General features: G+C 37.0%; 2 protein-coding genes across 2 annotated transcripts; both read right to left on the reverse strand.

The window, feature by feature from the left end:
• Nucleotides 1-8,591: 8,591 nt before the first annotated feature.
• On the reverse strand, nt 8,592-35,327 carry LOC121381452. Its single transcript, XM_041510771.1, is given in 20 exon segments — nt 8,592-8,668; nt 9,615-9,757; nt 12,590-12,665; nt 13,058-13,154; nt 13,674-13,850; nt 14,801-14,867; nt 16,529-16,679; nt 17,631-17,763; nt 18,567-18,708; nt 21,640-21,921; nt 23,324-23,403; nt 25,644-25,779; nt 26,668-26,743; nt 27,361-27,457; nt 28,426-28,602; nt 29,583-29,649; nt 31,689-31,839; nt 32,641-32,773; nt 33,380-33,521; nt 34,789-35,327. Coding segments are annotated over 20 exon segments (2,652 nt in total). The 5' UTR covers nt 35,037-35,327.
• A 3,795-nt stretch (nt 35,328-39,122) lies between these two features.
• On the reverse strand, nt 39,123-43,193 carry LOC121380782 (zinc finger protein 578-like). The gene is made up of 3 exons (XM_041509754.1): nt 43,114-43,193; nt 41,535-41,885; nt 39,123-39,211 (listed from the first exon to the last, which is right to left on the reverse strand). Exons 1-2 carry the CDS (start codon nt 43,148-43,150, stop codon nt 41,563-41,565), a joined length of 360 nt encoding a protein of 119 aa, XP_041365688.1. The 5' UTR covers nt 43,151-43,193; the 3' UTR covers nt 39,123-39,211; nt 41,535-41,562.
• Between the last annotated feature and the right edge of the window lie 16,600 nt (nt 43,194-59,793).

Consider the following 59,793-nt stretch of genomic DNA (forward strand, 5'->3'; position numbering starts at 1 on the left):
TTAGTGACTAGTATGTGAACTTTATCAAGGAACTTTGTTCGGCAGCAATTGCGCAATATTTATATAGATTGGTCTCCAACGGTTAGCCCCTGCGCGTGCTGTAACCTCACCGTGGTGCAGGGGTGTAACATTCTCTTTGAGAATGGCTAATACAGCAAAAATGGAAGTTTAGAGTAAAAGTCAGTATCTATCTGTGATATTTGTATTTGTATTTTTGCACAGTTCTTTACACTGTTTTTATTTATATCTTGAATTTTTCTGTTGATGTTGATCATCACCTTATTTGTTTCCATTACCATAGTTTGACACCCAATAGCCGATGTATTTTTCGTGCTGGGGTGTCGTTAAACATTCATTCATTCATTCCAACGGTTAGAGAGCATTGGTAACTGTCCAAATGTCCGCCTAGCTCCTCTTGCTGGAAGAGTGCTCGGGATAACCTTACATCAGATGTCAGCGTGAGAAAACGATCCCAGATACAGTCTTCAACAGATTCTTCCCCACTGTCCTGGACACGCAGCCCAGATAGCTGAGGTGTATGCCCAGGACAGCGTGCTTGAATCTTAATTGGATATAAGCACGAAAATAAGTTGAAACGAATGAAATCAACAGACTCTTATTACGTAATGGTCCCCTGGGGGCTGCTTCAAAATGTTAAAAATGTTAATTGTTCATTCATTCTGCATAATTTTCACTTTACGATTGTCGTAGTAATGACGTGTAGCAGCGATGTGTTGCAAGGAATAAAACATGCTCTAATCGTTACGATATCTCACGACTTGTACCCATAAATTGTTACAGGCGCGTGGGCATGAATTTCAGCAAGGAGGATCTAGATTGTGGCGTATGACGTTTACGGGTGTGTGTGTGTGTGTGTGTGTGTGTGTGTGTGTGTGTGTGTGTGTGTGTGTCGAGTCATGCTTCCCACATCCCCAACCCTACAAATGCGCCTACGTTACGATTCGTGTATTTAATTCTACAAGTTACTACTAACCAAATTCCAACGTGATACCGCGTATAACCTGAGCGGAACGTGCTTTGAATAACCTGACAAATTGCCCCAACTCAAAAACGAATCTGTGCATACTTGAAATGTCTATAAAAAAAAAAATGTTTGTTTTGTTTAACGACACCACTGGAGCATATTGATTAATTAATCATCGGCTATTGGATGTCAAACATTTGCTAATTCTGACACGTAGTCATCAGAGGAAACCCGCTACACTTTTCCTAATGCAGAAAGGGATCTTTTATATACACTTTCCCGCAGACAGGAACACACATACCATGGTTTTATCCAGTTGTGGTGCAATGGTTGGAACGAGAAAAAAACTCTGGGTCTGCAATGCAAGCACGTCAAGCGAGCACTCAACAGACTGAGCTAAATCCCGCCCTACTTGAAACGACTATGTGAAAACAATGTGTCGTTACTAGTACATAACCACCTTTCATTGTATAACCACTTTCATATAGTGGATCATTGGATCAAATTTTGGATATGTATCATATAACACGAGATCACTATTCATCTGTTATTATTTTCGTTCTTATATCCAATTAAAGTTCACACACGCTGACATGGGCACACACACACGTCAGCTGTTTGGGCTGACTGACCAGGACAGTGGGTTAGTGGTTAATTTTCAGTGGTTAATGAGAGAAAAATAGCTTTTGTCGCCTTACATCTTACCATTGAGTCTTTAAGCTCGCTCTGGATGGGAGCCGGTACCGGGATGCGAACCCAGTACCTACCAGTCTTAAGTACGGTGGCCACATCACCCAGACTGGTAGGGATAGGTGAGGAAGTTCCCACCACTTGTATTTCGTAACCGCGAAGTGCATTAAAGTTGTCCTACGTGACACTGAGGGTTTTCCGTGCTTAACTCTCAACATCTGTTTCCTGCAGCTGTCACACTTCAAAGCTTTCATTTAACGTCTCACTTGGTCTGTTGACTTGTGGCGCGGTCGGTCTACACTCGATCCCCGTCTGTGGACCGATGGGGTAATTTATCGCTCCAGTCAATGCACTACGACTGGTATATCAAAGACCGTGGTGTGTGCTATCCTGTCTGTGGGATGCTGCGTATAAAAAGATCTCTTGCTGCTAATGGAAAAATGTAGCGGGTCTCCTGTCTAAGACTATAGGATATAAAAATTACAAAATGTTTGACATCCAATAGCTACTGATGAATAAATCTGTACACAAGTGGTATCGTTAAACAAAACGAACTTTAACGTTTTGTCTGGCTACTAAAGGCGGTGCCACACTATACGAGTGTCCACCCCAGTTTAAGATTAGGAACTAACATTGTTAACCTAACTGGTGACACTAATCTTCTAACATCCGCTGAAAAATCATAACTGGGAAGTGGTCTGAAATTAGCTCCCACCAGCCAATCACAGGCTTCAAGTTCAAGTTCTTTTATTGCTTTAAGTTGTTCAACTTATCAGCATTATAACAATGAACAAACATTAATATATACAATAGTGCGGAACAATGGTGGAGAGTGACTTACATATATACATATATACACACACATACCCACACACACACACACACACGCAGACACAAATACACACCCAAACACACAAACACACATATATAATAGAAAAAACAAAACAGAATAAAGATAAGTTATTTTACAGGTTATCCTCAGCGGCTAGGGTAATGATAAAATGAGAACATATTAGTTTATTTCCAGTAATAGTTGATCCCTAGTTCTGTTTGCTTGTAATAAATATTTTCCTAGGTTGTTTATCTCTTTATTGTTTCCGGTTGATAAGAGTTGTATTAATTTCAAAGTACTGGGATGCTTAATTTTTTAATGAATTTCTTTCTTAAAGTTTCGTATCTTGGACATTGAAGGATAAAATGAAATTCGTCCTCAATCTCATTACAGTTACATAAAGTACATATTCTTTGTGCCCTTTCGATATTTTTATACTACCAGACTCAATATTTAATTTATGTGCACAAATTCTCATTTTTGTTATTTGTCTTAAATTGCGAGATTCTATTGGTTTTGTAAGGTAGGTTTGTAAAGTAAATCCATTTAATAATAAGTGATGATATAGCAATCCCGGCCCCCCCCCCCCCCCCCCCCCCCGATGTCCTTATTGTACTATAGGCATTTTGCTTAAAAACATCATATACCGTTCTTTTATTATGAAAAAACTAGAATTGATATTGGTCGAGTCCCACATATAACTTAGCCCAAGCGTATCTAGTTCTTGTTTAATGTTCGTTAACCAGGTATCTCCGTACTGATACATTTCCTCATATATAGCTTTTAAGATACAGTTAACTACTAAGCTTTATCAAATTTAAACATTCTAGATAATTCCTAAAGGATATCGGAATTCGTTATAAACAAAATAATTGCATGTTCTTTTATGCACACCCAATGGTACTTTCTCAATATCGTGAGCTGAGTGAAAACCCCAGACTTCAGATCCGTAACTAAGAACGCTATTGACATAAGTATCAAACACGGCTAACATTGTTTCAATATTAAAGAAATTCTTACTACAGATATTTGTTATCCAATATTGGGCTTTGAGTCCTTGTTCAGCAAGTCTTTTTTGTGTACTATTAAATTTGCCATTGAAACGAAGTAATAATCCAAGGTAATTAAATTCGTCTACAACTTCTAATTGGTGGCCATTATATGACCATTTCTCGTTCTTTCTTACTTTTCCCCCATTTCTAAAGACAACTATTTTTGTTTTATTTGTATTGACGGTAAGATCCCATTTTTGGGTGTAATTTGCAAGTGAATTTAACATTGATTGTAATCCGCCTGGAGTTTCGGAGAAAAGTACCATATCATCAGCGTACATTATTAAGAATATATTTAACGTTTGTATTTCAACATATGGACAACTGTCTGATAAAAATTGCATTTCACAATCATTAACGTACATGGAAAATAATATTGGTGATAGTACTTCTCCCTGTAATAGACCGTTTCTACATACGAAATAATCAGAAACTACGTCATTATATTTTACACAGCACTTAATATTATCATATAAAGATCTTATAAGAGATAACAATTTTCCTCCTATGCCCTGTTGAATTAATTTATACCACAAATTTTGTCTGTTTACAAAATCAAAAGCCTTTTTGTAGTCTACAAAACAGCAATATAATCGCTTCCTATTTTTCAGAGTTCTGTTTATTAAAGAGGCTAAACTTAACAATGGTGTAATGGATTAAAACAAAAGTAGAAAAAAGAAAAGAAAAGAAAACTGGACCAATTGTTTTGGCATGACAGCGGGTTTCTCTGTCAATATCTGTGTGGTCCTTAACCATATGTCTGACGCCATATAACCGTAAATGAAATGTGTTGAGTGCGTTGCCAGACCAGTTTTCTAAATCAAAACTAGGATCGGACAGAGCTCACTGGAATAAGTACAATTGTGATGACAGAACAGAACAGAACTTTATTTACTCCACGGCATATGAGGTACATAATACAATTATACATATATTTTGACAAGATGGCAAACGTATAAGTATTTCACATAATTAAATAAATAAATAAACAAATACATAAATTTATATATACATACATACATACATAAAATACATATCCATATAGGTATTTTAGCCGGGGGACTTAAGGGTATTCATAATAAATTTACAGAAAATTGACAATTTACGAAGGACACCGGTTTTCTTGCTGTTCAAGATATTATAAAATGTATATGTATTAGGTTTTGACTGACAGTATTGTGGTAAGTAAATAATTCTGGGTTCTTTAAAAAATGGCCATTTAAGTATATAATGGAACTCGTCTGCGATGTCGTTACTGTTGCAGAGGGGACATATTCTATCATGTAGTGGTATTCGTGTCCATCTACCTGTTTCAATGGGGAGATTATGGTTTGAGAGTCTAAAACGTAATAATAGACACCAATGTTTTTTCTCAAGTGATGTTAAATATGTCTCAAATGTAACACAATATTTTAACAGTTTGTAATTTGAAGCTTTTCCGGAATTATCGATATGGCGTAATAAATTCTTTAAAAAGTGTAGCACTTGCAATTCTATTACATTGTGACATCCATATATATGTACAACCAATGTTATCCAATATTGATTTTACAAAGTCTATCCATTTATGTTTGTAAATATTATTATTGTAGTCATTCAACAACAATCTATAAACAAATAATGATAACTTGGACTGCTTCCCTGTAATTAGTCTGAACCAAAAAGTAATCATCCTTAGCTTTACAGTTATAGTTACCGGGAAACGTCCAAGTTCTCCATACAACATGTACAACGGTGTAGAATTCCTCACTGGTAACAGTAGTTTTAAAAAAAACAAAAGTATGCGCAAGTTCAAAATACTTAGCATCAGCTATCAGTTTGGTCATTGACGCATCACATTTAGTAGATATAGCCTCCAAATGTCTACTATAAAACTTTTGGAATGCCTTCAGGAGTCCCTGGACATCATGCCCCTGATAGAACAACTTCTGTGCCAGAAAGATATGTCTTTATTTGGAACCTGCATACAATGAACATGCCCTAAGGTATACTGCAATAAAACATTTGAACAATACCTTTCGCAATGTTTTTTAGCGTGCCGGTATATATATATATATATATATTGTGTATGTGTGTTAATCACACGTATTATATTGTCAAACAAAAACTACTAGTTTAACAAAGGTAACGATAGCTTCACAAGGTACAGTTTGCCACAGCATGTCTATATTAATTGTTTGGTTACGGACACTACAGAGAATCCTTACTGAAAGTAAACCAACCTTGATAGTATGTTATTGGTTGGCTTCTTTATTTAATGTTATATCTTTCTGTGAGCTTAATTGTGTGTGCAGGTTGAGGGTTGGCTAAACACTCAACACAATTCAGAAATATTTCAGAATGTTCTGCTAATGTAATTTTCAGGGGTGAATGGTGGATGAAAAATCACAATGACAAATCCAGCTATATTATTTAGGTTTGTTCTTATTTTTGAGGTGTTGAAGCCGTACAAAATAAAATACAACAAAATTTGGTATTTTGTTTTATAAAGTATCTAAAACAACAAACGTTAAGCACTAGTTTATTTTGATGTATGGACATCCAAAATGACGTCATTCGAGTTTGTCGTCATTTCCATTCACAAAGACACCGCGCCACATATTCCTACTCATTTGAATATCTAGTAATGGCAGACTGGAATTAAAGTTGCGTGTACAGTTTACAAAAACACAATGTATTAAGCTTGAGATTATATGATTATTATCCTCGCGTGTTTCCGTATCGTCAATAATATCATATATTAGGAATAAAAATAATGTATTATGCTCGCATAATACAATCTCTCTTTCTCTCTCTCTCTCTCTCTCTCTCTCTCTCTCTCTCTCTCTCTCTCTCTCTCTCTCTCTCTCTCTCTCTCTCTCTCTCTCTCTCTCTCTCTCTCTCTCTCTCTCTCTCTCTCTCTCTCTCTCTCTCTCTCTCTCTCTCTCTCTCTCTATATATATATATATATATATATATATATATATATTATATATACAATGTATATATTATTATTATTACGAATCAAATGCAGATGTGTGTGTGGTGTGTGTGTGTGTGGGGGGGGGGGTGTGGGTGGGTGGGGGTGCGTGTCTTTGTATGTTTTTATTTTTGTTAATTTAGCCGAATCATCAGTTGCTATAAAACCGGCTATTATCGTTCGAGAAACTCGTATCGTGTGGTGTTGCCTTTAGGTGTATTTCGATCACTTCATCCCCCCCCCCCCCCCCCCCCCCCCCTCCTCTCAACCAGCAATCCCACAACTGGTACATCAGAGGCCGTGATATAATGTACTATCGAGTTTTAAAAAAGGTGCTATTCGGTAGTGCATATGTTACGGCTTCGGTTTTTCTCTTTCAGTATGTAAGGACACGAATTAATTTATTATTCACATTTCAAATGTTTTGAACTAGTCAGGGTGGGTTAAATTTTTGTTTAATACGTCCAGTTTCGAGTCAGAATAGATTTTCTATTTGTTTTATAATATAATAAACAAAGACACCAGCAACGTTTTGAACGAAAATTTATTAACTTTCTGTTTACCAATAAAAATTGTTAAAGAAATCTCGCATAAAAGTAGTTTAACTAGTTTGCATACTGTCTATATAAAATACGTCATACGAAGCAAACTACTTAACAGTTAAAAGTAGCATTGTTGAAACACATAAAATCATAAAGGTACATTGTGCCACAACGAATTCACGATGGCATGCTACCACAAATATCTTTTAGACTCGAGTACCACTCGGACTACGAACTAGTTTACAACAGAGATATTGCATTTAAAGTCACCGACTCGAGTTATTAGGCGATTTAAAAATAGTATACCTTTATTTTATTTAAAAATTTATTGTTTTTAGAGGGGTGGGGCGAGGGTTACCGTTAAACATTTACCTAGAACACTTTGAAAGTCAAATCTGTTTCCAGTCACTCTGCTTTTTGTAGTCGTTCAAAGATAATTTTATTCAAAACAGAACAACATAGAAAACATTTAAGGGGAGTTATCGCTCCCGCTCCCTGTCACTCCCCTGAGACTTGTTCAAGGAGAGTCATTTGTAGCTATCCTCAGCATGGGAATTTGTATGGTATAAATATGGTAATATCTTAAATGATTCCCCATAATCTAGGCAATAAATCACTTCCCCCTATGTTTTGACTGCAAGGTCAGCGGCTTTAAAATTGTGTTTCTGTGGACTACATTATTATCTAATTGAGGAGAGTGTGTCAGTCAAAATGATGTTCTGCAGTACATGGTAGGGAGGTCTATGATTAGGTCTTCATTAAGTAAGGAGAATGTGTCAGTCAAAATGACGTTCTGCAGTACATGTTAGAAGGTCTGTGATTAGGTCTTCATTAAGTAAGGAGAATGTGTCAGTCAAAATGACGTTCTGCAGTACATGGTAGGAAGGTCTGTGATTAGGTCTTCATTAAGTAAGGAGAATGTGTCAGTCAAAATGACGTTCTGCAGTACATGGTAGGAAGGTCTGTGATTAGGTCTTCATTAAGTAAGGTGAGTGTGTCAGTCAAAATGATGTTCTGCAGTACATGGTAGGCAGGTCTGTGATTAGGTCTTCATTAAGTAAGGAGAATGTGTCAGTCAAAATGACGTTCTGCAGTACATGGTAGGGGGGGGGGGGGGGGGGGGGGGGGTCAGGGATTAAGACTTCATTAAGTGGCCCCTGCGCGTGCTGTAACCTCACCGTGGTGCAGGGGTGTAACATTCTCTTTGAGAATGGCCAATACAGCACAAAATTGAAGGTTTTTTAATACAATTCAGTATCCGTAAAATTCTGTGATATTTGTGTTTTTGCACAGTTCTTTACACTGTTTTTGTTTGTCTTGAATTTTTATATTGATGTTGATCATCACTTTATTTATTTGCATTACCATAGTTTGACACCCAATAGCCGATGTATTTTTCGTGCTGGGGTGTCGTTAAACATTCATTCATTCATTCATTAAGTGAGGAAAGTGTGTCAGTCAAAATGAAATTTTTGCAGTATGGAAGAGGGGTCTGGGATTAGGACTCCATTAAGTAACGAGAGTGTGTCGGTCAAAATGACGTTCTGCAGTACATGGTAGGGAGATCTGTAATTAGGTCTTCATTGGGCGCCATATTGGACATCTAATCTCTCACCTGGAATAGAAACAACGATTGTCAGACAGAAACCGTGGAACTGATTGTCTAGGTTTTATTACTACGGAAACAAAACTGGATTAATGACCAAACATCGCATTTTTAATCAAAGGTTATTTGGTATCATCTGTGAGATTTTGAAAATGACGCTAGCTTCTGGTTGTATAATCAAAGTAAGCTTGCCAAGGGAAATGACTCTAATGTGAACTACATTAGCTCGAAATGCTAGGTAAGTCAGTCTGACACTAATTTGCTTTTTCTTCTTCATTATTATTATTATTATTATTATTATTATTATTATTTATTTAATCAATTAATTAAAAAATAAGGTTTTTGTTTAACATTTTCTTTCCTGACGTTACTGTAGTTGTTAGAAATATTTGGTAATTAATTTATTCACTAATAATCAATAAAAGTGAATACGAATATGCATTTAAATAATGCATTTGTCTATATTGCTATGAACCGGCCTCGGTGGTGTAGCGGTTAAGCCAGGTAGGTACTGGGTTCTCATCTCGGTACCGGCTCCCACCCAGAGTGAGTTTAACGACTCAATGTAGGTGTAAGGCCATGCACCGATTTTTCTCTCACTAACCGCTAATCCTCTGTCCTGGACAGGCAGCCCAGATAGCTGAGGTGTGTGTCCAGGAGAGCGTGCTTGAACCGTCATTGGACATTAGCAGGAAAATAACTATAAATGAATGGATGTATTGTTATTCACTGACATAGTCAGAATTTGTCGATGTCAGCGATCCCCAATAGATAGATCCCACGATTTGGAGGGGACACCTAATATGGTTAAATTTGGAGTGGGCGTGTCTGAACCTCTTTTGGATATGGGAACGTTAAATGAGTTCCGATTTCCCACCTATATGATATTGCTCGGGGTTCGGAGGAGGCGTGGCCTCCCTAGACCCATTTAGTCTACCTCGGCGTGACTATTTACCCTTTCTACCGCTTTGAAAACTCGAACAAGGTTTTTGCCAGCTAGCTTCATTAAGTCTTCGTCGCTCCACCCCCTGTCAATCAATTCGGCGAACAGGTGCGGGTATTTAGACACGTCTTCTAGACCCTCGGGGAGTCTGCAATGAACATTGGAAAGATTAATTATGTAAAATTATTTTCTTTGTTGAAACCCTTTTAAAATGGCTACGAAAAAGAAACATAGTAACAAGTAATTAAAGAAAGAAATGTTTTATTTAACGACGCACTCAACACATTTTATTTACGGTTATATGGCGTCAGACATATGGTTATGGACCACACAGATTTTGAGAGGAAACCCGCTGTCGCCACTACATAGGCTACTCTTTTCGATTAGCAGCAAGGAATTTTTTTTTTGCGCTTCCCACAGGCAGGATAGCACAAACCATGGCCTTTATTGAACAAGTTATGGATCACTGGTCGGTGCAAGTGGTTTACACCTACCCATTGAGCCTTGCGGAGCACTCACTCAGGGTTTGGAGTCGGTAGCTGGATTAAAACATCCCCATGCCTCGACTGGGATCCGAACCCAGTACCTACCAGCCTGTAGACCGATGGCCTACCACGACGCCACCGAGGCCGGTAAACAAGTAATTATGACATCTCCTCAAATTAATTCATGTAAGAAGGATGTATTTGTTCTAAACCATTCAGTCTTCGCTGTGAAAAATGACCAAGTCCCTAGCTAGTCGTGGTGAGGGTGGGGAATGACGCACCCAGACCTTGCGTGCCATACGTCAAAGATTAGAAATTAGGAAGGAAGGAAATGTTTTATTTAACGACGCACTCAGCATATTTTTGTTACGGTTATATGGCGTCGGACATATGGTTACGGACCACACAGATATTGAGAGAGGAAACTCGCTGTCGACACTTCAAGGGCTACTCTTTTCGATTAGCAGCAAGGGATCTTTTATATGCACTGTCTCACAGACATACTACGGCCTTTGTTACGCCAGTTGTGAAGCACTAGCTGGAACGAGAAATAGTAGAAATTGGGATTCACGTCTGTTATTCTCTATAATCGCATGTCGCCCTTTTTCACAGCCATGCATAGAGTACGCTGAACGAAAACCAGGACTACTTGATCAGAATGGGATCGATCCCCATTGGTGGGCCCATTGGACTATTTCTCGTTCCAGCCAGTGCACCACGACTGGTATATAAAAGGCCGTGGTATGTGCTATCCTGTCTGTGGGATGGTGCATATAAAAGAACCTTTTCTACTAATGGAAAGCTGTAGCGGGTTTCCTCTATGACCATATGTTTGACATCCAATAGCCGATGATTAAAGGCATACTGTCTCGGATTTAAGGACCTTATTTCGCTAAAAAAAGAGAGGATAATAAATAAAAATTACATTAATTGTTGGAAACCAAATCTAGCTATCGCATCACCTTAACTGAACCATGATGGAGTGAAATCCATGTCAACCCTCTCGGCAATTTTAGTTTTTGAATTATGGACCATTGCCATAATTCAATTATGTTTACAAAATATCATTAATAAATGGAATATGGTGGTTATGAAGATGGTTAAATAAAGTACATTTAGGAACAAATCAAATTATTTTTCTTCCGGTAATACTTTGTTAGACCATTAAATAGGTCAGTGATCTGTGACAATATACCTTTAATAAATCAACGTGCTCTAATGGTGTTGTTAAAAATGTTTTGTTATCACAATGGTGATTGTAATGCCATAACCTCTGACTTGGGTAACATGTCCCGATAGACTGGGAAGATGTACCCAAGACTGAGGTGCGTGTTTGGTTGGTTAATGTTATAGCCACTCATTTCATACGTGAATCGCTACTAAACCACTGATCGCAAATACATGCTTGCAACAAACATAGCATAAATATACTAAACATTATTAGTTGAGGACCAGGAGATATATTTAGCTCTTTTTTTTAAAGTATGGTTTAAAATTCTCCAGCTTCTTCCTTGTAAAGTTTGACATTGTGGCATGTTCTTAAAACTTAAAAGAAAATTCCTGAGTTTGCTGCATTGTAAGATGTTTCCGACTAATAAAACATTTCTACGATTAAACTTACATATTAAATATATTTTCTTGTTTAGAATATCAGTGTCTGTATATTCAATGTGTTTCTGGTCGTCTTAATATCTGCAAGAAGCCCAAACTGGATTTTGTCTTCAAATAATTTCGTACGTACGAAACAAAATGATTTTTAGAAAACAAAATTTAATCTAGTATAAATATTAGAACGATCAGAAACACATTTAATATATGGCCACTTATATTTTATGCAGAAAAATATATTTGATATGTAATTACAGTCGTCAAAATGTCTCTGTTAGTCGATAGCATCTTAAACATTGCAGCAAACAAATTCAGGAATGTCCCTTTAATAATTTAAATAATTTAGAGATAATACAACGACAAATATTGTTCTGAATCAACCAGTAACGAATCGTAGCCGAATGCGCATTTCTGTATTTTACAAAATTGCACGAAAAACCCATCGAGTGCAAAATCAAATGTGCATGTATCACTGGTCAGAATTTACTGCCAAAATTATTAGAAGTCACCTGTGATCAAAACGTTCAAAACTAATGTCACCAGCAAAGAATTATCTAATGTCCAGTAATTAATTTATTGAGCATATTATTTTATGCCACTGATGGTACGTTCCATAATTTACGAAGTATACACAACACCCTTTGTAAGCATTTACACATCAGTGAAGTAATAGAAAATTATGTAACATTACGAAATCTAAACACAAGTTGCTTCTGCGTATTGAACTATTGACATACTTCACCAAAATTCATATTTGGGTATTCCTTATTGGTTTTTAGTTGTTTGTACTTGGTGTTTGTTTGCACTGGATGTTTGTAGTTTTCGTCTTTAATTTTTCTTGCGTCTATAATGTAAACCTCGTAATTAACTTCATAGTTGAAACCAACCTTTCGACACCGTCAAAACCTGATCCAATGCCTACATGATCGATACCAATGAAATTCTTAGTGTATTCAATGTGGTCTGAAATTTAAAAGAAATAAATCAACATCATTAACATTATATTAAAACACTATCAAATCATACGTCAGTTCATGACAAAGTCTGGGAAATGTGGGAAATTATTGGGAAATATGGTTTATTGTTTCAAACTGTATTTCCATACTGTGCTGCACCATTTTATATTTTTCATAAACATATTTCCGAAATCAAAATCGAATTAGTCCTCCACAGAGTAGAATCAATCTGAAAATTTTACATGATTCTATGACCGTATTGTAAAGATTACTGGTGGACATTCTGTTGTTACCCCAACCCCCCACCCCAAACCAAAATACGAAAAACAAAAGATGCAAAAACAAAACCCCACCAACACCCCCCACAAAACCAAAAACTGAACAAACGAGATGACTTACCGGCAACTTGAGATAGCGTGGCCGTCGTTTTGCTCTTGGGAGGACAGTTAATCAAATCAGTGTAGAAAGCTGTCATCACCAACCCTTTATTGGTTTTCTGCAATCAGAGTTAAATATAACAATACAATATAATATAACATAATGACATAAGATAAGGCATGAAACGACACAACACGACACAGTATAACATAATAGTTTGTAACAATACAACAACGCCCTGTCCTGCTCTATCTTGGCTTACCTTGCCTTGCTTCACCTTGCTTCGCATTTTCTTGGTTCACTTTGCTTTGCTGTACGTTGTTTCGCCTTGTTTTGCCTTGCTTCACCTTGCCTTGCCTTACCTTGCCTTGTTTCACCTAACCTTGCCTTGGCTTTGTCTTGCATTGCCCAATCTAAGCTAGCCTAGCCTAGCCTAGCCTAGCCTAGTCTTACTAGCATTGCGTAGCATTTTCATTGTTATGCATATCATATACAAGACAAAATAAAATGACACAAAACATACCATAGAAAACGACTTAACAATATATATAAAATTGTTCAAAAACATGTGTAGCTAATATTCGCATATTTTTCAATGCTCGTCAGACACAGGAAAACGAACATGGAAGACTCGTACGATCAGCTGTAGGATGTCGTCCTGCACGTTGCGGTAGTCGTTGCAGATAGCGAACACGGAGCTCTGGCTGAAGATGACGGGGGCGACTGAGATGACGACGGCGTCTTCCATGGTACGTTTGGACGTGTGCGACAGATCGACGATCATACCAAGTCGGTTCATCTCTCTCACCACCGTCTGAAACATCCACAGATGTCAAGAAATAACAATAGTGTATATTGATGTATAGGTAGCTGTACACCAAGTAGTAGCTGAGTAGGTCAAAGTGAAGTTAAAGTTTGTGTTGTTTAACGACACCACTAGATCACATTGATTTATTAATCATCGGCTATTGGATGTCAAACATTTTGCAATTTTAACTCGTAGTCTTAGAAAAAAACAAAAACACTTTGATATACCAGTCGTGGTGCACTGGTTGGGACGGCAAAAATACCAGTCAGAGAATGGGTCCAGTCATGTGTTTCGATCACACGACTCACGCACCGAAGTCGAGTGTTCTACCGACTGAGCTATATCCCGTCCCTCCTGACTAGGTCAAAGTATGAGGTGCACCCCAACTTTTCATTCCACAGTTAAATGCTACCAGTCCTGATGTTGGTGATAAATGTGACAGTGTTTGCTATTTATAAAATGTTGTTTCATCCGATCCATCAATTCCTGTAATATAATTTGAACTAGTGTCGAAGTACCAGCTATTTTTATAACATGTACGTGGTCCTACTAAACACAAGATGACAATTTTTGTGTGGAACTAGGGCAGTCAAAGACTCTTCCTGTTATATCTGAAACGAGCAGCTTAACCACAATATATATATTTTTCTGAGTTATCTTAAGGGTGAGGGGGAAGTAATATTTATAGCCATGGTGTATATGTTGACTGAAACCCTGCATGTAAGATTTCTGGCCACTGTGCACATTTGCTGCAATTGTCGCCTTTGTGGTTCGATTTGGTGATCTACACTGTGTATACAATATCTATATTGAAGTTGTAAATCGAATTTGAAAATTATTTATTTATTAAAGAACAATGAGTTATAAATTACAATTGACCCAACACGTAATATAGCCAACTTAAATTCAGCTACATTGCAATGCTAAATATTCATATCACAGTGCTAATAGATTACCTCGCCAAATGTTGAAAGACCGCCGAACTGTGTCATGTTCATTATGTCCATACTCCAGTTATCGGCCCTGAAAGCAGTTACAAATGTCAACAGATGCATATAAATTATAAATTTTATAGTGTAAAATTTCGTATATGTTTACAAGATACTTCACTAGTCGTTATAGTTATGTATTATAATTTTAGTAATTTTCGTTATTATTCAAAAATATGTTACAGTGGCAACAATGAATGAATGAATGAATGTTTAACGACACCCCAGCACGAAAAATACATCGGCTATTGGGTGTCAAACTATGGTAATGCAAATAAATAAAGTGATGATCAACATCAATATAAAAATTCAAGGTTTAAACAAAAACAGTGTAAAGAACTGTGCAAAAATACAAATACAGATATCACAGAATTTTACGGACACCGAATTTTACTCTAAACTTCAATTTGTGCTGTATTGGCCATTCTCAAAGAGAATGTTACACCCCTGCACCACGGTGAGGTTACAGCACGCGCAGGGGCAGTGGCAACAAATGCGGGATAATCTCTTTAAGACTTAGTTGAATTACAAGGTGTTTACTATTAATAGACATTACCACATTGTTATAATGTAGTAGGTTGTATTACGTGCTTTATTACACCATGGCGTGATATATGTACAAGTGTGTGTTACAGGTGTGTGTTACGTGTTTTATTACAACATGGTGTGATATATGTACATGCGTGTGTTACAGGTGTGTGTTACGTGTTTTATTATACATGGTGTGATATATGTACATGTGTGTGTTACAGGTGTGTGCTACGTGTTTTATTACAACATGGCGTGATATATGTACAAGTGTGTGTTACAGGTGTGTGTTACGTGTTTTATTACAACATGGCGTGATATATGTACAAGTGTGTGTTACAGGTGTGTGTTACGTGTTTTATTACAACATGGCGTGATATATGTACAAGTGTGTGTTACAGGTGTGTGTTACGTGTTTTATTACACGATGGTAATATATATTTACCAGTGTGTGTTACAGGTGTGTGTTATGTGTTTTATTAAAACATGGCGTGATATATGTACAGGTGTGTGTTACAGGTGTGTGTTACGTGTTTATAACACGATGGTAATATATATTTACCAGTGTGTTACAGATGTGTGTGTTACGTGTTTTATTACACAGTGGTGTGATATATGTACAAGTGTGTGTTACAAGTGTGTGTTGTCTGTTTTAATACACCATGGTGTGATATATGTACAAGTGTGTGTTACAGGTATGTGTTATATGTTTTATTACACCGTTGTAATATATATTTACCAGTGTGTGTTGCATGTATGTGTTAACTGTTTTATTACACCGTGGTAATATATATTTACCAGTGTGTGTTACAGGTGTGTATTACGTGTTTTATTACACCGTGGTAATATATATTTACCAGTGTGTGTTACAGGTGTGTGTCATATGTTTTATTACACCATGGCAATATATATATATTACCAGTGTGTGTTACAGATGTGTGTTATATGTTTTATTACACCATGGCAATATATATATTTACCAGTGTGTGTTACAGGTGTGTGTTATATGTTTTATTACACCATGGCAATATATATATATATATTTACCAGTGTGTGTTACAGGTGTGTGTTATATGTTTTATTACACCATGGCAGTATATATATTTACCAGTGTGTGTTACAGGTGTGTGTTATATGTTTTATTGCACCGTGGAAATATATATTTACCAGTGTGTGTTACAGGTGTGTGTTAACGACATGTATCGGACTCCCAGATCGTAAAACATTCTCAGATTCCCCAAACTGCTGTCGATGGAGTGACCTCCCTCTAGTCCCAGCAGGCTTCCGATCTTCTCAGCCTTGTAGGCATCCAGTATTCCTGGAACACAGAATGAAACATTTAATACAGTTACCATTTGAAGAAAAAGGTTTGTTTTATTTTATTACACTGCTATAACACATTGATTTATTAATCATCGGCTGTTGGGTGTCACATATTTGATAATTCCGAGATACACTCTTAGAGAGGAAACCCGTTACATTTTTTTCATTAGTTGCAAGGGATCTTTTAAATGCACTTCCTCTCAGATAGAAGAGCTCTTACCGCGGCCTTCAATACCTGTCGTAAGGCACTGGTTCGGACGGGAAAACCAAAGGGATTCGATTTGACAACCACTTCAAGAGGGATGTGGATGAAGCACAAATGGAGCTTCACATTTGGATATTAAATTTTGTTACCTTTTGACGGACATATGTAGCTTAGTGGCAGAATACTGATGTGTGATATGTCAAAGAGTCGATCCCCACCCTTCGGTGGAACCATCCGTTCTACCCAGTACCGCACGGCTGGTATGTCAAATGCCTTGATATGTCGTGTCATGTCTGTGGAAAGTGCATATAAAAGAACCTTGCTTCCATTCGGTACATGAGGCGTCAGCGGGTTTCATCTCTATCAAGTAGAAGTTGTGTAATATTCATATTTAAGGCACCAAACCGCCGTAGTTTTAAAATAGTTTCATGTTTCGTTTTACAAACATGCCTTTTTTGTTAAGTTTCGCGTCAGACATTATTATTATTATTATTATTATTATTATTATTTTTATTATTATTATTATTATTATTATTATTATTATTAAGTGCCCAGAGCCTGTAATAGCAACTGATGACATGATATCTTCAAATTTAATAATCAACACACTCAAAATGCTTTATTAAAGAGCAACAGTTTATATGTTTTGAAGTGCTTTCTATATTGTAGAATCATAAACACTTTATTTTGACCCCTTCAATGCTTCGAAAAGGTTGTTGTTTATTATTAACTGAATATTACCGTCTGATGACGTTACAAACTGGAAGATGTTTGGGTATTTGTTAACAATTTTCTTCACAGTATCTATCTGGTCAAGCGATTGTCGGACCGCGTCCTTCCATTTTGTCCAACATGGGACAAACGCCGACCAGAACTGAAATAAAAAAACAGATTCCATTATTACTGAGCGCGCTAGAACACCGGATAAATTAACAGTGATCGAATAGTTACAACAGACACATCTAAAGTTCGACAAATAGAAAACATACTACGGAACAAACAACAATAAATGCTATATTAACTCTCTTCCCAAACGCGCACGCACGCACACACACAAACAGATGACGAAAATACATTAAAATGCAAAAGACGTTCATATAAATATTTTTAAATTGAATATCAGAGTAAAACTCAATATTAGAAACCGATGATTCATTTAAGCTATTTTCGTTTTCAATCTAGTTTATAACTGAATCGTCGGTTATGACTAAAGTCAAAGAAACGTGATTGATCATTGTCATTAACTATTTGGTAGACTATTTATCATCATAATGTATTTCCCAAAGAGCGGGGGCCTAATTCACAAAGGTCTCTTAGGCTCTGTTAAACAACAAAAGCATCCTCTTTGCAAGTCTTTTCGCACTGGACTGCGAGATCGCAAAGTTACGAGAGTTTAGTGAATTAGGCCCCAGGTGTAGGTACAATATCTGGAGAGGGGTAGAGGGTGCACATTCTCTAGGAAAGGTATGCTGTCTTTAGTTGGAGGTGAGCTCAAACCACGTTTATGATTATTTATACAGGGTGAGACAAAATAAAAAAAACATACATATTCGTTCGCAAATGGACCCCCTCGCCCGGTTTCTATTGGCCTGAAGTGTATTATCATTTGAATAATGCGTGCATTATATTTTTTAATTTGTAATATGGGCCACATGAAAGTTTGAAGCGAGACCTTACCTGCGCGCCTACTCTTCCGGTTTGCAGACGTGGAATGTCTGTCTGGCTGAGGTTCCAGCTTGTGCGCATGTCCATGTTGAGATTGACGTCATGGACTTGATTTCGGGCTTTCACTCTGTACTGCCACGCCAAATCGTTGTGTCTGAACAAACGATAAAACGTTACAATGTTTGAATCGTGGTATGTAATGTATCCGTGAAATCTAGAGCAACAAAAATGTAATATTTAAGATAAAACCTAATTTAATGTTTAGATATTTAAATCATGTAGTCTAAAAATGATTGTGTATTTATTTGGGTGGGGTTTGTGTGTGTGTGTGTTTGTGTGTGTGTGTGTGTGTGTGTGTGTGTGTGTGTGTGTGTGTGTGTGTGTGTGTGTGTGTGTGTGTGTGTGTGATGTGCTGTGCCACTGGAAAAACGAGGTTCAAATTTTTATACAGACAGATATTTTCAGGTAATACTAAACCAAATAACTTCCGGGTGGGTCAAAATTCGAGGTGCACGCAACTTTTGATAGAGAAGTGAACACCACAAGTCCTGTGATTGGTGATAAATGTGAGTATGTTGGTTTCATCTGGGCAAAAATGTATGCAATTGTATTTGTTCTAGTACCACTGTGCCAAGTAATCTTGTGCTTGAAACATGTATGGGATACGTGTAAAAAAGTACTCGAATTTTGTGCGAAACTAGGGTAGTCATAGACGCTACCCGTTATCGCAAAAATTAGCAGCTTGACCCCTATTTTTTTCTGATTCACTTTAAGGGCAAGGGGTGGTAGTATTTATATCCGTGGCGTTTATCTCGATTGATACGCTGCAGGTAGGAGTTTTAACCACATATGTTACTATTGTCGTCTATGAGATTTGATTTGGTAGTATACACCCTGCAAGGGAATAAGCTTGTTTCAGTCTGTTCCCTGTAGAAATTATTTTGTAGGCGTTCATATTTGACCGTAACAAGTTTGCCAAGTTGTGGCATTTTATTTAAATAAAAGTGACTTGTCAACATTAAACATTTTCAGAGGAAAGTACGTTAAAGTAGTTTGTTTTCTTTAGCAGCTCCACTAAAGCACATTGATAAATTAATAGTCGCCTGTTGTATGTTAAACATCTGATAACTCTGACACAGTCTTCAGAAACCAAAAACCTTCACATTTGTCCTTTGGTAACAAGGGATCGTTTATATGTATAACCAGAATAGCACATACCGCATCATTTGGTATATATTGGTATTGGGACACTGCATTTGACTGGGAAAACGCCATGTGGTCCACCGACGAGTTTCAATCCTGTGATACCTCGAACAAGCTCTATTCCATGTAGTTAGAGCACGGCTCTTTGAAAGAAAGTGTCGACAATTTATTTTTAAAATAATTTATATAATCTTTGAATTTCTGTAATAATGAAAACTCTGTTATTTTGCTCCTTTTTATTCATAGATATAGCTTTAGAAAACTATGTATATAGAAGGGTAATTTAATGTGTGAAATATTGTTTTCCCAGTTTGGACATATCGTCTGCCGGAACGAAATATATAGGCACCGATTTAGCCATTTCCAAGTGGACTGGCTAAAGGGTTTAAACTATACTAGTATTTCTTTGTTTCTTACGAGAGAAGTAATTGACGGACATGCTCCAAAACCTATAAAACAAATCATTACTAACAAAGTGCCAGGGGAATCCACTCCACTGCCAGAGTTTGAGATTTCGTTCTCTGTCCATAAACTCTTTATGATATCATTAAAACCATTTCTTCAAAACACTTGTCCTACAATACCAACAACACGTTTTAATAAATGCAGGTGATAACACTTTTAATAGCTTCGGTTATGTGCAATAAATATTTTGATATTACTTACTGTTATATTCTATGCTCCACGGCAGATGCAACAAAGGGCGTGATATGTGCTATCCTGTCTATGTAATGGTACAGATAAAAGATCCTTGCTGCTAATCGAATCGAGAAGCCACATGAGTGACTGCAGGAAATTTCCTTTCTCATCTGTACGATCCACAACAGTTTGGGCTTCTGACAAATATTAAGACGACCAGAAACACATTGAATATATAGACACTGATATTCTAAACAAGGTAAATATATTTAATATGTAAGTTTAATCATAGAAATATTTTATTAGTCGGAAACATCTTACAATGCAGAAAACTCAGGAGTGTCCCTTTAATGGAAAGGTGTAGAAGGTTTTCTCTTATACTGCGTGTCAGAATAACTAAATGTTTGACATCCAATAGCCGATGATCAGTTAATCAATGTGCTTTAGTTACGTCGTAACATAACACGTTTGTGTTAGTTTATGATATGATATGTGTACTGAAATCAAGGAAACTTAAAATACGTCAGGATAAATCCTCACCTCCTCATTCTTCCGTAAAATATAACCCAATGACAGTACCTATGTGGATTCCTGTCATTACTGAATAAAACTTGAATACAATGGGCATCTGTCTTTGGGCACCACAATGTAAGGTCACCAATAGTTTATACCTCATAACAAAATGAATTTTTTTAAAATCAATTTTACCTGTCCTTATATTCTTCCCCAGAAGCATTCAGCCCCCTCGACCACCTTATTTTCACTACTTTAAAATACTTTCATTTTCAGCAATTTATCATATATTTTTCTCACACTCATATTATACTTATGACCAGGATATTCAAATTAAATATAAATTTAAATTTTTATCCAATAGAAGTTAAAGTTTGTTTTGTTTAACGAAAAGACTAGAGAACATCGATTTATTAACCGCTGTCTTTTAGATGTCAAACATTTGATAATGATTTCGACATACAGTCTTAGAGGAACATCCTAAACATGTTTTCTATTAGAAACAAAAGAATCCTGTATATGCATTTTTCCACAGGAAGGACATTAAAAACCACGTCCTTTGTGATATACCAGTTGTGGAGCACTAGTTGTGATAGAGAAAACACCTACCAAAGAATTGGTCCACCATGGGGTTTCGATACTACGACCCAAGCACATCAGGCCAGAGCTCTACCAACGTATCCCCTTGTATCAATATTAAAAGCTAGAACTATTGATAATGGAAACCTACCCGTCCACTAATGGGTACTCCTTCAGTATCTGTATAGCCCTGTACAGGCTGGTTCCCGGAGAAACCGCCGACCCATCAGAACCAACCACCGAGGACTCGGCGCCCGACGATCGTTGCGACAACGGGACGCCGACGGCAAGACCGACGATGACGGCGCCCAGCGAGAAGCCGATGAGGCTCCCCCACACCACCCTCCTGTTACGACACACTCCGGACCTGTTCTCAAAGATAAGAGACTGCGAATTCGACTTGTCCGTCATTTCCATATCCATATTTATGTGTCTTGAAGTCAAACGACACAGTGGTGATGGAAATTTGCGGCACTTTCCGATACAAAGAAAACAACTTATTACGTGTATACCAGAGCACGCATTGACTCCTCAAACTGTCTTAAGCTGAAGCTATGCTATCTTTGTCACTTTGTGGCACTTTGCGATAGAAGAAACCTTTCGCGTCCACCTGAAATGCTGCACAATGTTTATGAACAACTTTTGACCGCAGTTTTGACAAATTGGATACCGAGGCAATAACTATTTATGGGCGTCTTAAAATGAAGTTTTTCGAAACAGCAAACATTGAATGAACTTTAAAGTGGCATACATTCACGTGAAGTTGAAGACAGTTTAGAAATCATACCTCGGGAGTAAATATCAATATTCAACCGTGTATATATTGTTAATAACCTAGCATGTTACCAGCAATAACTCCAATAATGCAAGCTGTAAATGTCTTTTTTATGTTTTAAGCTGTCGGAAAATTTAATTTCGCGCTATTAAGTAGTCTTAATATATGTGAGATTCCACATAAAGCAAAGCAATGGAATGCCATATTTAACTTATATGTACATCCAGGTACTATTTTTCCTATATATGATATTTACAAGATAAGCTATTTAATATGTCAACACATTGTTTATTAAATTGTTTGTTACATTGTAAGTTTTGTTTCTGTTTTGTTTAACGACAAGAGAACATTGATTTATTAATCATCGGCTATTGGATGTCGAACAGTTGGTAATTTTGAAATATAGTCTCAGAGAGGAAACCCGCTACATTGTTCCATTAGTAGCAAGCGATCTTTTATATGTACTTTCCCACAGACAGGCAGGATAGCACATACAACGACCTTTGATATACCAGTCATGTTGCTTGTTACATGAAAAACATACAGTAGTTGTTCCGTTACAACAGGCCTCAACTAATGAATCGACTTTTCTTCTCATTCCTAAGGGCTAACCATCCACCCTTGTTGGACAGACAGCGCAGATAGCTGAGGTTTATATACCCAAGACAGTGTATTGGAATCTTAATTGGACATAAACACCTGTCCCAATCCAGGCCTGACACCAAATCTCTAATATAAGGCATAAACGGACATACAATAACCAGTAGTAAATACAAAATAGTTTAATAAAGTTAATTGTCGGTTCCCGAGTACATACATTATATGGGTACTTTTTAATACGAAATGATTGTTATTATAATAATGAACAAAAAGTAGTCAAAAGGAAAATATGTCTACTATCTACAAATTGATATACATAAATCAACAATTAGCCGATATTGTCCAGTTGTGCCATTTGACGAAGTACTAAATACTGTATTCAAAATAAATTCCAATGTAGTCAGTTATTACTGTACATCACGCATGCGTTCATGTTCACAGACTAGCCAATCAGAATGACGTTCTGCAGGTTTCGTTAGCGGTGGCCGAGCTTGGAATGAGGTCTTCATACGGAGGCATGTTCGACATGTCGTCCCGGACCTGCAGAAAAACGTCATAACACTAGCAATATTAAAGTTTAAAAATCTGAAAATATGTTAGAATAAATATTTTAAAAACAAGAATTGTGCGGAATTTAGTGTCTCGCCTACCATAAACTAATTCGATGTCGCTGATGTTCATCTCAATACAATAACACACAATTTGGCCTATACTAATAAATTAAACAAATAGAAAATTTAAAAAAAACCCAATTCAGTTAATATTTTAGTTATAATTGTTTTTAAAACTTTCGCATACATTGTGATGAGCATCCACAAGTGCAGTCATGAACCACGTTTACTTATAATTTGTGAGAAATGTAGATAGCCGCGACTCGTTAACGTTGGACACACCGCAAACGTTGACGCCAGCCTCCGCCAGCATCGGAAAAGTATGACCTATACCTCGTCTGTTTTCTTTGGTTAGGTGAGACATTAAGTAACACATATTTTTTTTAGAGAGAAACACTAATATAAACTAATATAATATATATAATGAAACACAAAACCGGTCACTTTTCAAAGCAGCAAATATGTCCTGTTCAGTGCCGGATTTATAAAGGGGCAAAGGGGGCAATCCCCTCCCCCCCCCCGCCAGAGGCCCCCCCCCCCCCAGACTAAGGACTTCCTTTGTCATGTAATTTAGTTTCCATGATGAGGGGCCCCCGAACCTGAAGTGCCCGGACCCCTCAAGGTCTAAATCCGGCTCTGGTCCTGTTAGTGTGTAATGTTCTGGCTCAACAAATTCATTTCATTTTTTTTTAATACAACTGTTACAAATGCATGTCTGTAAGCATGTGCGTATGTCTGTCTGTACGTATGTCTGTCTTCCTGTTTGTTTGTCTCGATCTATCTGTCTGTCTGTCTGTCTGTCTGTCTGTCTGTCTGTCTATCTATCTATCTATCTATCTATCTATCTATCTACCGATTGATGGTTCGATCGATCGGTCGATCTATCTGTCTGTGTATAGACTGATCCAGACTATATTTCATTATTTCATTCATTCGTTCGTATATAACGGGCGCAGCCATTTTGTACCATCCCAGTGAATACGCCCTCTGGCGAGCTGGTGGTTACGTGTAATACCTAACGTGTTACGTCAGAAATTAGTCTTTCAACTGAAGAAACAAAACATACCTGATTTTTGCAGATACATCGCAATGTTCTGTAATAATATCCATCCTAGTAAGTCAGCACCAATTATATATTATTTTTCAATACAAAATAAACCACCATTGTCAAAGTGTTGAAATAACTGCATTATGTTTCGTACATAAATTAACCCACGAACTGAAACAATAATCGGAGTGTTTTCTTGGTTAATTGGTATTTTCTTTCCGTGGCCTTTCTGTGGTTTCTGATTGGCAGGTGTATATTCAGACGGTCCCCAGACACTGTGTCAAGACATACTGAAAAGACGTGCCTCTTATGAAGATCACAGGGTATTGTGTGATAACAGCACGGATACACCTCAAATCGTAATGGACATTACCAACCGCCCTGCTTTATTACTGTAAGTAATTCTGTAAAACCCCTGATTAAGTAGACTTTCCCATCTAAAATCACAAAACTGACCAATAACGTCGTCCCGAAGAAAAGAAAAGTATCACTTGGGTATCGTGGGTGCTCGTAACGTGCCCTACCAATAAGCCTAATAGTATGCATTTTTACTTTGGATTTTTAAAAAAAGAAAAATACTATAACTCCATTTCGTTCTATTGATGTAGCTTAAAATATATTTAGTTAAATAGTTTATTATACTATCAAGTCATTTATGTTGTTTTACAAGTCAGGTTGATGAAAGCGAAGCGCCCTGTCGTAAATTAGAACGTTTGTTTACACTGAGCATAGAGAAGATGGCCGGAGCTGACGTCACTTCGCCACAAGCTATACCACCGGACGTCACAAAAACGAAAGAAAATGTCTGCCCCCAGTTAGCAGGAATAATCATGAGTTTTTCATTAACTCTAACATTACGCGTTTTTCATTTGTTAAAGTGTCAGTGTGTGTTGGTGGTCCGGGTATGCATCTTTCCAACACATAAGGCTCTTGTTTGAGTTGACCCTACCTTTAAGAACTCGCTCTGGGTTGGAGCCGGTACCGGGCTGCGCACCCTGTACCTGCCAGTCTGTTGTCCGATGGCTAAACCACTGCGGAAGTCATTCAGATTAATTCAAGCTTTATACTCACCACAAGTGGACCAATCAGCACCGATTCAGACATAAAACCACATAAATTACCTTCTCGGCTGCCTTGAAGACCCTGACGAGATTTTTGCCCGCTAATTTCATCAGGTCCTCATCACTCCAGCCTCTGCGGATGAGTTCTGCGAACAGGTTAGGGTATGTGGAGACGTCTTCCAATCCCTCCGGTACTCTGAAATAACACATATATAGGTTAATGGATAGGGAAACGAAAGGATCGATTTATCTTTGGCATATCTTTGCGTTAAGTGTTTCACAGATGACAACTGCTTGGTCTAATGAATTACAGAACAAACTAAAACAGCCAAAAACATAGCTCAATAAATGCTATTAGCAATTGAATATGTTTTATGTCAGAAAGTTTCTAGAGCCAGGAACACTCCACAACCTATGAAGTAACATGGGCCTATTTCACAAGTTTACGTCTACGAATAGCAGTTATATCTAGCATACATTTACACGTGTTTGGCGTCTATTTCAAGCAGAAAATTACATCATTACAGAAGATGGAGCATTTTAAGGACAAAAGAAAATAACATGTGTATTTCTTTGTTGTACTATAATAGTAATAAAATTGTGGTTTGGTCGTAGGTTTAAGTTTATGTGCAAAACTAGGCTTACGATGTTTTGTGAAATTGGGCCCCAGAAATGGAGTACTGGGACCAATTTCACAAAAACATCGTAAGCCTAATTTTGCACGTAAACGTTAATCTACGACTAAACCATAATCCTTCTTACTATTAGCAGTACAACACATATAGTTTGAAATGCTACATCTTCCATAATGATAAAGTGTGTTTGTTTTGTTTAACGACAACACTAGAGCACATTGATTTATTAATTATCGGCTATTCGATGTCAAACATTTGGTAATTTTGACATATAGTCTTAGAGAGGAAACCCACTACATTTTTAATTTAGTAGCATGGGATCTTTTATATGCACCATCTCATAGACAGAACAGCACATACCAGTCGTGGTGCACTGGCTGGAACGAGAAATAACCCAATGGGCCCACCGACGGGGATCGATGGTGGCCTATTTAATTATGCTCACTAACCTTGTGACGCCGTCGTAGTCAGCACCAATGCCCACGTAGTCGACTCCGATCAGATTCTTGATGTAGTCGATATGATCTGCAATTAACAGACATCATCTATAATTAGTCTTCATCGTATGCTGTAACATTTCATGTCAATTTATTTTTGTGCGTATATCCAATTAAGGTTCAAACACGCTGTCCTGGGCACACACCTCAGCTATCTGGGCTGTCTGTCCAGGACAGTGGGTTAGTTGTTAGCTGGTTAGTGGTTAGTGAGAGAGAAAAGGGTGTAGTTGCCTTACGCGTACCCACTGAGCCCTTAAGAACTCTCTCTAGGTTGGAGCCGATACCGGACTACGAATCCTGTACCAACCAGACTGTAGTCCTATGGCTTAACCACTGCGCCACCGAGCCACTACTCTAAAAGATGTATGTAAGCAAAGATCAATGTCATCATCAAATAATTTAACATGCAATTTCAAAGCAAATTGTTTTAGCATGCGCCTGTCTTGGACGCATGTTCTGACGAGTGCTAGCCTTACTGTTCAAGACAAGGTAAACAGATCTAACCCCAGAACTCCATTAGTGTGTCCATATCCTATTTAAGGTTCAGGCACGTCCATCCCAAGGCCGGTCTCTGGCAGGGTCATTAGCCTGGTTTGGGACAGAACATGGTAAACAAAGGATGATATGATTGACACTGTTACTTACCGGCGACTTTTGACAGTGTAGCTTTGGTGTCGTTTCTCGGTGGACAGTTGACGTAATCACTGTAGAAATTAACCATCACCACCCCTTTGTTGGTTTTCTAAAAATATAAAACACTCTATGAAAAAAAACCCCTACCAAACAACAACCTCTGAATAGTCGAATATCTATAATGTATGGGATTATTTTCAAACAGGTTTTTCAAAAAGTTTTAAATCTGGCAAATATGAACTGAGATAAAAGGATTATTATTGAGGTTTAAATTACAATCATGTAGATTGATAGAAAGAAATGTTTTATTTCACGACGCACTCAACACATTTTATTTACGGTCATATGGCGTCAGACATATGGTTGAGGACCATACACATATTGAGAGAGGAAACCCGCTGTCTCCACTTCATGGGCTACTCTTTTCGATTAGCAGCAAGAGATTTTTATAAGCACCATCCCACAGACAGGGTAGTACATACGACGGCCTTTAATATACCAGTCGTGGTGCACTGGCTGGAACGAGAAATAGCCCAATGGGCCCACCGACGCGGATCGATCCCAGACCGACCGCGCATCGAGCGAGCGCTTTACCACTGGGCTACGTCCCACCCCCTTCATGTAGATCGAGATGAAACGTCTGTTATCGAGTTTCAAATTTCTCTTGTACATTCAGATGGCACATCTATTATTGAGTTTTAAATGGATAGAAAGGTTGTGGGTTTTTTAGTTTTTAAGTTCCTCTTGTACATTGAGATGGTAAGTTTCTTATTGAGTTTTAAATTGCAGTCATATGCAGCCAAGAGTCAAATATTTGTTAAACAGTTTTAAATTAGAGTGATATAGCCTGAGATGAAAGGTTTGTTATTGAGTGCTGCATTACAGTCATGTTGAATGAGATGAAATATTTGTGATTCAGTTTCAATTACAGTCATGTAGATTGAAATGAAGAACTTATTCATTTTTAAATTACAGCCATGTAAAGTGAGATGGAAGTTTTATTAACGAGTTTTAAATTAATACTCTAGACTGAAATGGAAGGTTTGTTATTCAGTTTTAATTTGATTTTCAACTTACCGTCATCTGTAGGACGTCGTCCTGCACGTTGCGGTAGTGGTTGCAGATGGCGAACACGGAGCTGTGGCTGTAGATGACGGGCGCGACGGAGAGGATGAGCACGTCCTGCATGGTGGCCTTCGACACGTGAGAGAGGTCAATCAGCATCCCCAGTCGGTTCATCTCCTTAATCACTTTCTGAAACAAACAGTTGGCATACCACGTCGGTTCATCTCCTTAACCTCTTTCTAAAACAAACTCACGGCATATCAAGTCGATTCATCTCATTAACCACTTTCTGAAACAAACAGACGGCATACCAAGTCGATTCATCTCATTAACCACTTTCTGAAACAAACAGACGGCATACCAAGTCGATTCATCTCATTAACCACTTTCTGAAACAAACACACGGCATACCAAGTCGGTTCATCTCATTAACCACGTTCTGAAACAAACAGTTGGCATATCAAGTCGATTCATCTCCTTAACCACTTTCTGAAACAAAGTGGATTCATCTCCTTAATCAGTTTCTGTAACAACGTCGATTCATCTCCTTAACCACTTTCTGAAACAAAGTCGATTCATCTCCTTAACCACTTTCTGAAACAAACAATCAACATAGCCTGTCGGTTCATCTCTTTAACCACTTTCTAAAAAAAAGTCGATTCATCTCCTTAACCACTTTCTGAAACAAAGTGGATTCATCTCCTTAACCAGTTTCTGTAATAACGTCGATTCATCTCCTTAACCACTTTCTGAAACAAAGTCGATTCATCTCCTTAACCACTTTCTGAAACAAACAATCAACATAGCCAGTCGGTTCATCTCTTTAACCACTTTCTAAAACAATCAGCATACCCAGTCAGTTCATCTCCTTAATCACTTTCTGAGATGCTTGTGTCGCAGGATCGAACCACCTCGGTGGATCCATGCAACTGATTGGTTTTCTTTTTCGTTCCAACCACTGCACCACAACTGGTCAAAGTGCTTTCTTGTCTTTGGGAAAGTGCATATAAAAGATCCCTTAGTGCTATTAGAAAAATTTAGCGGGTTTCCTCTTTAAGACTATATATATATATATCAGAATTACGAAATGTTTGATATTCAATAGACGATGATTAATTAATCAATGTGCTCTAGTCGTGTCGTTAAATAAACCAAACGTTTAATCTTACCTCACCAAATGGAGACAATCCATCAAACTCTGGCGTATTATCAATATCCACTTTCCAGTTGTCTGCCCTTCAAAATGATTGAATGATTAGATGTTAGCTTTAGGTTTACAGAAATATGCTTAAATATTGTACACGATGGAAGAGTAACAAGAAAACGAGGAATAGAAAGTAGAAGAAGAAAAAGAAAAGTAAGTGCAAAAAAGAGAAGAGTAAGCGGGGGGGGGGGGGGGGGGGGGGGGGAGAGGATGGAGAAAAAAGTTTAAAAAGACTAAATGTAAGAAGACGAAGAAGAAGAAAAAGAAGAAAAAGAAGAACAAGAAGAACAAGAAAGAAGAAGAAGAACAAGAGACAGAAGAACAAGAACAAGAACAAGAACAAGAAGAAGAAGAAGAACAAGAAAGAAGAACAAGAACGAGACATTAGAAAAAGAAGAAGAAGAAGGAAGAAGAAAAAGAAAGAAGAACAAGAACGAGACATTAGAAAAAGAAGAAGAAGAAGGAAGAAGAACAAGAAAGAAGAACAAGAACGAGACATTAGAAAAAGAAGAAGAAGAAGGAAGAAGAAAAAGAAAGAAGAACAAGAACGAGACATTAGAAAAAGAAGAAGAAGAAGGAAGAAGAAGAAGAAAGAAGAACAAGAACGAGACATTAGAAAAAGAAGAAGAAGAAGGAAGAAGAAGAAGAAAGAAGAACAAGAACGAGACATTAGAAAAAGAAGAAGAAGGAAGAAGAAGAAAGAAGAAAGAAGAACAAGAACGAGACATTAGAAAAAGAAGAAGAAGAAGGAAGAAGAAGAAGAAAGAAGAACAAGAACGAGACATTAGAAAAGAAGAAGAATTAAGAAGAAGAAGAAGAAAGAAGAACAAGAACGAGACATTAGAAAAAGAAGAAGAAGGAAGAAGAAGAAAAAGAAAGAAGAACAAGAACGAGACATTAGAAAAAGAAGAAGAAAGAAGAAAGAAGAACAAGAACGAGACATTAGAAAAAGAAGAAGAAGAAGGAAGAAGAAGAAGAAAGAAGAACAAGAACGAGACATTAGAAAAAGAAGAAGAAGAAGGAAGAAGAAAAAGAAAGAAGAACAAGAACGAGACATTAGAAAAAGAAGAAGAAGAAGGAAGAAGAAAAAGAAAGAAGAACAAGAACGAGACATTAGAAAAAGAAGAAGAAGAAGGAAGAAGAAGAAGAAAGAAGAACAAGAACGAGACATTAGAAAAAGAAGAAGAAGAAGGAAGAAGAAGAAAGAAGAACAAGAACGAGACATTAGAAAAAGAAGAAGAAGAAGGAAGAAGAAGAAGAAAGAAGAACGAGAACGAGACATAAGAAGAAGAAGAAGAAAGAAGAAAGAAGAAGAAAGAAGAACAAGAACGAGACATAAGAAAAAGAAGAAGAAGGAAGAAGAAGAAAGAAGAAAGAACAAGAACGAGACATAAGAAGAAGAAGAAGAAAGAAGAAAGAAGAAGAAAGAAGAAAGAAGAACAAGAACGAGACATAAGAAGAAAGAAGAAAGAAGAAAGAAGAAGAAAGAAGAAAGAAGAACAAGAACGAGACATAAGAAAAAGAAGAAGAAGAAGGAAGAAGAAGAAAGAAACATCAATTGTTTGTATTGGTGTTGAGTTAACTGATACGTTATTATTAATTTCTGACAAAGGAAAATCAATGTACTTATGTTATGAGAGACACCGTAAAATACACTCTTTCTAACAGTCGATAATACACTAGTGGGTTACATTTCTATTTACAAGGGGTGTTACAGAGATGCATTAATTACCAAGGTGCGTTATAGAGGTGTACACTTTACCAGGGTTATTACAGAGGTTTATAATTTACCAGGGTGTGTTACATAGGTGTATGATTTACCAGGGTGTATTACAGAGGTTTATAATTTATCAGGATGTGTTACAGAGGCGTACACTTTACTAAGGTGTGTTACAGAGGTGTATGATTTACCAAGGTGTGTTACAAATGTGTATGAGGTACCAGGATGTGTTACAGAGGTGTTTAATTTACCAGGGTGTGTTACAGAGATACATGTATATATTTTACCAGGGTGTGTTACAGAGATATATATTTTACCAGGGTGTGTTACAGAGGTGGATAATGTACCTACCAGGGCGTGTTACAGCTGTGGGTGAGAGTCATGTATCTGATTCCCAACTCATAGAACATTCTCAGATTTCCTAAACTGCTGTCGATGGCGTGACCTCCCTCCAAACCCATCAGACTTCCAATCTTGTTGTTTTTGTGGGCATCAAGTATACCTAGAGAAACAGAGAACACCCTAGTCATAGTCCAGGTGAAAAATGTGCAAAGGATTTAAAATATGGATCATTTATATATATATATATATATATATATATATATATATATATATATATATATATATATATATACACACACACAGCCTATCCATACACTTTTTTCTTTTTACGAGGTACTCCTATGCCCCCGTTCCATTTGTCTTATCGCCATTATGAAAAAAGACCCACAATGTCTACAATATCTCTTCCACTAGCCCTAATATCAGTGTTTATTATTTTGAGGGTCAAACAATTTAATGTAGACATGCTGGGCAACATGAAGGTATTGTAATATCGCGATCGTTTCAATTATTTATAGTGTAATACTTTTCATCCCAAAATCTTTGTCCTCTCTTGGCACAATTCTGTCTTTAATAATCCGGTTAAATAATTCACCTTGACAATGACCGTGACCTTCTTATTTAAAAAAAAATGTTTCTGTGATGCTAGAATTTGTTTGGTTAACGGCATCACTAGATCACATTGATTTATTAATCATCGGCAACTGGGTGTCAACCATTTTGGTAATTTCGACATAATATAGTCTTTGAGAGGAAACCCGCTATATTTTTGTGCTCTGGCTAGAATGAGAAAAGGTCCAATGGGCCCACCGACGTGGATCGATCCTAGACCGACCGCGCATCGTTAAACAAAACAAGCATATAATATTAACTATATGTATGTAGATGCGGGGAGTAGATCTGTGGAAGAACACACGTCCGAGGTGTGATGGGTCGCAGGATCGCCCCCGTCATATCTTACCATCAGCGGTGGTGACGAGTTGAAACGTATCGGGGTACTTCTTGACGAACCTTTTAACCGTGTCTGTCTGCTCAAGACCTATGCGGACAGTGTCCTTGTACTGTGCGGTGCAACTGGTGTACACCGCCCAGAACTGAAACAGAGGTCGACAAAACAAAACACTATTAAAAAAGCAACAACAAACAATCAAAAACAAAAACATACATCTCACCTCCCCTCACAAACACAGAAACAAGAACAAAACAGTTAATTAAACAAACAAAATAAATACACTCTCCAACCCACCAAACCCCCCTTCCCCCAACCCCCCCCCAAAAAAAACAACCCCACAATCCTCCTAAAAAAAATACCCAACCCCCCAGAAAACAGTAAAAAAAAAAAAAAAAAAAAATATGTTAAGCGCTGAAATACTCTCAGTGAAATTAACACAAGTGATAGTGTGTTCCAAATCGTATCTCTGTACACCTCAAAGCCCATTTATTACAAAACGGGTTATGACCACACAAAAAAATGTAGGCAGGTCAATTGTCGATACATATACGTAAGCGTCTCGATCTTCTAACATAAAATCAGTACAATATGATTTTGCAATCTATCTGATATATTCATGTCATGAGGAATAGATTTATTGATATATCACGTTCAAGGTAAGATAATTATCGGAACAACTTTAACATATCTACCTCTTTGTCTTAATTCAAACACGCTTAAATTGGATAAATAATACCGCACTATATACCTGCGCTCCCAGTCTTCCGGTTCGCAGTCGTGGTATGTCCGTATGAGAAATATTCCACTTCTTGCGCATGTCCATATTAAGATTAACTTCTTGCACCTTGTTCTGAGCATTCTTCCGGTATTGATAAGCCAAGTCGTTGTGGCTACAACATCAGTTCATACATTGTTTAACTTTGTGATGCGACTGATTTACAGCAAAATTCATTAACAATTTCGCGTGTTTTAAATAATATGGTTGCAGTATCATAGCTACAAGTGTTATTTTGATATTCATTTATAATAAATAATTACAAATTAATAAATTATGCACATAATCTTTGTATAAATAAAATTTGTCGGCAACATCGGTGCCATAGCCTCAAAAGAGTGTCCGCCTCAACTGAAAGCGACAAATCACGTCGATCGTTCTCCGAGTTTGCTGCATTGTAAGATGTTTCCGACTAATAAGATATTTCTACGATTAAACTTACATATTAAATATATTTTCTTGTTTAGAATATAATGTATATTATATGTGTTTCTGATTGTCTTAATATTTGTAAGAAGCCCAAACTGGAATTTGTTTTCAATTAATTTCGTACGTACGAAAAAAAATAGTTTAAGAAATAAAATGAAATATAACCTAGTACAAATATTAGAACAATCAGAAACACGTTTAATATACAGCCACTAATATTTTATGCAGAAATATGTATTTGATATGTAATTACAATCGTTAAAACGTCTCTGTTAGTCGATAACATCTTAATTGCAGCAAACTCAGGAATGTCCCTTTAATTAAATTATTGGATTTCAAAGCAAACGTTTTTGTATACTGTTGTTACATTTTCCCCCATTAACAATAATCTTTTATATGCACTTTCCTATATGCAGTACAGCACATATGTATTGTATTGCATTTGTTGTATTAACGGTCTTTAATATACCAGTCGTGGGGCACTGTTTGGGACAGGTAAAAATTAAATCAGAGAATGGGTCCACCGACTGATGGGGGAGGGGCGGTGTCGATCCTACGATCCAGCACCTCAAGCGAGTGTTCTACCCACTGAACTAGATCCCAGGGAGCGGGACGTAGCCCAGTGGTAAAGCGTTCGTCTGATGCGCAGTCGGTCTAGGATCGATACCCGTCGGTGGTCCCATTGAACTATTTCTCGTTCCAGCCAGAGTCAGCACGACTGGTATATCAAAGACCGTGATATGTGCTATCCTGTTTGTGCAATAGTGCATATAAAATATCCTTTGCTACTAATGAAAAAAAAAAGGTAGAGGGTTTACTATCTAAAACTATATGTCAGAATTACCAAAATGTGTTGCATCCAATAGCCGGTGCTTAATAGATCAATGTGGTCTAGTCGTGTCGTTATACAAAACAAACGTGTTTTATTTTAATAGCCGAATCATCGGACTTACCCGTCAACGAGAGGGTACTGGTTCAAGATCTGTATGGCTTTGTAGAGATCCGTCCCAGGAGCTATGGTGGAACCGTCCGGGCTCACGAGAGGCTGTCCGTCGCTACCGTCCTTCTTCGACAGAGGGACACCAACGGCGACTCCTACCACGACGGCAACAACCACGACGGCAACGATCCCCCACAACACGGCCCTCTTCGTGCTCACTGTCCCCGACAACGTTGATTTATGCGCTTCTTTCATATCCATGCTGGAGCACCTACAACTCTCGCCTTGTTACCAAGATCTCAGCTTAACACTGGAAGTCACAGGGGGCGGGTCAAAGGGCTATTCCACAAAATGGGCACATAGGAGGTTTAGGACAATATGGACAAAACGAGGTGCCTCTGGTGTATGCAGAACTGCTTTTCAATGCAAGATGCAAAAAAATAATTAATATTAATTAGTCTAATTTTATGTATGAAATGTACTGATTAAACAAACAAATAATAATAATAAATAATAAAAAATCTCGCTCTTCCAACTCCTCACATAAAACTATAAATATGCAAGTACATACCCACGATGTCCATATGCGCGCGATGTAGGTAAAGGTATGTTGACACGTTCTGTAATCGTATATTATGAAAACACTTGGAGATGAATATTATGTGCCGAAGTATCGGGTAGATCTCGGGTTCCAGCAAACACCGCGGCAGAGTAAACACTCGCACAGAGCTTATTGCACACTTATAGCTTCTCGCATGCTGTCACAAACGTCTACTGATTATGGAACGTTATTATACACACTAGGAAAGAAGAGGAATGGCCGTACACTTCGGGATCGATCCCCGTCGGTGGGCCCGTTGGGCTATTCCTCGTTCCAGCCAGTGCACCACGACTGGTATATCAAAGGCCGTGGTATGTGCTATCCTGTCTGTGGGATGGTGAATATAAAGGATCCCTTGCTGCTAATTGAAAAGAGTAGCCCATGAACTGGCGACAGCGGGTTTCCTCTCTCAATATCTGTGTGGTCCTTAACCATATGTCTGACGCCATATAACCGTAAATAAAATGTGTTGAGTGCGTCGTTAAATATAACATTTCTTTCTTTTCTTTCTGTACACTTCGCCTATTTGGTTTTCAGCATACGGTTATTTCGATATTTGGTCGATAGAAATAAAGAGAAGAAAACCGTTTCCGCCATACATTCTACGTCTCGCACCTTGCACTAGATGAAGCAGTAATGAATCTTTTTTATTATACAACATTTAGTGAAATATCTTAAAATATCAGCGAAATAAAAGTGATATCAATCACTCAGTGATGATAACACATTTTAGAGTGAAACTTTCACTATATCACTCTAAAATGTGTTATCGTCACTGTAGAAAGTGTTATCTTCACTGCAAGAAAGCCGGAACTATTTTGCTGCTGGCATTTTAAAAATAAAGGTAAATTGCCAAAAGTTGTATAATAAATAGAAAATTTCATGGTTTTTTTGTGTCAAATATGATTTATATCTCATCTCGTGAAGTTTGCAATCATATCACACTCGACGCGCAAACTAGACTCGTGAGCTATGATTGCAAACCTCACTCCATGAAATATAAATCATAATTGATAAAAAAAAAACACCCCAAAAAACAAACATCATGAAATATCCTCTATGTATGCACATTCCACAGGACTGTACATATGACGGTCTTTGATATACCAGTCGTGGAGCATCGATTAGGGACGGCAGGCGCGTGTGCAGGAAATTGAACGGGGGAGGGGGGTGGGGGGGGGGGGGGGGTCGATATCTAGAGTGTGGCGAGCTAAGTTTGTATGGGGTTCAGGTCATGTTCCCAGGGAAAATACATTGAAAAAAGAAAGAAAGAAAATTCAGTTGGAGAACGATGGGTCACTAAACAAACATTTCTTTCTTTTTGTGAATCCCAAGAACGTTATTGCATTCTTTATTTTCAGGTGGTTGTCTTTGGCACTGGTTGCGACAAGGATTAAAATAGAAATAATTAAAAACAAAACAAAACAGCCAAGAAACCCAATAATTAAAACAAAAACAGCAACGACCTCCATCTAAGGCGATCGATCCTTCGACCTATCACACCAGAAATTTGCGCTTTTAGAAATGAGGTACATTCAGCCCCAACATGAAATAACTCAGCAAGTCCACTGAGAGGGACCGAGCCTACATACTATAGTCTGAAAGACGCGAGTTCAGCGGATGTGTAACATCATAGTTTACAATGTAGGTAATAGCTTTGTATGACCCGTTCATGAAGTGAAAAGTATAGGGTATATACTACCAAATCAAATCCCATAGACGACAGTAATAACATATGTGGCTAAAACACCTCCCTGCAGCGTATCAATCGATATAAACGCCACGGATATAAATACTACCACCCCTCACTCTTAAAGTGAATCTTTAAACAATTGGGTGTCAAGCTGCTCATTTCTGAGATAATAGGTAGCGTCTACGACTACTCTAGTTCAGCACAAAATTCGAGTACTTTTTTTTACAGGTATCCCATACATGTTTCAAACACAAGGCTACTTGACACAGTGGTACTAGATGAAAAAAAATTGCATACATTTTTTTCCCAGGTGAAACTGTTTTTTGTTATAACCAACACACTCACATTTATCACCAATCACATGACTTGTGGTGTTCACTTCTCTATAAAAGGTTCGGTGCGCTTTGACCCGTGGAAATGATATCATTTTCAGTTGCATTTTCTTGCGCGACCTTCAGACAATGAAGTTGACTAGCGAGAACGTGGTGATTTCTCTCCCCCCCCCCCCCCCGACCCTGGGGGCTGTGTTGCGTGTACTTGGCCCACTAGTCAAGTACCGCATTGAACACAACGGAGACAGTGCTGTTGTAACCTTGAGTTACGGAGCTACCAACTCATCAGTATCGAAGAGGAGGAACCGGAGGCGGCGACCTAAGACTTCGCAGGGGGGACCAAACCTGGCGGCTCAACCGCCAGGGGCGGTCCCACCTGCCCCGAAGAGGAAGATTAGACCAACGGGAGCGAGACAGGGTGATCCAAACCCGGTGGCTAAACCACCGGGGGCGGTTCATTCTGCGCAGCCGCTCCCAGTTTCTGACCGGAAGCACTCGCCAGGAGCGGAACAGGGGGGACCAAAGCTGTCAGCTCCACTGACAGTGGCGATCCCTCCTGATGACCCACCTGCTGATATGGAAACTGGACACGTCATCGTGACGGACCCCCCAGCGAGCCCACAAGCGCCTTCCATTGCTGTTGTTGCTGACCCTGCAGCCGGACGGGAGTCCAAGAGGAGGAAGATGTCAACGGTGTCCGAACCGGGGAGACTCGACCAACCCGAATGGACTATCGTCTGTGACAACATCCCATCCAAATGGCAGGGAGCTGTCCACGGCGATTTCACTGACACCAACCAACTGAAGGGACTCTGGAACGAAAACAATTGGCGAAATCTACCCAACGGAATTGGGAAATACCAACTTCACACAACAGGATCTGGCAACCAGATCCACGTGACTGCACAACAGGACGGACTGTTCAGGCAAGGACTCTTGATACCGGATATGACCAACTCTACGATTCATCGTATCCTCAAGATAGTGTTGAGAGATATATATCCGGCAGCCATCTACAGGAATATCAAGGTCTTGATTGAAGGACTCCCCAACTTCAGGCCTGGGCAGTCCATCACCTCGCCATGAGTCCTGTTATACCAACCTCCTACCAACCTCCTTTGCCTCCGTGAGTAACCTCTTTTTTTGGGCTAGTTAGACTTTAAACATTTTCGAAGCAGTTCAAAATTCTTATGTTTATTTATTTTTTTATAAGTAGTCTAACGCACTTTATTTCGGCGCCCGTTCAATTGCTCAAAATCACCTTAAAAACTTTTTGGCCGAGCAGTCTTAACTATTTTTGGTTAAATTTTAGAGTCCGGACATGTTTTGGATGCAGTTACTCTTTGTAGACTTAGGTAAAATACAGGCTTCACCGAGGAATCGAAATTCAGCTAATCAGAGCACGGCTCCCACTCGGTGTACTTCAAGTTTACGAAGTGTCTGCTATTTAGTCCGCGCTCGCGTCAACCTTACTAAATGGCTTTATTCCAAATTCCGCCCACCTCAAACTTACCCCCCCCCCCCCTCCTGCTCCGGAGTTAGTCACTGGCGAAGTCAGAGACTAAATCCGTGGTGGGCGTGCCTGAACCTCTGTGGATAGGGGCACGTAAAAAGAGTTTCCCAGTTCCCAGCCGGAAGGTATTTGGCTTAGTACTACCATTAGGTCGGAACTTTATTAAACAATCTCGGTGTTAGAACTAAAGAATAAGAAACAACGTTTGCATGTTTAGCCAATATGTGTAACAACATTTTATTTCTGTACAGCTGTAACAACGTAACAAGAACCAACAAATCCAAATCTGTCAAAGACCTGCAAAGAAAACATAATACATAAAAATAAAATAAAACGCCACATTATGTTTAATGGTTAAGCAGAGACAAGAAAATATACAATACATTTATCGACATGAGCATACCAAAGTTAAAGTTAAAGTTTATTTTGTATAAAAACACCACTGGAGTCCATTAATCAACAGAGGCGGATCTAAGAGGGCAGGAGCCCGCCCCCCACCCACCCTAAATTTTGCGATAGTTATAATTTTATTATATATTAATTTGTTTACGATCCCCCTCTAAACCTCCCCCAAAGTTCCCTTGGCATTCCACCTCATGTCACTGCCCCCCCCCCCCCCCCTCCCCAATGGATTTTCTGGATCCGCCACTGATTAATGAGTAATGAATGCATGTCCATATGTTTTATGTATATGGAGAATTAGGAAGGTTCCCTTTAGAAATACAAGTAAAGTTACGAATGGTGTCATTTTGGAGTAAACTGGTTAAAGACGAAAATAAACTTAGTAGTATTTTATATAAATGAATGTTCTCGTTAAACAGTGGTGAAAGAAATCAATTTAAATGGTTGAAATTCATAAAAAGTATTTTCGATAACTCGGGAATGGGGTACATCTATACCAATCAAAATAATGATTTCAAATCGTATAAACAAGAATTAAAAAATACCTCTGCGATCAATTTATACAACAGTGGTTCTCGGAAATTACAAACTCTTCTAGGGGACAATTTTTATACATTATTTAAAACAGAATTTTATTTCGAAACCTATTTGTCGAGATTATCATACCAAAATAGATGTTGGATAACTAAATTGCGTACGTCAAATTTAAGATTACCAATCGAAACAGGCAGATGGTTTAACGTTCCTAGAGAAAATAGAATATGCAAACTTTGTAATACCGATATTGGAGATGAATACCATTATTTATTTAATTGTAAAAATGATAATATTGAAAATATTAGAAGAAAATATATAAAACAATATTATAGAATTAATCCTAGCGTTTTTAAAATAAAAGGTATGCTGTCATTATGTAATGCACCACTATTAAAAAACCTAGCTATATTTATTAAAAGATTATCTTGTATTGTGAAATGACGTTTCTCCGTATATTTTAGCTATTTTGTTTGCATATCTTGTGTTCTGTTAATTATAGATACTTCTATGTTGACGCCTGTTCTTGTCATGTATGCTAATTATGTATTTGAAAATGTCCTCTTGTTACACATTGTAATGTGTCTGAGTGTTGTTTAATAAATCTTGAAATCAAACAATTGGAATTTTTGACAGGTGATCTTTAGCAGAAGCCCGTTAAATTTGTTTTGTGTCAACAGCAGTAAGTGATAGTTTATACGTACACTCATACAAACAGGAAGTCGTGAGGCCCTGTTTAGGACAGGAAACCCGGGGAGTTCGATCTCAGTCCACTAGGTAGTACTAAACCAAATAACTTCCAGGTGGGTCAAAATTCGATGTGCACCGAACTTTTGATAGGGAAGTTAACACCACAAGTCCTGTGATTGGTTATAAATGTGAGTGTGTTGGTTGTAAAAAAATTAGTTTCATCTGGGCTAAAAATGTATACAATTTTAATTCATCTAGTACCACTGTGTCAAGTAGCCTTGTGCTTGGAACATGTATGGGGTACATGTAAAAAACAAGTACTAAAAGTTTGTACTAAAAGGGGTGTTGTAAAAACATCTTGTTATACCGAAAATAAGCCATGAAAGGTACCATTTTCTGCAGTTAATACTTTGAGGTAGGGGTTGTGGTACTGATATTTATAGTTCATAGTTTGGTTGATATATTGCATATAGTGTTTTTAAACACAAACGTTAACAGTCCAACCTATAGGCTCCATCTCGCCCCTGAATATACGAAGTATGCAAGACCTATCTCTGGTATTGGGATTCCCTGTGTTGCTTTATTTGTGTTGTTACTGTTCTCGTTGTTGTTGTTGTTTTTGATAATGTTGATGTTGATAATGCTTTTCTTATGTACTGTTTTCTTTTGGTTGATGATGATGGTCATGATGATGATGATGATGATGTTGATGATGATGATGATGATAATGATGATGATGGTGGTGATGATGATAATGATGATGATGGTGGTGATGATATTGATGGTGATGATGATGATGATAATGATGTTGATGATGATGATAGTGATGATGATGATGGTGATGATAATGATAATGATGATGATGATGATGATAATAATGATGGTGATGATGATAATGGTGGTAGCGATAATGATTATGATTATGATTATTATAATTATTATTATCATTATTATTAGTATTATTACAATATATTATATAGGTCATGACCTGTACCTGGAGCCTCGATGAAAGAAGCAGACGTCTATTTCCCGCCAAAACCGACGATAGCCAATCCGAATCCTCCTCCCAGACTGCTGCTCTTGCCGCCGTGTTTGAGACTGACACTGCTCTGGTGGTGACTGTGACAACAACACTTCTTACTCTTGCCGTGACCGCAACCTTTGTGACATTTACACTTACAGTCACAGTGTCCATGACACTTCTCACACCCGTGACACTTGTCACACTTCTCACAGCCGTGACACTTGTCACACTTATGGCACTTCTCACAGCCGTGACACTTGTCACATTTCTCACATCCATGACATTCCTCGTGGTGTGCGTTGGTTGTCACAACGTGGATCACTAAAAGCAAAAACATATGGCTGTTGATGATGTGCTTGTTTAGTTTATTTGTGTTTGTGCGTTGTTTATGCGTGTTTACTTATGTATGTGTGTGTTTGCTTGTGTATGCTTGTGTATGTGTTTGTATGTACCTGTATGTGTGCGTGCGAGTGAGTCTCTCTCTCTCTCTCTCTCTCTCTCTCTCTCTCCTCTCTCTCTCTCTCTCTCTCTCTCTCTCTCTTTCTCTCTCTCTCTCTCTCTGTGTGTGTGTGTGTGTTTCATGTTTGTTTATTTTTAATTTCAAAAAGGTGTATTAAAGTCTAGTAAAACAAATGACGTTCATAAGCGCTGTTAAACCTTTTCAAGCATATTAAATTCTTATTTTGCAGTTTTATACTGTAGAAGTAACGTAAAACATGTCAAAACAACAAACATGTTATCGCGTTTAAAATCGTACCTTCGTACAAAACATAGTCCTGTGAATATTTGGAGTTAACCAATTTTTAAAATTACATATTGTGTCTCATAGAAATTGTAACAAAGAAAAACAAAACAACAACAACAAAAACAATAACAAAAACAGTTCATAAATACAAAAGGGTTAAATATATGTAGTTTACAAATTTGCCATACAAACTTGCTATACTTGGTTAAAGGGACAGACCCTAATTTATAAACACTAAGGCATATTTTTCACTATTAGAGCCGTTTATGATCACTGAAACCAAAATTTACTTATATTTTATTGTTTAGATTCCGTACAACCGAAGTGTTTCTGGTCATCCTGGTATTTCTAATACAACAAAATGCATTTTTCGTATTTTTAAAAACGCACGTGCGTCTGAGAAGTAACGGTTATGGAGACGCGTTTCATTCTATTTTAAAGGGTATTTCAACGGTACAAACTTTTGTTTCCCTCTGTTGTATCCAAATGTGTTACAGGTTTGGAAATTAACCAAACTTACTGTCCATATTTACGGGTTTACACTAGGGTCTAGGTGAAAAATATGCCTTAGTGTCTAAAATCTAGAGTCTGTCCCTTTGAATATTTTGTTACCATATGTTTAATCAGATTATTATTGGCACATAATTATTTTAAGAATAAACAATAATTTACAAAAGTAATATTTATAAGCATTTAACACATACATGTTTAATGCAGAATAGTTTAGAATGTCCTACCAGGTTATAGCATGACTGTGGGCTACGTCATTATCATCAATGTTAACATATCAATAAAATTACTTACATAACACTACAGCAACAAATAAAATGATTACTTTCATGTTTCTCTTATCCAAGTGAGTATAGCTACTGTTCTGTTTGTTAGTCAATCGCTCAGTAATATAGTATTTATACTAACCTCATACAGGTGGTCGCTGTGACGTGGTGCAGGTAACCACAGGCGGCACTTTGATGTTGATTGTGACATGCTATTTACAGGTAAAACCGCTAGGACCCGCATGTGCTCGGCTTTCCTCCAGCAGCTGGTGATTATGAAAATATAATAATGTTATAATAAATATTAATAATCTAAACTAGGTGTGCGCAGTTGTGTGTGTGGATAAAACGTGTGTAGAGGTAGGAGATTTCAGAATACTGAATTTGTACAAAATATCTTCTTACCTTTAGAAGTTCGTGTTTAATAGATACAACCGATATCATGTTATGACTAAGAAAAAGGAAGAGAGATCATATTACCATGGTAGTATATATTACAGAATATGTATTCCATTGCGTATTCCTCCTGTTCAAAAGAAAACAGATGCTTTATAATTAACGAGACAGGTCTGTAAATATTTCTTAGCAAATGTTTCGTCTCTGTATGAAACGATTGCTTGTGATCGATCATGATTTATCTTCCTTTTTATTTTTATTAAGATTTCTGACATTTACACATTATTTGACAGTCCTTATACCAAAACGAGACAACCTTTAACGCTATTAAAATTCTATATCTAAAAGGTGTCTTACAAAATACAGTATATTATACATATATATTTTAACTATAAGTAATCAAATATAAGACAAAAAGGCAGCTTCTTGAGATATATTCTATAATGTTTAAATCAACCAAGCAAGTGTTGTCTTTTGTTAAAGGGACATTCCTGGGTTTGCTGCAGTTTTTAAGATGTTATCGACAAATAATTACATATCAAATATATTTTTCTGCATAAAATATCAATGGCTGTATATTAAACTTGTTTCTGGTCGTTCTAATATTTGTACTATGTTAAATGTCATCTTATTTCATAAATATTGTTTTTTCGTACGTACCAAATTATTTGAAGACAAAATCCAGTTTGGGTTTCTTACAAATATTAAGACAATCAGAAACACATTGACTATACGGACACTGATATTCTAAACAAGAAAATATATTTAATATGTAAGTTTAATCGTAGAAATATTTAATTAGTCGGAAACATCTTACAATGCAGCAAACTCAGGAATGTCCCTTTAAATTGATATTACGTAATTATGAATGACAGGTGAATCACTATAAACACTAAAAATCTGTTTTGTTTAACAACACGACTAGAGCACATTGATTATTAATTATCGGCTATTGGATATCAAACATTTGGTAATTTTCTATAAATACTAAGACATATACTAAGCGTAGTTAAGTGCCCACCTTCTGGCTGTAAAAAAAACCCCTCAATGTCACGACCTGAGCAAAAGTATCGTTTGCGTAAGAATACATCAATTCTTCTGATTCACAAATTCCAAAAAGACTGATCTTCATTTCCGGTTTGTGCTCAAAAATCATCATAAATTGTACGATGTAATAAGAACAGGTATGTTTGTACAGCATAATTAATTCACAAAACGGAGGATACCCGAGATAAGACTCTAGAAACCGCAAGTGGCAATAATTGATTGTTGTTTTTTCCGAATAGAAGAAAGGAATGTAAGGAGAAGAAAACTAATTACTTGATGTTGTGACTGCGTAAGTGAGAACATTGAGACATCTGGACATTCATATTCAGTCATGAGAGTACACATAATGTTAACAAGTTAGACATATTATTATATGTTATAGCAGGACTCGTGTCATATTAGTATAAGCAAATCTAAACAACGAAAGCATTAACATATTCAAAATTGTATCTCTGTACAAGTCCAAAGGATACTTTCAATAAGTCTTCACTGCTTCCATGAGTCAGGTGTTTCATCTATAGGGGGATTTCCACTTCCCAAGACGATACATTTGTGAGGACTGCCACACCCATGACTGGTTTCACAAACGTCAATCTAGGCAGTGAATATTTTGAGTTATGATGGCATGCACCCATGAATCACTGTCATATCATATCAGTGTTCGCGAAAGACTGAGGCTCGTCAGTTGTTCAAGGTAAAAGGTAAAACTGTCCATTCTGGGGTGACACGTCAATGGCAAAAACAAAAACATTTTGGAGATAATGGGATCGGTAGCCGATATGTGTGATGGAATCTGACAATTACAAAACAAAAAACGCCGTAATCATAATCCATTAATAATTAGTAGATTAGACTGGTTAATCAACTTAAATTATGAACGATTAAATCATTGGAAATATTAGATATTGTATGTATGTGTGTGTTTGCGTGCGTATGCCCTTGTGTGTGTTTGTATGTATGTGTATGTATGTACATGTAAAACCGTTATCAAGACCGTATCTCTGCACAATGCAGAGTCGAAGTGGTTGATTGCATGAATATCTATCTGGAACCTTGTCTATAAGAGGACAACCACTCTCGAGAAAATCCTTTTAGGAGATAACCATATGGAGGTGGGGTTTTTTTATTTGCTGGTGTTATTGTCTATTTGATCCCGCAAATATTATTTTTGACCGAAGGCGTTAGCCTGAGTTGAAAAATGAAACACTTGCGGGCATCAAATACACAATAGCACCCGCAAGTCTAGAAACTCCATATGGTTATGTCCATTGTAAACTGAATTATTTTTTCTACGGAACTAACTGGATATTTGGCATTTCTTGAAAAAAAAATACCTGGCTTCAATCTAACTGTAGACCCTTGAATCGTCAACTACGTCTGTTCCAAATGCTAATGACGTCACTTTCTAATGACGTCATTAGCTTTCCGGGTGTTATTTTCAGTTGATCCCGGAAAAAAGAATGTAATTAACCAATCACAATACAGAACACACTCGCCATCAGTTTACAACAAGGCTCCGTTCAACGAAGCGATCTTAGCACTACTATCGCCGTAAATACCTACCATCGCGACCTTAATTTTTGGCTACGATCGCCAACCCGTTCCACGACGCGACGTAGCTTACTATTGTCGTAAATTACTGTGAAAATTTACGAGGCAGTTGTAAGCCACTGACGTAGATGTCAAATGACAGTTAGATGATGATTTGATCATTTTCTAAGAAGTATACTAACTTATTGTGTAAAAATAGATCTAATACATACCAAATACCTTTTATGAAACTCGGCGTTCCATGGAAAACATTCTAGGCCATGCGACCTTAACACGAAAGTACGGGAGATAACTTTCATGTCTTATGCATTCGGCAATTTTCGCTTACTACATAAACTGACAAAGTTACTTCATGGATGTCCGATACCAATGAATACATCTAAGATGTTCCGAAAAGTCGGCAACCAATTCATTAGTTAACTAATTCGCACTTCTTTGTAAATAATATTTTAATCAATAAAGGGGCACTTACGACTACTGTAAGGTTACTTTGTGGAACGGCTGTAAAGTTTACGGTGCCAGTTGTAAAATTCACCGTAAGTCACTACAATTAACCTTAGCTACAATTCTTTCGTGGAATGGGGCCCTGGACAATGCATCTGTCCTGCACCGCCATCCGGACTGCCATCCGCAGACTAGTTTGAAGCAATCACGACATTGCCTTGTGCAAATACGATTTTGATCACGGAATACGGTTTTGTCATTCAAATTTACTAAATCAAAATCAGCCAAAGTCAGAGCTCATTGGGATAAATACAGATGTAATGACATGCACTCTCGAATCACTGTCAAACACCAATGCCGGGGAGGCGCATACCCGAACCACTAAATACCATTCGCTCCACCACTTGTTTTATTAACATACCTTCCAACAAAGGTCGTATTTGTCATTTGTCATATACCTGGTCACAGTTATTTTTATAGCTGTTGTATATCACTTCGGGTACACTATTAAATATTCGTGGTCTGTATTTCGCGTATCCGGGTTGCGATACACTCAGATTAACCACAGCCTACAAAAGGTAGTATAATTGTATTGCTTGTTAAACTTGCATCTGAGGCGAGTTTTCCTTTGTTTCTCACAGTAACATTTTGAACAATGAGAAAAGTTTTATCATACGAACAATGTTTGTGAGTGATTGTCATTTGGCATAGAAAACATTCGCCCTCATAGGAAGATAAACATGTTATGAAAAACAAAACATTTACTGTACGACTTGATAATTATAGATATATAGAGAGTAATACATGAGTGGTCGTCAGATAGAATTTATTTTACAATGAGTTGTTTTAAAATGTATCTGACAAACGAAAGTGATATTTTATAAAAAACGAGTTGTAAGATAAATGGTATCTAACGGACAGGAATGTAATATTTTATTTCTTACATATCCTCAAAAACCAGGGTTTAAGCAAATTTTAAAATCGTTTTCGACTAAACGTTATGCACAGCCCTTGCACTCGCGCGTCACAGACAAATAATTGTCAGGTTAACTATACCTCACAGTGTAATCGATTTCGATCGTGCTGTTTTCATTGGATGGTATGGCATTGGTGACCTGGTCATCAACTAGGAGTAGCCAGTCGTATGTCTTAAAACTGTTAACACACGTACATGTGTTAACAAGTATGTGTTATTAAGAATAATGAATGATGTTCTCACTAACTTGTTGGTTTTTATAATTAATGTCAGCCATATAATTTAACAAAATACCTATGTTAATAATTGTGTTAGCCTTGAGTACGTTTTTTAGTATTGTTTGTGTAAACTTCATTGATGGATGTGTGGCATAGGGATGCAACGTTTCATTGATAAATAGCTAAATCAAGTGACCACCACATTACGTCATTTTGGGTAAGCAACGACATGTTCCCCGGTTTTAGTTATGTGCATTTCCATGTCTTCTTTAGTTATGTTGGATGTAATTCCTTCCGATTTAATATGCGATGTAATAAATAGAATACTATACTTGTTACAAAAGGAGGCCGTTTATATTACAACGAGTGTGTTTTCTTGTATTTCCATCATTCTACCCGCAATATTAGATGTAAGCCGTAAAAAGATACGAAGTGATTCGTTTGTATCCCTTATAACTGTTTCGCCGTATTGGCATTTTTGTTTAATTCGGGCAAATATCAGCCTGCCCCTGCAAAAAAAGGGAGACCGTACGCCTATGTCACACATTACTGGATTTCGCTCGTGAATTACAGTTCAAAATACACTGGTTGTCATATAAATAGTCTCTCACAGTAACTCGTTTAGTATTCTTTATATATAGCACAACTGTTAACTTCCTATTGGTGTATAGAACATATAACTGAATTCATTTAAAAAGTCAATACCCAACACTTTATTACACGATACTTGAAACAGAAAACAACATAATTCCAACGACAGCAATCAGAATAAACGTTTTCTGTGAATGCTTTTTGAGATTCTTGGCGATCTGAAAAATAAATAAACAAGAATTGGTATGAATGCACCCACATTAGTCGTTTAGTAATAAACTTAACACTCTATCAATATTCATATAGAACAGATTTGAGCATGTTTGAAAATAAATCTATCATTAACTTTTGTGGCCATTAAAGAGACATCCCTAAGTTTGCTGCATTGTAAGATGTTTCTGACTAATAAAATAGTTCTACGATTAAACTTACAAATTAAATATAGTTTCTTGTTTAGAATATCAGTGTCTGTGTGTTTCGTGTCATTTTAATATTTGTAAAAAGCCCAAACTGTTTTTTGTCTTGTACGTACGAAAACAAATATTTTAGGAAATAAAATGAAATTTAACCTAGTAGAAATATTAGAACGATCAGAAACACGTTTAATATACTGCCACTAATATTTTATGCAGAAAAATATATTTGATATGTAATTACAATCGTTAAAAAGTCTCTGTTAGTCGATAACATCTCAAAAGGTGCAGCAAACTCAGGAATGTCCCTTTAATAGGTTCTAAGCACAAAAATAAATTTTAACAATGAAATTCTTCAGCAATTGATGCTTTTCGCGTTTTTGTTATTGTAAACATGAGTCACCAATCATTCAAAAACCGAAATATTTATCATTATATGTTTTATATAATAATGGTTTACAAATAAATGGAGTTTTATTCAAATTCTTTCTCTGTTTACTTTGTTGTGCTTCTTCTTGTTTTCAGAAATGTCTTTCAACATCAAGATGGTTTTGTTTTTCTCATTACACAAGTCGTCAGATACAATTCTAAGAAAACATTGGCAACTCTACGACTGTATACCTGTCTGAGGCTACTTCCCGCCAAAACCTCCCAAAGCAAATCCGAACCCTCCTCCCAGACCGCTACTGTGACTCTTGTGACTGACACTGGTGCTGCTGCTGTGGTGTGAGTGACAGCAACATTTACTGCCGCAGTGGTGGGCGTTGTTCATCGCAACCTGGCACACTGAAGTGAAAAAATAAAGAATCAAACAAATATTACGTTTTTAAAATTATATCTTTTACGACATGTGTCGCTGTCTTTTAAAGGGACATTCCTGAGTTTGCTGCACTTTTTAAGATGTTATCGACTTTTTAACGATTGTAAGTTCATACAAATAATATTTTTTGTATAAATATTAGTGGCTGTATATTAAACGTATTTCTGGTCGTTCTAATATTTGTACTAGGTTAAATTTCATCTTATTTCTTAAAATATTGTTTTTTTTGTACGTACGAAATTATATGAAGACAAAAAAAATAAAATCCAGTTTGGGCTTCTTAAAATTATTAAGACGACTAGAAACACATTGACTATACGGACACTGCTATTCTAAACAAGAAAATAAATTTAATATGTAAGTTTAATTGTAGAAATATTATTAGACGGAAACATTTTACAATGCAGCAAACTCATCAACGTCCCTTTAATATTATTTAATAGTTTTCGCTAAAATACATAATATATGCGTCATGTGTGTATATCATTCAAAAGAACATGCAGATGAGGTTGTGTTGGTATAACTATTCTGAGTTCCTGCATTCAAAAGCTCTGTAATGTTGATAACTTTGGAATCTGGCTAAGACAGTCTTTGGCAAAAAATGACATTCAAGAACTCTTGGTGCTAATTGCATCCTCGATATGACCCTGTGCTTGATGACCATTCGGAACAGAGCTGGTTACATGGTAAACTTGGGTTCTTTTTCTACCATTCTAAAACAGATGTTACAATTATTAAAGCGGTTAATTAAATTTCGAAAAATTATGCAAGTTTTTTATCTTTTATTAAAACGTTGTTCACGGTTCTTCAAGTGTTGTCAGATATCGTCGTAAAACTTGAGTTCTGCTTCGGACCCATATTCAATTTCGGGTTAATCAATATCGCCCTTTGTATAGAAGGAAGGAAATGTTTTATTTAACGACGCACTCAACACATTTTATTTACAGTTATACGGCGTCGGATTCCTGTGTATAAAACGAGGAATAAAACCCTAAGCTTGGCTTTCGGAAAAATCGTTAAGGTTTGTTTTGTTTAACAAAACCACTAGGGCACATTGATTTATCCATCATCGGCTGTTGGATGTCCAACATATGGTGATTGTGACGGAGTCCACCAAACGGAATCAATCCTACGGCCAAAACACCTCAGATGAGTGCTCGATCGCCTGAGCTATATTCCTCTACCTGGCTTTTCGAAGACGATGGTATATTTTTCCTAGCGATTTACTAATCATCGGCTATTGGATGTCAAACATTTGGTAGTCCTGACATACAGTCTTAGAGAGAAAACCTCTATATTTTTTTTCATCAGTAGCAAGGGATCTTTTATATGCACGTTCCCATATACAGGACAGCATATACCACGGCCTTTGATATACCAGTCGTAGTGAACTAGCTGAGGCGGGGAAAACCCAATAATGGGTCCTCTCGAGACAGACGTGCTCTAACAGCTTGTGGGATATGGGCACGTTAGAGTTCTGCGTCTGAGTCAAACGCATACGAACATTGTTTCGTGGGATATTTGTTTCGTGCCATACAGCATGTAAATAAAATGAGTGAAATAAAAAGATTTTAGAAATGCACCATGACTGGTATATCAAAAGCCGTGGTATGTGCTATCCTATCTATGGGATAGTGCATATAATAGATCCTTTGCTATTAATGAAAAATGTAGCGGGTTTCCTCTCTAAGACTATATGTCAAATTACCAAATGTTTGTCATCCAATAGCCGATGATTAATAAATCAATGCGCTCTAGTCGTGTTTTTAAACAAAACAAACTTCTTCTTCTTCAATATTGTAATATAATGAATATAACACTAAAAAAAGAAGGTATCACTTACGGACAATTAGTACAATCAGGATGACAACTCCCTTGAACATTTTGGCGTTGTAAGTTTGTCTAACGGTATTGGAAAAAAATCTTCTCTTTTTTTTTACTGTTCGATTTAACGGTATGAAGGTATTTATACTAACACCAAGTTTCACACTGATAACTGGAAATAAACACACAGCGAGGGAGTCCTTTGAAGTTACTGCGGACAGCTAATCGCAAAACACTATTTACAGTTGCGTATCTCCATGTGAAAATAAACAAAGGATTAGTTCAGTATTAATAAACTATTACGTCCATTACAAGACATACACTTAACGTCTCGATTCTGAACATGTCCCACTGTTTTTGTATTGAAACAAACGCAGCAAACCATTGAGTCTTGGTGTTATACACGGTTGGGACAGCAATGTGATCCAGTGTTCTTCAACTATGGGCAAAAAACCCTATGACATAGACAGGTAATATACTTCAGTCTTTTGTTCTTCTTGGGGCGGGGTGTAGCCCAGTGGTAAAGCATTCGCTTGATGCGCGGTCGGTCTGGGATCGACCCCCGTCGGTGGGTCCATTGGGCTATTTGTCGCTCCATCCGGTGCACCATGACTGGTATGTGTTATCCTGTTTGTGGGATGGTGCATATAAAAGAGCCCTTTTTACTAATCGAAAAGTGGCGACAGCGGGTTTCCTCTCTCAATATCTGTGTGGTCCTTAACCATATGTCCGACGCCATATAACCGTAAATAAAATGTGTTGAGTGCGTCGTTAAATAAAAACAGTTCCTTCCTTCCAGTCTTGTTCCTTGTTTTCAGTCCCATACCGGAGGGGAATACGGTTTCGTGTCCGTCGTTCTGTCATTCTGTCTGTATGTCCGTCTGATTCACATATAGATTTCCAGACTTTTTTCACAATACATCAAGATGCTGAGTTGAAATTTGGTTTATGGCTTTATAATGTACTGTTACAGATCAAGTTTGACTTTCATGATGATTTACTCATTGTTCACAGAATGCAATGTCGATTTAGCCATTTGTGACAGAGTTATGGCCCTTGAACTTAGTAGATACGAATATTTCTTTTCCGGACCTTTGTTTCACAGTGCCGCAGGATACTGAAGAGCAGAAATGAGGTGTATAGCTTTATCATGTACTGTTACACATCAAGTTTGACTTTCATGACGAATTACTTATTTTTCACAGATATATGGCCCTTGGTATTAGTAGATACGAAAATGCGTTGGGCCCGGTAGGGGACATGTATTGCTTTAGCTGTACTCTCAGAATGCTCGTTGAATACAATAACAAAAGTGAAGAACTGAAATTTATGTAAAATATACCGACTAAGTGTTGACGATAATGTACTCTGAAGAGTAACGCTGATATATATACAGATACCAAACGATAAAGCATTAAAGGGACATTCCTGAGTTTGTTGCATTGTAAGATGTTTCCGACTAATAAATATTTCTACAATTAAACATACATATTAAATACATATTCTTGTTTAGAATATCAGTGTCTGTATATTCAATGTGTTTCTGGTCATCTTAATATTTGTAAGAAGCCCAAATTAGATTTTGTCTTCAAATAATTTCGTACGTACGAAAAACAATATTTTAGGAAATAAAATGAAATTTTACCTAATAAAAATATTATAACGGTCAAAAACACGTTTAATATATAGCCACTAATATTTTAAGCACAAAAATATATTTCATATCTAATTATAATCGTTAAAAAAACTGTTATGGGGCGATCACACTGGCCCGAATGAGCTTCCGTTTGTTTTCCATATACGAACGTGGTGTGATTTTTTAAAATGGCCGAATGTCCCTCCGAATGTGTTTTCCCCAATGTATCACTGAATGCTTTCCGTTTGTTTTCCGAATGTTTTCAGTATGGTTTCAGAATGCTTTCAGAATAGACCGAATACTTCCCGCATGTTGACTTCGAAAGGTTTCCTTTCCGAACGCTTTCCGTATGCTTTCAGAATGCTTTCCGAACACGGCGAATCGACCTAGAATGGACCTAACTCTTTCCGCATGCTTTCCGCAAGGGTTCGGAAAGCGTTCGGAAAGGGTTCGTCATGTTCTATGTCCATTCGGGGTGTTCGGAAAGCATACGGAACATACTGTGCATTCTGGAAGTGTACGAGCAGTTCGGAAAATGTTCTGAAAGAATACTGAAAGGGTTCTGGCTATTCGTTATACATTCGGCGGCATAAATGAAAAAAAAATCCGGAAAGGATACTGAAAACGTTCGGAAAGCATTCGTCATGTTCTAGGTTCATTCGGGGTGTTCGGAAAGCATATGGAACCCAGCACCTCCAAATTTTCATTCCGAATGCACCAAGAACTAGACGCATGCTTCCCGAACGTTTTCCGTACATGCCGTATGCTCCTAAAATGCTCCCGAATACTTCCCGAATACACATGGACGCCACATTCGGATGGTCGATGAAAATTATTTTGAACATGCGCAACACATTTTTGGAGCTACCGAATGCCGTTCTGTATGCATCCGTACGGAGCCGAAGAGCCAGTATGCTCCTAGAACACACCGACTACTTCCCGAATACGATCCGTTCGCTCCCCGAACACCCAAATTTCTATTCGGAAAACAAACGGAATGGCATTCGGGCCAGTGTGATCGGGCCATTAGTCTATAACATCTTAAAAATTGCAGCAAACTCAAGAATGTCCCTTTAAGTGAATTACTCTGAGAATATATACATGATAACGATGAGTATTTTTCTTACTTACAACTTCTCTACGTATTAAATATAAACTGAACAATTAGCTATACAAACTAACAGTGAGCCTGTGGAGTGTTTAACAGCACACATCACTATTTGATGTCTAAAATACATGTGTAGAAAATCGCTATTGCGATATATTCCACTCTCTCCGATGATCTACAAGGGGCGGGACGTAGCATAGTGATAAACCAGTGGTACACGGTCGGTCTGGGATCGATCCCCGTCGGTGAGCACATTGAGCTATTTCTCGCTCCAGCCAGTGCACCACGACTGGTAAATCAAAGGCCGTGGTATGTGTTATTCTACCTGTGGGATGGTACATATAACAGATTCCTTGCTACTAATGGAACAATGTAGCGGATTTTCTCTCTGAGATTATATACCAAAATTACCAAATGTTTGGCATGCAATAGACGACGGTTAATAAATCAGTGCGCTCTAGTGGTGTCGTTAAACAAAACAAACTTTAACTTTTTACAAACAGGATAAAACATACCACGGGTTTTAGACATATACTATTTTATTAGACCAATATGCTTATCCTTCTTTTAATTTAAAGAGACATTCCTGAGTTTGCTGCAATTTTTAAGATGTTACCGATTAACAAAGACTTTTTAACGATTGTAATTACATAGCAAATATTTTTTTTGCATAAAATATATTAGTGGCTGTATATTAAACGTGTTTCTGATCGTTCTAATATTTGTACTAGGTTAAATTTCACTTTATTTCCGAAAATATGTTTTTTTCGTACATAAAAAATTATTTAAAGACAAAATCCAGTTTGGGCTTCTTACAAATATTAAGACGACCAGAAACACATTGAATATACAGACACTGACATTCTAAACAAGAAAATATATTTAATATGTAAGTTTAATCGAAGAAATATTGTATTAGTCGGAAACAACTTACAATGCACCAAACTCAGGAACATCCCTTTAATGGGTTTTATTATTAATTTAAATGTCAATATCCCTTTATCTTTGAATTTGTATCACATTTCAGCCCCCGAGCCTAGAGGCAAACTACATACAGAACCAATATACGACAGTGTTTTTTATTATATTTGTGAATCTGCTTCAATATTAATTTTTGTTTATATGATTTCAATTATCCAGTACATAAAGCAAATAATAGGGCGCATGTAGGCATACAGATTATTAATTGTAACTGGAAGATGGCTAAAACCTACCCTTGTTGTATTGGAGCGAAATGAATGATTTCAGCTTTCTAACAGCTCATTTTCCCTTTATGTCGAGCAATATGCCTTCTGCTCCAACTTTTGGGTCTACATATCTGAGTTTCTAAGATACCTAAGGGAATGTTCAATGTATATAGGTGTTCTATCGGAGGACATTAAAAACGTTTAAAAGATGAAGTGTCTGACTTAACAGTGGTGCAACCGGTGGGGCAGGATATGCTCAACTTTCGTGAACACCTGCTATCATAACTGTTTTGACAGTGATTCATGAGTGCATGTCATCACATCTATATGTATTCCAATGAGCTCTATCCCGTGCTAGTGTTTTCAATATGCGTCAAGATACTGAGCAGACATTTGGTGTGCAGCTTTTATCCAGCGCTAGTTTTTTTCAATATGCGTCATGATCATCACTGTTTTGACAGAGATTCATGAGTGTATGTCATCACAGCTATATTTATTTCAATGACCTCTATCCTCTGTTAGATTTGATTTATGATTTTGTAAACTAGTCTGAGAGTGGTAGTCCTCTTTTAGCGGTACAAGACGGAACTTATTGTTCAGTAAAGCATCTCCTTGGGAATGGCTGTCCTCCCATAGACGAGACACTAGATAGTGATCACTATTTTGCCAAATGTCCATTCGATTCTGCATCGTGCGGAGATACACTCTTGATTGGTAATAACGGTTTGGTCATTCAGATTTACTTCTAATTTAATCGAAGACGACTTCCGGTTTATGCTATAATTTGTCCTATATATATTTTTTTTTTTATATATACAACTGTCCGATTTTCTGTTCCAGAATAAATACAGATATAAGCCTAGTATGGCATCAGTCTCTTATCATAACTGCCTAATTCATTCATAGAACGTTTCAGAAAAATGGGGAAATATTTGTATATACTTATAAACAAAATAAATGTTCTAAACATTATTTGGACAAGAAAGAGGCGTTCAAATAATTTTAAAGATTTCATTTCTTTTGTTAGTTATTTCATGGCAATTTAAAGCTACGTCGTTTCTTACATATGGTTATTTAAATGTTTTATCAACTCCGCAATGACAACATGATACGGTATTGACATACTTTGTTTTTGTTTTCAATTTAAAAAAACGGAAATATTTATATGTTACGAGTATTTTCTGATTCATAGTTTTGAGTAGACCATCAAAGAGCAAAATGCCATAATCATATTGTAAGTGTTTTAACAAGGAACGCTGAGAAAGGTTCCAGTTGCCACCAGAATAGAATGTTGGATACAATTACGTGTTCACGCAATTAAATGGCTAACAAGATAGGAATGCAAAGGGATACTTTAACCTATTTCTTGTCAAACATGTTGTCATTTAGACACTTGATCAAAAGCGTAATGGCAAAATATTATGGTGTTGACCGTCACGGTGTTGACACAATTTAAAACCCCACACATTTTCATCTCATCCTTGTTGATTAGCTATGTTGAATTACCAAACTATCTTGAATCATCCATAAATGATGATATTTGATTGTATCATATTCATTTAATACATCAATATATTAATTATGCCCGTTACGGTGTTGACAGAAAATAAACATACGCAGTGATCCATTCCGTTTTTACCTGATCATTTGTAGAAAAGGGAACGTAACGGCAGAGTCTGTGGATATGACTTAAAAAAAGATTGTGGTTTCCTCTATTGAAAGGAATCATGTAATATGTCGTGGTTTACCATCATACGTCATAGGCTGTTTGCTGACCGTCGTTACGGTGTTTGCAAAACGAGTAACAGAGGAGGATAATCTTGCAACATACACCATAAATGTAATTTCAGCTTGAGAAAAGATATATTCCATCTTGGAAACTTTTTAATTGACGTATTGCTGTAAAATACTGAATGAAATCAATTTTGTGTTATTTTGATTTAGGTTCAGTATCATGGCCTTGATATGTAACATGAAAATTTCTGGTTTTACACATAATTTCAGGTGCCTATATGATAAACAAAATGTTCTGTATGTTTCCAATTAATATTTAATCATCTAGGTGATGTTTATTTCAATCTTCATACGTTTATCAATTTTAATGGTGAGTAACGCAATATGACACATTTTGGTAGAATGACCCATAATCAATTATTACCTGACAACCAAAGTGTTCGTTAACCGGACATACCCTAGTTTTTAAACATTAAGACATAATCTTTACTATTAGAGCCGGTTTTTGATAACAGAAATCATACTTTACTTAGATTGTATTGTTTACATTATCAATTCCGTACATTCGAAGGGCTTTTGGTCATCCTGGTGTTTTTAATATCACAAAATGCATTTCTCATATTTTTAAAAACGCACGTGCGTCTGAGAAGTAACAGTTATATAGTTGAGTTTTAGTCTATTTTTAGAGGGTATTTTACCATTTCAAAGTCATGTGTTACTCAATTGTAACTTTATCCAAATATGTTACATGTTACTTAGTGTCCGTGGGCTGTAACTCAGGTCTGTCCCTTTAAATAAAATATACCATGCCTTTGTTGTTGTTTATTTTTCATAAAGGATATAAAGTGAAAGTTTGTTTCTTTAAAGACACGATTAGAGAACAGTAATGTTTGTAATCATCGGCTATTGGATGTTAAAATGTTGGTCATTGTGACATGTAATCAGAGGACACCCACTACATTTTCCAGTTAGCAACAAAGGCTTTTTCGTATCCAACAAACAGGATAGCGCATACCACGCTTTGTCTAGATAAGGTCAATTTTAACACAAACAATGGCAATTAAAGCTTTAGTATCGGGTATATTTGAAGATCATTAACATTAATAGTCTTGTATCGTTTGTCACTTTCTCGCTATCTACTTCACATGAAAATGTATTATTTTCCATTTTAATAAAGAGAACTGAGCAGCGTTTTCGAGGGACAATATTTCAAAATCTTAGGTAACCGGAAGTCAAGTCACATGGGTTTTACTGAGGTAACCGATTGTTCAGTTACGTGAATTACGGTTCTGTGCTACGTTGGTGGTTCAAATGTATTTAAAAACAAACAGATTTTCTCTTTCATTACTGATATATGGTACTTTTAATTTTAGAACGTAATTGTTCACCACGTAACCAGTTGGCGGTTCTCGTGATTTTAAAGTTGCGTAAACGACACGCGAACAGAACAATGGTTCTCTTCAAATATTGTGCCATGTTACTAATTAAAGCAAACATGTTGCTAAACTCGTATATTGCATGAAGGTACATTATTAAAACTATAGTTGTGTTTGTGTTTCGTGTTATCAAACGATATTATAACATTATGAAGCGACATCGTAGCTTTAACGTAAACTACAGGAGTGTCATGTACAATGATTACCCAGAATACAAACCAAGCGTGTACAGGATGTTAAGCAGGAACGGGGGGGGGGGGGGGGGGGGGGGGGGGGGGGGGGGGGGTGGTGAGCGAAGTTTATTTCGAGTCATGTATCCCGGGAAATATACTGAAACAAAGAAAATGTGCTTTACCGGGGGAGGGTTCGGCCCCAAAATCACCCACCCCCTGCACACGCGCTTGCAAACCTTAATATTATGCGATCATTTTATTTACATTACGTAAGAGAATAGCAGTTTAATGTATAAGTTTCAATAATAAAAGAACCAATAGCAAAATGGATAACACTTTATTGCTCAAAACATGCATATATGTAACAATAATAACACTTTATTGCTCAAAACATGCATATATGTAACAATAATAACACTTTATTGCTCAAAACATGCATATATGTAACAATAATAACACTTTGTTATTCAATATTTGTATACATGTAACAATAACACTTTATTGCTCAAAACATGCATATATGTAACAATAATAACACTTTGTTATTCAATATTTGTATATATGTAACAATAATACTTTACTACTCAATATTTGTATACATGTAACAGTAACACTTTATTACTTAATATGTGTTATACATGTCTGTAACAATAACTCAAATTCAACAACTTCCACCACATCCGTTTTCCAAAATATGCTCGTAGTCTGCAAACAAAGAAATCGAGGTTATTACAAATTTATAATGAAATCTGAAATCTGAAATTTGGAAGACCTAGAATGATCGCTATTGATTGACAACTTGTTTTATTGCACAAAACACAAAAAGATCGAACTCAAGTTAGCTAACTCACTAGGCCATACCTTCAATTCAATATAGATAGCGTTAGTATTACATTACTGCATATTTACATCTTCAGTTCAAATAGCAAAAGCTTACTTGAGGAAAGAATCGCATTATATGCAAACGAATATTACAATGGAAATAAATGTAGTTATGCTACTATTGTGAGTGGTGTTTGTGAGCAAAATATCACACATTTGCAGAAATGTTCTTTGCAATGTTTATATTGTGAGCACGATTAGAATACTATCTGTTTTATTGTTTTTTGTTGAAGTTGTTCCATGTACGAATGAAATCAGGATATTATACTGGA

This window comes from Gigantopelta aegis, chromosome 9, assembly GCF_016097555.1.
Source record: "Gigantopelta aegis isolate Gae_Host chromosome 9, Gae_host_genome, whole genome shotgun sequence".
In the NCBI taxonomy this organism is placed as follows: Eukaryota; Metazoa; Mollusca; class Gastropoda; order Neomphalida; family Peltospiridae; genus Gigantopelta; species Gigantopelta aegis.

What these genes read in the sequence shown, in the direction of transcription:
- LOC121380782 (XM_041509754.1), bottom strand. Translation starts at nt 43,150, where the DNA reads ATGAAAGTAATCATTTTATTTGTTGCTGTAGTGTTAT. An exon ending in ATTTGTTGCTGTAGTGTTAT is followed by an intron (nt 41,886 to 43,113) that starts GTAAGTAATTTT and finishes TTTTGCTTTTAG; the next exon opens with TGATCCACGTTGTGACAACC.